A 72,089-nucleotide genomic window follows, 5' to 3' on the forward strand; every position below is an offset into this window, starting at 1 on the left:
CATCAAAATCCTTGAGGAGAACACAGGCAGCAGCCTCTTCGACCTCAGCCACAGCAACTCCTTCCTAGAAACATCACCAAAGGCAAGGGAAGCAAGAGCAAAAACGAACTGTTAGGACTTCATCAAGATAAAAAAGATTTGCACAGCAAAGGAAACAGTCAACAAGATTAAAGGGCAACCTATGGAATGGGAGGAGATATTTGCAAATGACATATCAGATAAAGGACTAGTATCCAAGATCTATAAAGAATTTATCAAACTCAACACCCAAAAACCAAATAATCCAGTCAAGAAATGGGCAAAAGACATGAACAGACATTTCTGCAAAGAAGACATCCAAATGGCCAACAAACACATGAAGAAATGCTCAACATTACTCAGCATCAGGGAAATACAAATCAAAACCGCAATGAGATACCTCCTCATACCAGTCAGAATGGCTAAAATTAACAAGTCAAGAAACAAGTGTCGGTGAGGATGTAGAGAAAAGGGAACACTCTTACACTGTTGGTGAGAATACAAGGTGGTATAGCCACTCTGGAAAACAATATAGAGGTTCCTCAAGAAGCTAAAATTAGAGCTATATTAAGACCCAGCAATTGAACTACTAAGTATTTACTCCAAAGATACAAATGTAATGATCCAAAGGGGCACCTGCACCCCAATGTTTATAGCAGCAATGCCCATAGTAACCAAACAATAGAAAGAGCCAGCATGTCCAATGATGGATGAATGGATAAAGATGTGGTGTGCACGCACGCGCGTGTGTGTGTATACACATACATACATACATAAAATGGAATATTACCATCAGGATGAAATCTTACCATTTACATTGACATGGATGGAACTGGAGGGTATTATGCTGAGCAAAATAAGTCAATCAGAGAAAGACAATTATCATATGGTTTCACTCAAATGAGGAATATAAGAAACAGCACAGAGGATCATTGGGGAAGGAAGGGACAAATGGAATGGGAAGAAATCAGAGGGAGACAGTGTGACACTCTTAACTATGGGAAAGAAGCTGAGGGTTGCTGTGGGAGGGAATGAGGTAACTGGGTGACAGACATTAAGGAGGGTACGTGATGTGATGAGCATTGGGTGTTATGCAACTGATGACCTACTGAACTCTACATTTGAAAGTAATGATGTATTATATGTTGGCCAACTGAATTTAAAGGAAAAAAAAAAAGAAAAGCTCCATGACATTGGATTTGGCAATGATTTCTTGGATACAACACCAAAAGCAGAGGAAAGAAAAGACAAAATAGACTAGTTAAACTTCATGAAAATTTAAACTTTTGTGTATTGAAAGATACTATCAACAGTAAAAAGGCAGCCCATGGAATGGGCAAAAATGTTTACAAATCATATTTCTGGTAGGGGATTGCTATCCAGAATATAAAAAGAGCACCTACAATTCAATGCACAAACACATGTACACACACAAACAAAATGGGCAATTCAAAATTTGGCAAAGGATTTAAACAGACATTTCTCTAAAGAAGATATAGAAATGGCCCATAAGCACATAAAAAGATGCTTACTGTCACTAGTCATCAGGGAAATGCAAATCAAAACCAAGATGAGATACCACTTCACAGCCATAAGGATGGCTATTTAAAAAACCCAGGGAGCACTTGGCTGGCTCATAGTAGAGGATGTGACTCTTGATCTCGAGGTTGTAAGTTTGAGCCCCATGTTGGGTATAGAGATTACTTAAAAATAAAATCTTTTTAAAAATTAAAATTAAAAACCCAGAAAATAACAAGTATTGACAAGGATGTGGACAATGTAGAACCCTTGTACATTGCTGGGGGAAGTATATAATGGTCCAGCCACTGTGGGAAAATTTAAACTTAGAATTACCGTATGATCCAGCAATTCCACCTCTGTGGAATTCAAGAGAGAAAAGAAGTTAAACAGGTGAAAAGAAGTTTAAGAAAAAAAAGTTAAAGAGAAAAGAAGTGAAGGCAGGGATTCAAATAGATATTTGTACACCCATGTTTATAGCAGCATGATTCACCACAGCAGAAAGTAGACATAACCTGAGTGTCCATAGACAGAAGAATGGATAAACAGAGCGTGTTATACAATACATGCAATGGACTATTATGAAGCCTGAAAAAGGAAGGGAATCTGACACGTGCTACCACAGGGATGAACCCTGAGGACATCATGTTAAGTGAAATAAGCCAATAATAAAAGGACAAATACCATATGTTTCCACCTATATGAGGTACTTAGAGTAGTCAAATTCATAGAGACAAAGAATAGAATGGTGGTGGCCAGGGCTGGATGATGGGGAAAGTGGGGAGTTACCGCTTATTGGTTATAGAGTTTCAGTTTTGCAAGATGAAGAGGGTCCTGGAGATGGATGGTGGTGATGGTTGCATGACAATGATGTACTTAATGCTGCAGAACTATACACTTGAAATCATTAAAATTATAAATTTTGTTGTGTATTTTTTTAACCATAATAAAACAAATAGGTTTAAAAAATGTAGCTCTAATTCTGAGCTTCAGGATTTTATTCCAGGCACTTTTATCACTTGGATGAAAATCTTAACATCTTTGCTTTTGGTACAAAAATCAGAGAAAACCAATGCAAAGGCTGTTAGAACAGGTTTCTAAAGAATTCTGGATTTCTAAGGGATTCTAAGGATTCTGGAATAATAGATCAAAATGGGTATTGAAATTAAAGAGGAATTATACAATTCTGAATTCAAGATAAGGAATAAGCAAAAAAAATATGGAATTAGGAGCAATGATTTGTTTTACATGCGAAAGATCTTGGAGTTTTCATTTCCTAAAATTCCAAATAACCCCATAGTAAGAGGAGGGGAGGTAAACTTTGGCCTATTAGTAGAATTGTGTTTTGATAAAAGGAGACAACAGTCTCATCGTGCTCTTTGCTGATCAGATGATACGAGGGCACCAAATAATGTCTTTTGTTCTTAGCAGTATACTTTCAAGAAGGTTGTAAACTCTAATAAAGCGGGATAAAACTATGGGAGCTGTTAGGGTACTCAAAACTAGACCTCATGGGTCTTGATGGGCCAGGGGATTTAGCCTGGGAAGAAGAAAATTAAGAGAGATCTAATAACTGTTTTCAGATATCTGAGAGGCTGGCATGTGAAATAAGGACTGTCCTTATTCTGTATTTACTCCTAAGGGCAAAATTGGGATGGACAAAAAGCTAGAAGAAGCCTGAGTCATTGTGTGGAGAATTTTCTGAATATTAGGTCTGATGACATTTAATAGCATGGTCTCCTGATACCGGACGGCCGCCTGCCGGGACGACTGCAGGGCAGGAGCTTGGCCCTTCCCAACACCATGATTCTTTCCATTTCTTGGTCTCAAAATCTTGGCATCTTGACTCTTCCCTCTTCTTTCCCCCAGTATCTGATGAAATCTTGGGGGTTCTTCCCTCACTTGGACTCTCTTGGACTGACGCTTCACTCTCCATCACCAGCAGCCTTGCCTCCTCAACCCTGGAGGATTTGTGCACACTGCCAGATTTCCCAGCTTTGGGGCTGCCCCTTGCTTTGATCCATTCTGCAGGCCCCTGCCAGACCCATTTTTTTTTTTTTAAGATTTTATTTATTTGACAGAGAGAGATCACAAGTAGAGAGAGAGAGAGAGAGAGAGAGGAGGAAGCAGGCTTCCTGCCTAGCAGAGTCTGATGTGGGACTCGATCCCAGGACCCTGAGATCATGACCTGAGCTGAAGGCAGAGGCTTAACCCACTGAGCCACCCAGGCAGCCCCTGCCAGACCCATTTTATACGGTACTTATCTTATCATGCATTTCCCCTGATCAGGACTGAAAAGTGGTTTCTACTGCTTCCCATATCAAGATGAGATTTCCTTTCTTGGCTTTTGGGACCATTCTTCTTTCCCTTTCTTTTCGATTTCATTCTATTACTCAAATGACTGTTTTAGTGAAGCTGTTCCCTTCAATGTCAGCTGGTCTGATCACCTTCCCCTGTTCATTCCCACTTCTGTTCCCTCATCTGTGTTGTCTCTCTGTGTGTCCTCCACCCCCAGCTTTATTATAGGGACCACCTCATGTACCACAACCACCATGACATCTCTCCTGACCACCGACAGTCATATGGATCCTTCATTTCTCTCATCCATCTGAAAAGTATTTACAGATTCCTCTTAGAATGTAAGCACGTGCTAGATGCTGGTGAATCCATTATAAGAAAAATGCATCTCTTGACTTCATGGAGCAGGTGAGATAGACTAAACAATTGCTATAAGGAGCACAAGCGTGATGTTGTGATACAAAATGTGTGTGTGTGTGTGTGTGTGTGTGTGTTAAGGATGGGTGGGTATTTTAATGGGTAATCAGAAAAGGCCTTTCTAAGGAGGTAAGAAATAGGCTGGGACCTAAGGAGGTGAAGGCATCAGCCAGTGGGAGGGGCTGGAGTCAAGCGCATGCCAGTCCAAGGAGCCAGTGTGTGAGCCAGAAGCAAGAAGCGCTTGGCACACTGGAGACACTGGACTTAGAATGGTTTGGCTGGAGCGTAGTGAGTAAGAGTAGAAGGGCATGAAGTGAAACTGAAGAGGTGCCTGGGGCCTGATAGGCCATGTGAAAGATCTTAGATTTTATATGAATTGCACCGGGAAGCCATTAAAGATCTTTAAGGAAGGAATTGATGTATATAAGCTAAACATTCTAAGATCCGTCTGGCTACTATGTGGAGAGTAGACTGAAGAAACAGCTAGAGTGGAAGTCAAAATTAAAAAAAAGAAGAAGAAGAAATAAATGTAAAAAAAAAGTAAAAAATATAAAAATAAAAAATAAAATCAAAACAAAAACAAAATAAAAAAAAGAAGAAGAAGAAGAAGAAATAATGGATGTAGAGGCACCTGGCTGGCTCAGTCAGAAGAGCCTGCAACTCTTGATCTTAGGTTATGAGTTCAAGTCCCACGTTGGGTGTAGAGATGACTTAAATGAATAAATAAAACTTAAGAAAAAAAAAAGAAATGAATGTAATAGACCAGGTGAAAGATGGTAACTTGAACTGAAATGGAAAGAAGTAGATGGATTTAAGATATGTTTGGAAATAGACATAAGAGGATTTGCTGATGGTTTTATGGGAGAAGTAGAGAATTAAGAATGCGTCCCAGTGTCTGACCTGAGAACTAGGTGGTTGGACCTATATCATTTATGTAGATTAGGTGTGAGGGAAATTTGGAAGTTCAGTTTAGGACTTATTAAGTTTGAAGTGCCTGTGAGACTCTCACAAGGCAGTGTCAGGGTGCCAGTTGTCTCTACAAGTCTAGAACTCTGATGAAAAGGCAGAGAGGGAGATAGAAATTCTAGAGCTATTAGCATGCGAATGGTGACTGGATGTATTAGAAGAGTAAGCAGAAGGCCTGGGACCAAGCCGAGGACCTGTTTGTAGGAGGATGGGGATGATCGAAAGCAAGGGGAAAGATTCATAGTGCAGGAGGGGGATCAGAGGTATCACCCCAAGACCAGTAACTTCATTCTGTATGGCCCTAGTCTGTCTTTATTGGCTAATGCAGAAATTATTTCAGTATGTAATATGACCAGGGAATACGGTGGTGTGGAGAATAGAATATGGTCCTGCTCTGTAGTCATTGCTAGCATGTGCCTTCTCAATGAGATGTATGTACATTCCTTGTAGGCAACTACTACAACTTCCTTATATTCCACTGTGCCCAGCACAGTGCAGGATATAAAGTAAATGCTCAGTGCTTCTTGATTAAGTGGTGGTAAGACCATCTTATAAAGGCCCTTGCTAAAACCATGGGCTCTGTTGCACAAGGCTAAAGATAATTTCTTTCCTGGGCCAAGTGATGCCTGGTACTTTGTATGAATATGATCTTTGTATTTCCTTACTGGTATTATTACACTTTGAAATAGTAATGATCAGGGCACCTGGGTGGCTCAGTGGGTTAAGGCCTCTGCCTTCAGCTCGGGTCGTGATCCCAGGGTCCTGGGATCGAGCCCCGCATCAGGCTCTCTGCTTGGCATGGAGCCTGCTTCCCCCCTCTCTCTGCCTGCCTCTCTGCCTACTTGTGATCTCTGCCTGTCAAATTAAAAAAAAAAAAAAAGAAATAGTAATGATTATATTTTAAAGGACTTGCAGGCACTAAGAACAACAGCAATGAAGAGAATTCTAGGGATTCTCCAGCTTCATTGACAAGGAAAAAACAAACTAATCTTCATGGCAGTGTGTTGACATTTCAAAACTGGCATTTAATTATTTACATACCTTAGTATATTAAAGGTACATATACACGTGTATAAATAAATCTGTGTGTGTGTGTAAAAATTTTTAATAGCACAACTACCAACAGCTAGGATAAAGAACTTCAAAGCCTGGGAGAACTTTTGCAGTTGGGGAACAAAATAACAGTAATCCATGATTCCCTGTAACCAAACTGGATTTTTTTCAACCTGTTCTTTGGAATCCCAGGGTCCTTCATAATTGCTGTGAGCTTTGAGGGGCTATTTTGCAAGGGAAGACTGAGTACTTGTGTGTTTGGTAAAACAGCTGCATTTTCTGCACTTTAAATATTGTGAGGAAATCAGTTCTGAACTTTCTCTTGGTCTTCTCTGTGCTCATAGACTCACCTTCTTCTTCTAGCAGTATTGGCTGCCAAACACAACTAAGCACTGAGCCAGAAAGTTAACAGTTGGAGTGTGGTCACCTGTAGGCAGAAAAGAGATCACATCTATTATAGTAAACCAGATAAAGAGCCATGTTAAAGACAATTTTTGTTTCTACAACCCTCGTAGTATACCTTCTTTTTAACCCCGTTTATTATTAACTCCCTCTAATATAAAATGTTTGGCCACAAACTGTTTTGTGTGCTTTGCAAACTATTTGCTTTAGATGTGTCATTAGAATTTTATCACCAGAGTAAGATGCCATGACTTTTCTTAAATACAAGGGCTTGTGACTTCGAAAAACAATTACTGCTCTAAGTTAGAGAAAAGAAAGTGGCAATAAGGCTCAAGTTCTTTAAACAGCACAGAAAATACAATTTAATGTTTTTTAAAGCAAAAGAGATGAGTTTGTGAGCTGAAGGATTTTGCAGAATAAGCAAGTCTTTGCAAGTGACCTTCCTGTGTTCTCCCACACCACCCCCAGCCTGTTTCCCACAACACAGCACACTCCTCTTGAGGGGCCAAGATGATCACCTGAGTCCCTTGCTTAAAACGTTAATGAAGTTCAGGCTCCTCAGTGGGCCACACGGGGCTCCCTGTGACCTCTCTCCCTCACCTCATTTCTTACCTCCACCTCCTTTATAATACCCATCCAGTTTCAAGAGGCAGGTTGTTGCTGCGCCCACTTCCTCTGTTTAAATGCCAACCGGCACCTTCCACCCAAGGAAAAATCACCTTCCCGTTGAGGCTTGATGGTACGTTCCTCTCTGGCTTGCTGCACTCTGCGCAATCCCCACAGTAACGACCTTATTGTAGTCTAATGATCAATTTACGCACCTGTTTCCTTGTCCGAGCCTCAGCACCATTCGGGATACACTGCAGGTGCTCTCTAGATGGTGGTTGCTGAGGAAATGAGTCCTTGTGTTAAATACAGCTTCCCTGTCCTCTCAGTACTTTGAAAGTTCTCAGAAAAGGAAAAGGAAATGACTAAAGTGAAGACCGTTTAAACGGAACACAACCACCACCCTGCCCGGGATATGCCCCTGCCACTGGGTAGGAGGAAGAAGGACTGAGGCCAAGAGCCCGGTGCCTCTGGGGAAGTGCTCTGATTGCTCTACAACAGTCAGGACCGGCTACATAATCTGAGGGGCCCAGTGCAACATGGAAATGTGAGGTCACCTATCCAAAGATTATTGAGAATTTCAGCAGACCCAGTCCTGGCCCAGGGCAGCTGCACAGGTCTCACAGTGAAAGCTGGCCCTGTTGACAGCAGGAAAGTAAGGGAGGCTGGGAGAAATTTTGGATCAATTTTTTCAAAGAGTAGCTTTAAAATCTGTAAATTTGTTTTAGAATTTCTATTTTCTCATGCCTCACCCCTCATAAGACCCCTACAATGATTTTTCATTTGGAAATACAGATTCTTTCAAAATGTTTATTTTAGTCCACATTGTTTTTCAAAAAATACTGCATACTCTTTGGTTAGTCCTTAAGAAATAATGCTATGATCCATACCCCACCACGTAAGCCCTGAAATGAAGTAACACATCATAATTGTATTTCCTCCATTCAGTCCCCCAACTTGGGGGAGACTAGCTGGGCTTTCCCAGGATTATGTTAACATGAAATATCTTTATCAACCTTTTGCTAATTTGTAAAAATTAGTTCTCCATGCAATAGCATCCAGTCTCTCCAATGTGATTTTATTTCACAGCATTCTTAGTAAATTAGAAATTGTTCTGTTTAAACCCCAAATGAACTTAGTTTATCAGATATCATTGTGATGAAATGTTGTTGGTATCTGCTGACAATGTAAATGAATGAAGATTTATGAAGGGGTCTTTTCAAAACTCAACTACTCAGAGGGAGGGGAGCTCATTTGCACTGCTGCATGTTCTCCAGCAGGGGGCCGCGCGAGCAGTGCCACATCCCCAGCTTCAGGGGCCACCCCACTCCTGTGCACCCTCTTCTTCCTCCTAGGGACAGTAGGAAGGGGACCGTGCACTATCAGTGAGCACAGCACTATTAGGTGGAGCAGGGAGTGAGGCCACCTCACAAGCCAGTCCAGCGGGACAAATGTCAGGTCCCAACCTTCCTTGGTGAGGGCTCTCCTCTCACGTTCCCCCTACTTAGCTGTTTCCCTGCTCTCTTCCATATACCTGAAAGCCAGAGAACCGAGGAATATGGCTAAATTAATGAAACAGAACGCTCATTTTAGTCTTCTCACATAAAATTGTCACCATGCAGGACCATGTGAATAGATCTGATTGTGCCAGAACTCTTAAACTTGAGCTCCGCTTTCTCATCTGCAAAGGCGATGATTACCACCTACTTTTTAGGCCCCTCAAAGATCCACACAGGGAGGTGACTGGTGGGGGAGGGGCTGCAACAGTCCTCTCACTTTTTTGCCTGGGGCTCTTGGGTTACTGAGCCGACAGGGCCACCAGCAGTGGAAGAGAAAGAGGCTCTCAAACACACTTCTAGAGAAAGTCACAAGAAGAACTCCTGTAGAACACCAGCAGAGCCAAATTTGTATGAGTCTGTCTGCAGATGACTGGGCACCTGCTGCTACCTTCTGTTTTCACATGTGAACAAACACGCACACAGACACCCACTCACCCAGCTAAAAACGCCTAGGACTCAAAGAAAATACCCACACCAGAACAAGCCCCAGTGCACAGAAACACAAACAGCTAGTCCCTCAGACAAGGACCACTGCAGCGCTGGAGTTTGGTGGGAGGTAAGCCATGCCCAGAAGGAGCAGAGCCCCAGAGCGGATGCCAGGTGGAAAGGAGACAAAGTGCAGGAAACCACGATTTGCAGGTACAGTAGTAACGTTTTACCTTAGCAAGATGCAGGGACATTTCAGGGCTTATGCAAATGACTGAAAATATACCTTTAGCCTTAATTACTTCACACCATTAAATTGGCTCTCACAGAAATTCCTGGGAAAGACCATTAATTACCTCCAGAGGTAAATTTCCACACTGGGGGCAGGGGCTGCTCTTCCGCTTACAGCTAGGCCTTGGTGACGGAGCAAGGACAGGTGCATGGGACAGATCTCCAAGTGGTTGTTCCTCATCCTCAGGGAACACGCTTCACCTGGGCAGGCACTTCTGTCAACTTCCCCTAACCTTCTTCATCAACCAACTCCGATGCCAAGCTGCTATGCTTCTTGGGGCATGTGGCAGCTACTGTGCCCAGCACTGAGCAACGGGAATCCAAATGAACAAAGAAAGGCAATTCCATTTTGTAAGAAACAATATATTTTATTTTTCTGACACCACAGCTCTGGTGAGTGGTTTGTACCAAATTTAATGGAGGTTACACAGAACGTTTTACGCATGGGAGGGGGAGGGAAGGGAAGGAACCACAAAATTAAAAACAAAAACGAAAACAAAATCTTGGATAGCTTTTAGCATCTGTTCCACTCCCACACTGATAAATTTCACTTGGGAATTCCTAATAAAAGGAGAACAGAAAACAAGGTGGGCAGGGAAGGGCATGTTGGGGAAGAGAAAGGGGAAAGAAGACCATCAAGCATCCCAAGCACAGGCCTTTCCCTCCCGGAGCCGGAGCCCCGACGACACTCGGCCTGGAAGGCGAGGCTTCTTCCTTAGATTTACTTCCCCCAAGTAAAACCGTGTATTGCAGCTGCCAAAGGGAAAGAAGAGGAAAGAACGGGTCATCCATGGCGGAGCATGCCACGGGGGAAGGAAACACACTTAACCAAGGAGATGGGGAGGGAGAAGGGAGGGAAACCGAGAGAAAAACGTGAAGGTGGGTTTGTAGACTGGGAGAGACAGACAAGTGCCAGAGAGCACTCGAACTGAAAAACAAACGTCCTAAGCTTCATTATTTTTAAAAAGAAAAATCTCCCCCCTCCCCCCACCCCTCGCTGAACTTAGTTCCTTTTTTTGTGCTTTTCATTAATACTCTGCTCTGAGGTCGTAGTTTGGTTTTTTTCTATACACTGGAGTTGAAAGAAAATAGTCCAAAGGTCTGAAGATGGATTCTCCACCTAAAGTAAACAGCCCAGCATTCCTGTTCTCCTCTTGTCCCAAAGACTAAAGTCTCTGCTAAAATCCCTTTTACAATATAGTACAGTACACAAAAAAATAAAGCCCAAAGCAAAAAACATAAACCAGAAAAGAATCCTGGGAGAAGCCAGTCCAAAGGACGTAAACATACAGAGAATGGTGCAACACATGACCGATGGCAATTCTCAAAGCACAGCTACAGATTCCCAAAAGTAGGTGCCATCATGGGATACCCAAGTCCACAAAAATAATTTTTAAAAAATAAATCTTAAAAAAAACACACCTGTTGATTAAATGAATCATTTGTTTTCAGGTAAATCCATACATTCTCGAGTTCCCCCCTCCCCCAAAGCAGCCCTCAGGTCTCTGTTCTCCTATTGCATGACCAACAGTACTCCTGGAACTCCCTCAAAGCAGCTCTCAGGACCTGGAATCTCATCTTGACAAGGATCGGCACATCCAATCTTAGCAGCTTAAAACATCATGTTTCCTGGGTTGCCAGGTCCTTGGCTAAATCCACCCATGCCCACGTCGGTGGCCATGCCCCGGGGCCTCATCTGTGGAGGGATCATGATGTTCTGTTGGGGTCCCATCATGCCCTGCATGGACATCATCATGCCTGGAGAACCCACAGGCCCAGGGTGGGTGTAGAGCCCAGCAGGCCCCCGATCCTTGCCAGGAATCATGCCCACGGCAGCAGCTGGATTGCTCATGAGGGTAGGCTGGCCGGGCATGGTAGACTGTGCTGGTGACATCATCCGATGGTGAGGTCCCATCATGCCTTGCTGGAGAAAGGCTGGTGGTCTCATTGGGTTGTGGCCTGGCATGGATGGGGCTGTACCAAGAGGGATGTCCGGAGTTCCCACTGGCCCTGGGCCTCCCATGCCAGGTAACGCTAGTCCCATTCTGGGGGCTTGTTCACCCATCATCCCCTGCATGTGCGAAAACCCAGGTCCGGGACCCTGGGGCTGTTTACGGCCTGGGACTTCCCCTCGAGGGAAATATTGCAGTGTCTGGCTAGGCTTCTCAGATGGAATAATGCGAGACAGATCGAACTCTGGTATTCCGGTGGCTCCAGGTCGGATGACCTCCTGCAGATCTGGGTCTGTAAACACTGAAGGCATGCTGTTCCCCAGGACAGCGAAGGAGTCAGGACCCCCGGGGCCTCCAGGCTTGCAAAGTGCTGCATCTGCTGAACTCTGAGGCAGGGTGCTGGGGCGGCCGAGGGGGCCTTCTCCTGGGAAACCCATACCTCCTGGGAAGTTGCCCTGCCCCCCACTGGGGCCATTGTGAGGGAATGGAACCTGCTGTGGAGGAGACTGTACTGGAGGGAAGCCCTGGGGGAAACCCATCCGTCCTTGAGGTACCATCGGAGGCTCCTGGGACCCGTGCCCCATAATAGGATTGTGTGACATCAAGCCGGGCCCCATTGGGACCCCATGAGGAGGTATGTTGGGTCCCATGGCATTCGGAGAGGGCATCTGATTGGAGTGAGAAAGTGGCTGGGTCATTCCCATTGGGCTGAGGGTTGGCATCGGAACCACGGGGTTTGGACCTGAAATTCGAGGATTCTGTGTATTAATGCCCATTCCTAGAAAAATAAAGATATCAAAAGAATCACCTTAACCGAGAGCAACTTAGAAAAACTAAGAAATTCGATTAACAACAACAATAATAAAATCCACACGTATCACATGTGCAAGGGACTCTGCTGGGAAAACATACAACATGAAATCCCTGCCCTTCAACAAGATTAAAATACATTTTGGAGCCTATAAGCCAACAGCTCTACAAGAGGATATATTTTGAGTCTTAAACTGTATGACGTAAGGATATGTAGAAAACAAGGAAAAAAGTCACCGGTGTGAAAAGTTACAAATTAATATGTAAACCAATTTAGCCTTCTTCATCGGAGACATTATTTAATATAGAAGTGAACTCGTCTGAACGACTTAGGTAAGGTCCTCTTGGAGAAAGAGGGTTAAAAGTCCTGCAAGTCCAAGAATCATATATAGCAAGGAAACCAAACAGTCCTTTACCAATTGACACTTGGCACTTTTTTACACTGCCTTGCAAAAAGAGCGTTTCAAACTCTAGGGTATATGAAACGCTAAAGAAATAACTTGTAACAGAAAAGGAAAGCATGCTGGTTCTATTGTAGTCTCTGGGGCATTTAAGTATTTGGTGTCTCTGTAGAATTACCACTGAGTATGGTGAGTATGGTGCTTGCTAGGAAACACGGGCTTTCCCCTGTCTGAAATCCTGTGGCTGCTTGTGGGTGGAGGCTGCTCTTCCAGAAAAACACTTGAGAACTAAAGACATTCCGATCAGCATGTTAAAAAGAAACGGCTTTCAGTATTTGCTCCAGGAGGATTCCCCACCCCACTCCCACCCCCTCAAAAGGGAAAAAAGAACCCATCCGGGTACACAGAAACATCAGAACTTCTGTAACGGAATTGTAAGAACTCTAAGCAAACCTGCTTTCTGACAAACACACTGAATCAAACGAATACAAACTTGTTTTCGTTTTCTTCCTCTAGCCAAGACACTAATTCTACTAATGGTACTCTTTCTCAACTCATTCCACTTCCATCTGCTGAGGTCTGCAGCTGTCGAGAAAAGGCATGCGAGAAGTCTCTCTTCCGTCTAACACTGGCTCCATATCCTAGCTTCCTGATTTCTTACCTGGCATATTATTCATTGATGGCAAGTTGGGAGAACGAGCTGGAGGGGAGTCGTCATCGGAGCTGGCCACAGTCTTGATGGCGTCGTGGTATAAAGGGGTAGAACTGGGCATTGCGAACTTGGACATTCGAGACATCATAATAGACAGTGGGTTCTGGGAAAGGGTCGGCTCTGGAGGCATGGTGTAAGGTGTACTAGAGGGAAGACTTCCAGGGATATTCACAGAGGCAGACTGGCTGGCTGTAGGAGGTGGGGGACCACCTAGAAGAAAGCAAAATAAAACAAAAACAGGCCAGGAATTAGACTCCTCTCAAAGGCATTTGGGCCTATATAGTTATGAACTAGCAAGGCCACGAATGAGACAAATGAACAGGACAGTGTTATTAGACCCAGGACACGAACCATCAATCTTCTGGTTAAGCTCCGTGTGTGTGTGCAGAGGGGCGACCGCAGCGCAATATGGAGGTGACGGGTCCGCAGAGGTGAAGACCAACACACCAAGGATGCGTCAGAAAGAGAACTTCAAGCTTGGGAAAAGCATGGTTTAGGGACAACTATTTCCCTGAAAAGAATGTGAAATAAGCAGCTCTCTCCCTTGCCCATCACAATTCGGAATTCGACTCAGGTGTCTGGTCCGCCGTGGAGCCAGACCAGTGATGGGAAACCAGGTGCGAATTGTGTCACCCTGCACACGTGCTCCATTAATTTCCATGAGCAAGAGGGCTGCATGAAAAGGTTCTGAGGCAGCCGTTCCTTGGTACTGCTTTTGTGAACCGCTACCCAACGGAGAAAGGGACGCTTAAGCTGGGCAGGATCCCTCTCCTATCTTATTCTGAGTCTAGTTTTCCTCCAGCTGAGACAACATGGACCTAGTATTTACACCTCAGTGCTCATCTTCCACGGACCACCTCTGGTCTCAGCCACAAAACCACCGTCACCAGCAAGAGCTTCTCCTAGGAAAAAATTACTGACAAATTGCCGCCGATCTGTGAGAACAGCAGTCCACCAAAGGAGAAGGTTTTGGTAACCACCTCTGTGCTCAACACACACGAGAACCACTCTGCTTCGGATTACACTCAGAGCCCGTGGACATGAGGGCAGCCCCTTCAGGTGTCCAGTGGGCGGGTCTACTACTTACAGAAGCCACATTTACCCAATGACAAGATGTTTTATTTCACCGTGTGTTCACTGTGAATTATTCCATGAAACGACACGTGCTTCCAATTCTCCCTCCTCCTCGGAACTATACTATCTGACAACCGTATCCTGCACTAAGAGCGCCATGTCTCTATCAGGACCCGACGCTTGTGTGGAACCCCGAGGGAGCACTGATCATGCACCCGGCTGCGAATGCATCCACCTGGCACAGGCCACCTCCTCCAACTGCAGAATCAAGCTAGGACAGCAGTTTTTCTTAAAGTACATCAATCAGGCTTTTGCAATCTCCAGCTACAGGGCACAACGGGGAGGACGCGAGCATACTGACCTGACTCTACACTGCCCAGCATGGCTGGGGAGGCCATGGTGAGGGGTGCTTTATGGTTTGGAGGGATCCCGGGACTCTGAAGGGGAGGTTTTGGAGAGGAGGTCCATCCAGGTGACGGGGCAGGAAGTGATGGAGACTTGAGGTGAACAGGCGAAGCAGCAGCAGACCCCAAGACAGGGGGGGACTTAATGGAAGCAGCAGCAGCTGGGCCCGCCAGCATGCCTGCCAGCTGCGATGGAGTCTGGGGGGACTTGAGGTTCCCCGAGGGCGAGCCCAGCATTGGTGACTGGACTTGGCGCATCGTGGGAGATTTCAGAGGGTTAATGCCTGGGGAATGTACCTGGCTGCCTGCCACAGATATATCCAAGGGCTTCCGCCCCAGGCCACGCTGGACTGGAGGAGCTGTGTTGAGGCTAGCGGGGTTACTGGAAGGGTTGAGAGGTAGTGGTGGCATGTGACTGAGCCGGCTGTTAGTCCTTTGGTCGGGCCCAATGGGTTCTCTGAGATTCCGCAAGCCACTGTTGCCGCCTGGACCCTGAGACATGGGAAGGAATGGCCTGGGGCCCATGCCGTACTCCTGCTGGGGGTGCTCACCAAAGGGCAGGGGCACCATCTTCTGCTGAGCCGGCAGCATGTCTGCACCCCCTGGGCGTAATTTCATCATCTCCTCAGGGCCCGCCCCAGCCTCTCTCATCTTCTGAGGTATCATCTGAGGGTTGGATCCCATGTTGACGTTTAGACTGACATCTCCCTTCATCCCACTAGGAACCATCCCAAACTCAAGTTCCCGACCCGGGCCCATCTGGGGGGGCATTCCTTTCGGAAAGTCGCCCCTGGAGGGACTCAGAGGGCCCTCGACGGGTATTCGAGGGAAAATGGGATTATTCCCAGGCTCCATGTGTCGCTGGGCACCTGGGATCATCCTATTCATATCCATGCTGGGCCTAATGGCCTCCATGCTCATCCCCGGGGGTAGAGCCAGCTGCTTCTCTGCCAGCTGCTGTTGGAACATCTCTTCAGACAACCCTTGGGGGTTTGGGAAGCGTTCCCCTCGGCCGGGGCCACTAAAGACACCCTGGCCAGGTGGGAAGTTCCGACCATCTGTGATTTTTGGCACATCGTCTGGCCAACTGACTCCAGAAAGACCTGGTCTAGAGGCCGGGTTGGGGACATTCGGCCCCTCCATTTCTGAGTTGATCATTCCTGCAAATCCGGGCAGGCGCATCTGGCTCCCCGGCATGTTGGGGTGAGGAGCCATGCCCCTCGGGGGCAGAGAGTGGGGCATGTTGAGCCCATCGGCGAAGGGCTCGGCCCCACCAGGCCCCCAGCCTTCGCTGGGCGCCATCTGGTACGGAGGGGGAGGCCCCCGGACCACACCCCGAGGCCCATGCTGATGGACCATCATGTCCTGGAGGGAGCACTGCTGCACCACCACCTGCTCCTGCTTCCTCCTCTTCTCCTCGTAGAACTCCTGCTGCAGTTTCAGCCATGCTATCTGCTCGGGGGTCATGTGGTCCAGATGCTCGGGTCCCATGGGCCCAGACTGGGAGTTCATGGGAGGTGGAACCATTTCATCTGGAGAGAAGGGCACATCTCTATGTCCTTGAGGGCCAAATGGAGCTCCCACATCTGTCCGGGGCCCGGGGCCCTTCCCTAGGCTTTGGGATTGAGCCATCATGGCCTGTATCGGCCCTTCTGGTTTCTTCTGAGGTCCATCTAGTACCCCAGGGTTCTGCTGGGGTCCCCCGCTTTGTCCTCCTGTGAATTCTTTCTCGTCGGGGAAAAGCATACGTTGGATGTCTCGGAGTGTTTGTAAGGAACGCTCCCGGTGCTCCAGCTGCTCCTGAGACAGTCCATCGGGGTTCTCTCCCAGTGTAGGGGGTTCTCCACTGGACACTGGTGGAGGTGGAGGGGCTTTGGGATCTGCTGAAGAGCTATTGCTCCCCTGGGAGACAGGGGTCACTGCTCGGTTATTGGGTGTCGAGTTTGGCCCGCTACCATCTGGGGGCAGTGGAGTGGAACCGGCAGGACTGCCTACGGAAGGAATCAGTTTGTTGTCTACACCAGGACTATCCCGGTCCAGGGGACGCGGGGGTGCAGCAGGCTTCGGTGCTGGTGCCGGGATAGGTGGAGTCGGCTGCAGTCTGGTGTTCTGGGAAGAATTCTGGTCCTGGTTGGCTGGAGCTGGGGGCTGTTGTGGGAGGGGTTTTGGATCATTCCGAATGGCAGATAACTGTGTGTTCTGAAGACAAACGAGATTTTAAAAATCATTGGTAAATTGTACAGAAAGGCAATTAAAAAAGCAAGACACGTTACAAGGATCTGTCCCAGGCCTGTAAATCTACTCTGACATTTGCCATAGAAAGTGCCCATGGCCAACCCCACTCTGGACATGGGGACGTTCTGATTTTTTTTCTTCCACTTTCCTGTCAAATGGCATCCTCTTTCCCTTGCTAAGGATTAGGTTTCAATAACTTTATAAGCATGCCAGAAGACAGCCACTCTGCCAAAGTGAATACATCTGAGTATCTATTTCGAGGAACAGGTTTGAGATCACATGTCTACTGTGTGTTTCTGATTCAAAGAGAGATTAGTTTCTTGGTATGTGGGAGGCTGTACCTAACACCTTTTACTTTTCCCCGAAAGTACAACTGGGTCTGTAGGCTTCTCATTGTCAATCAAGAGGTCTGCTGTTCTCAATGGAAAGAGAAAGTACTTGTCGCTCCCGGCTCTGTACGCCACCAGCCAGAGGAAGCAGGGAGGGCGGCTCTGTTTCAGCGTCCCCTCTGGCATGGCAACTGCCAAAGGACTCCTCTCCTGGAGTTTCCAGGGGGCCTGACAGCTCTGGTTTCCGTTTTCGGTTTGTGATCACATTCCATATTCGATAAGAATTCGTACATTAACTGTAGTAAAAGAATCCACAGGCAGGAAGCGTCTGTGGCGAAATCTGAGGCTATCTAGCTCACGGTGTCTTTTGATCTGTTCTTTCCAATAGGCAGCCGACTGCCCTCCTCTAGGGTGGAGGAGAGCCTCGTTATTATTTATTAAGTACTGACACTACACTAGGTCCTGGGTGAAAGCACCTCCCCTGCGGCCAGTGACATAGTTGCTGCTGGTGTCAGGAAAAGGGACGTACATGTGTGCTGGGGCTGAACCTTGGCACCGCTGATGGTGCTGAAGGGAGGGTCCTGAGGAAGAACAGACCCCCATGGCAGGGCTCTTTCACCAGTCTCCGGCGAGCCACATGGCCCCTTCTTTGATGCTCATTTGTTTCAACTTGTTCACTTAATCCAGTCTGTACTTCTGAACCCCTAAGGCTCCTCCTTACCTCCCCACTTGCTCTCTGGAATGTTTCCCTGTGTGCAAATTTGTACATGAATCGTTATGTGTATCTCTGCATCGAACAGTCTGTGTTGCATAAACACAAAGCCTGTCTTCGAGTGTGCACACTCTGTGGGTATGTATATAAATGTTTCCCGTGCAGGTACCCATGCCCCGATGTCTGCACACACAGACAGTGGTGGGGAGGGCTGGCTGAGCACGCATGACTGCACATTCTCTTGGGTCTCCTGCGTCCCTGACTCCCTCGCTGCAGTGTCGGTGTCAACTTAACTTTCCTTCCGGTGCCATTTTAAGTTTACATTTGTTGGCCATCTTTTGTTTGCTGGGGACAGGCCCGGACTTCATGTCATGTGACCAGGAGAGAAGCTGCAGTTTAGTGCCACCCTTTTGATTCTAGACTGGGAGTGGCAGTGATTTGATTATTCCCAATTATATCCTTAATTCCTTTTCTGACTCAGTTCAGTACCGGAGAAGGTAGAGGTGAGAACTATAGTTAAGGTCTGTCGCTAAGTCAATCAAATATTGGTTTGTGCTACACTAGTCCCTGTGCATTCCAGGATTATTTATTTATTTATTTATTTATTTATTTTTTTTAAAGATTTATTTATTTATTTGAGAGAGAGACAGTGAGAGAGAGCATGAGCGAGGAGAAGGTCAGAGAGAGAAGCAGACTCCCCGCGGAGCCGGGAGCCCGATGCGGGACTCCATCCTGGAACTCCAGGATCATGACCTGAGCCGAAGGCAGACGTCCAACCAACTGAGCCACCCAGGCGTCCCATAGGATAATTTAAATTTTAAATATTACATATACATATATATAAAATGTTTAAGTATAAATTAAAATATACATACATTTTAAATGTTTTGTTCATCCATCTTCCACCCTTCTTGAATAGCACAGATGTAGGAGGAACGTGAAATGCTTTCTCTAAGTCTAGGAAAGCCAAGCTCTGCTGTGTCAATGAAGAGGGACTCCACTGATACACAACACAGACAGAAAGGTCACCTATTTTATCTTGAACTGTCATTTGACTCATTTATTGCCACTTGACTTTTCCCATGTTGAAGACCCTGCTGAGTACTAGATTTCTAGTACTGAGTACTAGAGTACCTGTTTCCTGAGAGCAGGGACTGTGTCTTGAACCTCTTAATGTCCCCATAACATTGGGATGGGGATGCCTTGACAATGCTAGTCACAGAAACAGCTTTTGGTTCCACGTGGAATGCTCTGTGTATTCAAACAACCATTACATGCCTTTTCTAACATGGTTTATGGCAGGTAATTAAGTTCCAGAGAAGAGACAGACTGACAGACTAACTAACATTTCTTATAATTTTGGAAATATCAAGCAATTAAAAGCACTCGATGGTCCTCTCACTTTGAAGTAAGAAAGAATCATTCTGAAAGTCACTGAGACTCTAATTGTGGTGTTATCAGCATGGACCCCAGTACTGGAGCTTTACTTATTCCTTTTCTGTTCTGCAACCAACTCAAGAGCATTTGTTAGTTTTTAAACACCTGCCCTCTGGGGGCGCCTGGGTGGCTCAGTGGGTTAAGCCTCTGCCTTGGGCTCAGGTCATGATCCCAGGGTCCTGGGATTGAGCCCCACATCGGGCTCTCTGCTCAGCAGGAAGCCTGCTTTCCCCCCACCCCGCCCTCTTTGCCTACTTGTGATCTCTGTCAAATAAACAAATAAAATCTTTAAAAAAAAAAAAAACAAAAAAACAAAAAACCCTGCCCTGTGCACAAGGTCTGAGTTCAGATTTTCCCAGAAATGGCAGGAGAAAAGAAATTGAAGTGCTCCATATACCTCCTTTTTGATTCTGGGTCTGTCTTTCCTAGTAACCCATCAGTATACCAGCCCGCAAAAGGAAAGGCCAGTACAGCATCGTCTGCCTGAAACCATGCAATGTCTCGAGCTGGGGTGCAGGAGATGCCCGAAGCACAGCTTAAACCGTCAAGACTATCTCCCTGTCAAAAGCATTCCCCAGCTCCCACCTTTACGGCTACCAGAGTGCCTTTAAACCACACTCCACTTTCAAAATGGCCTACCAGAGGGGCTGTGCTTCGCTCTGTCTTGCTGTTAGAGATGTTCTGGATGTGGAAAGAGACGATAGTTTCAACCTGGCCCTTCAACACAGCTTCTGCAGCTCTGCAGAGACGAAAGAGAGGCACACACTAGGACTTGCTTCTGTTCCACCACCTGTAATGCCAAAGCACTTTAACCCCTGATTGAACTTGTGAGAGGAGAAGGAGGGCGGGTCTGTGTGGAGAGCCACCAGAAGTACTGAATAAGAATAAAGAAACACAGGTTTTCATTATTCGTGTCTATCATTTACCACCAGACTTCTGAAATCTAATGAGAGCCATTAGCAAATCTCAAAGAGACACTAGAAAAAAACACCAAGATTTTCTCCTTCAAACCAATACATTGTGGTAGGTGTTTTATAGAATCTTGGTTCCAAACCCCAACCATGAAAGGCAAATGTGAAATCTCACAACACCTAATGATAATTTAAGGCTGTGGAAACTCACTCTGTATGTATGTAGAGTAATTCATGTTTTCTATAAATTAAGTAAGTGGCTAAGAAATCTACTGATCCACCCACCAGAAACATAGGTACCCAAACATTCACAGTACTTATCTCTATGAATTCCAGACATATTCTTCTCTTTAGTTATATTTTCTAATTATTCTGAGATAGACACGTATTATTTGTGTTATTTAAAAAAGAATACTAAACTATAGGAAAGTGTATATTGTGTAATCAATCTCTTTTATGTTTAAAAAAAGATCTCTATGTATATTATAAGCATAAAAACTTTCTGGCAGGAAAGCCAAAGAAGTATCATCAATGGTCGCCTCTGGGGAGAGAGGGTAGGGAGGTTTCATATTTTATTTTCTTTTACCCCTTTCTGTACTATTAACTCTAAGTGAGAATATCACCAGTGAGGGGAAAACAAGGATTACTCTTCAGTGGGAATAAGAACTTCAGTGTCCAAACGCACAAGCCACGTCAACAGCGAGACACAGCTGTTAACTTACTTATTGGCCATCTCAGTAGAAAACACATACACCACTTTGGCGGGAGTCTTCTGAGCAGGTGTGGGCTCCGGGGCAGTAGTCTGGCCATGGGAGGGGGTGGACGACCTGGGGGCTGCAGCATTGGATGGGGTCATCGAGTGTGGCGTGTGCTGGGAATCCTGGGACTTTATGTGGTCAGCAGAATTACATTCTAAAAGAATGAAAAGACTAGTGTCATAGAAAGAAGAAAACTTCTGCCAGCATTCACAGCACCACAACACAAACCCACCTTGAGAATGTCAAAGAGGAAGTACCCTGCTAAGAGGAAACCTCTCCACCTCATAAAAATTCCAGAACGCTTCTCCTGAAATGACCAATTACAAAGCACTCTCCCCCACCACCCCCAACCTCACCACGTCCTTCCTTCTCTATTACACACCCTTCAGACATTAGTGCAAAGGTCCCTCCTTCCTGGAAACCTTTTTGGAACCTCTTGGGACTGGATGCCCCTGTGAGTTGAACCCACAGCCCCCAGACCCCCTGATTTCAGCATTTATCACATTTATTGTAATTGTTTAATGAGCTGCTATGCGGGTATCCTCAGATTCTTACAGCCAGCAACCAAACAGTGCTGACCACGCCCCCCACGCCCAGCACGTGCAGGCACTCCCACAGGCCTCCCACTAATACCGGGGGAAGAGAGGAAAGACAGGGAGCAATCGCCCAGATTTCCGTTTCTAATTTGGACTGGTGGGGGAGGGTGTTGCACTTCCACTCCTGGAATGCAACTTCATGCTCTGGCCTATAGTTAAGATTTTTGGTTTTATAGTAGGAGGAAAAACAACAGAAGTCATAGCCCCTGGCCCCACCTTTTTCTCAGCTGGCCTGGTTTTGCTGCCTCCCCTGTTTCTAGCACATGTAGCCACCCAGTCCAGCCACACGGGAATTAGCTGTGACAAACCCCACGGGTGCCAGCACTTCCTCTTGTCACTATAGCTCTGGCAGAGTGGTGGCCAAAGAGTACAGACCCCAAGTCTTAGAGGGCGAATCTGACAGAGAAGAGGAGGAGAGGCCCGGAGAACTGCTCCAGTGTGGGCCCCTGGCGGACACAAACTGGGGCTTGATGGTGAAGAAGAAATAACAGGCCAGAAATACCCTTAAGAACATGGTGAGGACCGTGGAACATCCGCCCATATCCCCGAATCATGTGCATCCTCAAGAGCAAGGACTCCTCGACAGGGTGGTTCCCGACTGCTCTTCAGTCAGTAGGAAAACGAGAAGGAACAGTCCCATCTTAATAAGCTGTGAGGTGAGCTCCTGAATCTGATACCTACTCTCCCCACTTGGCTGCTCTTAGGCTCTCCGGCACCCACCAACGTCAGGGGCCTTCCCTCGGGAACGCCTACTTCCCTCTGAGTCTCAAAGATCTTATAGACATACCTTTAATGTCAGAGTCATCGTTTGGAGTCCCAGGATCTCTCTGATCAAAGGAGTCGGCGGAAATACTTCGCTCCCTTTTCCCCTTGCCCTTGGCACCATTTCCAGCCCCATTCTTCAGCCCCATGCTCCCACCTGGGCCAGGGAGTGCTTTAGGTGTATGGCCCCCACTCTTGGAGTCACAGGGGGATGGCTGGGATTGGCTGGCTGAGCCCCCCTGTTTACCCTGATTGGAGAATTTGGAATCCAGCTGGGGGTTTCCAGATGGGGACATCACTGTAGGGGGACGGACCATCACCTCCTGCTTTGACTTAGGGCTACTAAAAGAGACAAATAATAAAGGGAGATCAGATGCTGGATGCAGCCGGTCAGCCCAAATCAGGGAGAAGCAATTTTTAGAGTAGGTCAAGGAGACACAGAGGACTGAGTACCCGCCCTACCTTTCACCTCAGTTCCTTCCCCGCTCCCTCCAACCCTGCTCTCTTCTCAGCGCTAGGCACTAACTAACCCAGAGGAGGCTCAGGCAGAGTGGCCTGCCAGGTCTCGGGAACCCTAGAGTCACATGGGGACCCATCTCTAGGGCTTCTGTCAATAAAGGACAATGGTTTCTATGTACATAGAGAAGTGACTCTCACACTAAGACTAGCTCAGAGTAAACAAACAGGCATCGTTAAGATCAAAATACTATCCACCCCCTGGCTGACCACAAGGAACAGCTGTAACGAGAGCCTAGCTTCCCTGCTGGAAAATACAGCAGGGCCCAGAGGGCAGGAGAGGAAACCTGCTGGTGAGTGGCAGGTTAGGGAAACCCTCCCAGATACGAATCCCTCCAATAAGCAGTACCACACACCAGGGCATATGTGCTCACGGGTGCCCCAAGGGAGGAGGAAAAAGTTCTTTAAAAAACATCAATTTCAGGTGCGCCTGGGTGGCTCAGTGAGTTAGGCCTCTGCCTTCGGCTCAGGTCATGGTCCTGGGGTCCTGGGATCGAGCCCCACATTGGGCTCTCTGCTCAGCGGGGGGCCTGCATCCCTCTCTCTCTCTCTCTGCCTGCCTCTCTGCCTACTTGTGATCTCTCTCTGTGTCAAATAAATAAAATCTTTAAAAAAAAATCAATTTCAGTACTGTGGAATGCAGGAGAAAGCTTCACAGTGGGGGACTGGGGGCCAGTGGGGACATCCTAGGACCTTAGGCCTCCTCACCATCCCAGGCCTCGGTTTCCTCACATGCCAGGGTTAGTACAACCACCATACCGGGTGGATTCTAAGGTCCCTTCCCTTGTGCTTTGGTGAGGGGGGAGGGATGGCAAAGGGGCACAGTCAGGGAACAACGGGCAAAGCACTGTCCGAAAGTCTGACTGCACTGTAGCCTGTTGACTCGCCTGTTTTCTCTTGCTTTCCCCATTTCTTCCACTTCAACACACTGTGCCCTCAATGAGTGTTCGAGGTCCACCTCCGACACTCCCCCCAGGGGCAGCTGGGCAGGCCGTAGCCCTTACCTCTGTGTGTTTCCTGACGGAGAGTTCCTCACTTTAGGGTTACTGGAATGCATTGATTGAAATCCTGAGCTTGCAGTCACAGACAGGGATGGGCTCACCGAGTTCCTCTCGGGCAGCAGCAGAAAGAGCTGCTGAGGGCAGTGGCGGTGGCCCGCTGCTCGCTGGGGGCGTCCCTTAGCGCTGGCCACCTGTATGCCTTTTTCCTCTTTGTTTTTCTCTGCTGTGGAAGTGGGTCCTTTCCCCTTGCAGCTCCAGCATTCTCTGGGGGTGTGCCTCCTGCTGCCAAAGGGAAATCTCGCATCTCCAGGGCACACTACGGGAAAAGGCCACCCAAAAAGAGTTGGGATCAAAAACACAAAAGACATAAAACACCCTTACAACAGGATCGAAGGTAAGGCACTAGCCAGCTGGACAGTGCAGCCGCTGGGTTGCTCCTCGGCTTCCAGCGGGGTTCAAGGAGCAGTGGTGTCTGTGCTCTGACACTAAGGCCCCGGGAGAGTGAAAAGACTTTCTGCCAGGCACACGAGCCTCCTACCTTGTAGCGTGGACCCAGTGTTTGTAAGCAGCTGAGGGAAACATTTTGTCTTCAGCCACATATTCTCCCTTCCATCTCTCTACTTCCAAATACAAACCCATCAAACACCTGGGTTTTTCTTTTCTCAAAACCATGCCTTGAAACTACAGGGTACTCCAAATCCAAAGCTACTATCTGGTCCTTCACCTCAGATGGCCAACAATGGCAAAGAAATGTAACAAACCCATCCTAATTCAAACCACGAAACAAATAAATCTATGTTTCTATTCTCAGGGCCTTGGGGTGGGACACTGGAGGAGTTACTTCTGAAATCAGCTGTTGAGCCAACACCAAGTACAATCAGTTCTGCCCCCTGACTTCCATGATCTCTCTATTAAATTATGCCAAGGATGTGTCTTGCATTCTCACTGTTTAATGAGGGGGACCCTAGGCATGGGGAAGCATGGGAATGATCCATAATGCTGAAAGTAAAAGAACATCTCCGAAAGCTAAGATGTTTTCTGAGCCAATTTGCAAGGCTAATTTGAAGCATAAAGGTCAAGAAAATATTCCCAAACCTAGCCAGAGAACAAATGAGAAAGCCCTTTACTTAAGGAAGCCTAGACTAGATATGCTTTCAGTCCCTTCTCCTTCCAGGGTAGGTCCAACATGGCTTTCTGGTAACCACTGTCTCCCTCAGCTCCCTCCCCACCTTCTGCTATCTTGCCGCTGAGGTATGGGACCAAAGGAGGAGACAAGATGTAGGATTCTTGGCTGAAGGACCAAAGGGAGTTAGCAGGAACTCAGGTTCAGGTTCAGCTTACATACCCTTTGAGAAACTCCAGAAGTGGACTAAGTTCTGGGAGCTCTAGCCCAGGTTTTGGCACCGAGTAGGATCACTGTCAAGTGCTAAATGTCTCTTTCTTCATTTGGAAATTTGCAACAGGAATTTACAGAAGTTGTCAGTGCGCCAGATTACATTTTTTTCTTTTTAAGTGAAGAAGTCAGGAAAAAGAACTAGAATAAAATGTTATGGAATGTTCCTATGCCGACCTTAGGAGAAAACATCCTAAAACACAATTTTTGTCTCGATTACACTTAAGGTTGTATTTTTATCCACCCCCCCCTTCAGCTTTTTCCTTTTTCTTTTTCAGTTTAAACTACAAAATTGATCGTGGTTGTCAAGTTTGACATATGTGATCATAAACCATTTCATAACCTCTCACTAAACATCAGGAATCACTGGAAAAACAGAAGTAGCAAATGAATCTTGCATGGACAAAGCCATCAGAAAACATTTACCTCAGGAACAGAAAAGCAGTCACCACCTAGATAGTCCCCTTCTGTAACTTCTGGTACTTTCTGTCTGCATCACACATTCTAGCACTCAATCACATGTCATACTGAATAGTCCTATGTGTATGTTTCATCTCCCTACGTAGACTTTGTTCTTTGAAGACAGGAATCTTGTTTTAAAGTTCTTTGGCTTGTCTATAATCGTCAGCGTGATGTACTAAGATGTGGTTGGACCCTCCGTGATTTACCCAGCTTCTCCCAGAACAGAAACACCTGGCATTTGTGTTGCACTCTTTTTCCAAAGGAACTCTGAACATATTACAACTATCGAATTGCCTCAGTCTGCCAGGCATTTCTAATGAGCCAATAGCAACGATGATTTCTAATGATACTGTGAGCATACAACTCTTTAATTTCAAAGTACTCCTACAACCAGTCTCTTGTTCTCGCGAGTTGCTCAAGCTTGATCAACAGGCCTGTACAGATGAGTGGCCAGAGCGCACATGAGCGGAAGGCAGGTCCTCTCCCAGGTTTGCCCCGATCCTGCTCTTCCTCAAGGCCATCTCCTTACCATGACTTTATGGGTGGAGACTGTGCAGAAGGCTGAAACAAGCATGTGGACTCACCGAGAGATGGGCAACAAAATCTAGGGTTTCAACCCTTGATCTAGGGAGTTGTTGGACGAAGTTAACCTAGCCTTGGCCTAAGCTGAGCAAAAAAAAAAAATCCGCCTGGTGTCTTATGATATAGTTCCAAAGACTCAAATTAGGCTCTTGGGCTCCTACATTTACAGGGTAGGCTCAACCATTTTACTTTAAGAACTGGAAAAGCTCTTCCACCGAAGAGGCCTTCATTAGAGAAACACACAGATTTTGTCCTCTGCTACAAAGAAATCTCCTAACTTTAATATCTATTTATTCAACTCCCTTTCCTTCTTAGACGCTATATAAAATTCTTCCTAACTAGGGGTCAGGCACTCTTTTAAGTCCCTTCGTACTAAGCTCACTGACCACAGCACCAGGAGGCAGGTGCCCCTATTCTCCCTATCTCAGAGATAAGGAAACTGAGCCTCTGAAATGTTCAGCTGTCTGCCCAAGCAAGGTGGGTCATCTCTGAGTTAGCCAGACCCCAGTGCGTGGGAGAGCTGGCACAGGGCCGCGCACCCCGGCTGTGCTCTTTATCACTCTAGTGCCTGTCAAGATAGGGACTCCGGGGACAAGGGGAGCCAGTGTGCAGAATCAAATGCTCAGCAGCACAGTACCAGCGTGTGGGTGAACTACTGCTGGGATGACTACCATTCTCTAGCTCACTTGCTTATCCTGCCCACTGTCATTTCATATCTTGTTATCTCCAACTGTCCCCTTCCTTCCCGCCCTCCCTTCTGTCAGTGCATGGCTTGCCCAGGCTTAACAAGAAAAAAAGTCACCAAGTCGGACGTGACATGCTCAGCACCAAATCTGCAAACCCATTTTCCTAGTACCTAGCCCTCTCCTTCTTCTCTATTATTGAAACAGACAAAACAGCCCCCTTTTCCCCAGAGGTCAGTCCCACCATGGGTGGTGTAGGCCCCATCCCTTCTAGCTTTCTGAGAGCTCTCTCTCTCTCTCTCTTTTGGCCTTCCCTGCCATCTCCAGCATATTTCCAACCACTGCTTGGACATGGAATAGTCTCTTCCAGCATTGAGAAAAAAACAAAAAAATTACAGGAAAACAAAGCCCAGCTCTAGCATGCTATTATTCCCTTCCAGAGCCAAGTCTCTCCAGGGTTGACAAGCACACAGTCTTTACTTCCTTACTTGCTGTTCACCCTTTCGCCATTTTTAAACCAACTTCCCCCCTCTACCCCTATCCGGATCACAGAAACCACTATTTTGGTTCAGGTCACCCCTGGCCACTGCTCTAACCTCATCTTACTCCATCTTGTAGACTGCCAGCTGATCGCTTCCTTCTTGAAACTCTCCTCTTTCGGTTTCCATGGTGCCCCACTTCCCTAGATCTCCTCCCGCCTCTCCAGTCACTCTCTGTGTGCTCCCTGTGCTGGCCCCTTCTCTATGCGATGTCTATAACTCTGAGGTCCTCGGGACTCCATCCTGGGGTCTTTCCTCCTCTTGTTCGGTAAGCTTTCTCCATGCCAACCACTCCCAGTTTCCCGTCCCCAGCTCAGCTTCTGCCCTGTGGACCTGAACCCACAAATGCCACCTGGGCATCTTTCTAGATGTCAGACTTAACAAGACGGGCCAGCAATTCATCTCCAGATAGCTTGCCTCCCCAAAGTGTCTGTCCTTCTGTCTTCCACACCGTGGTAAATGGTACCCAGCTGCTCATGCCACAAAAATGGGCATCATTCCCAACAAGCCTCTCCCTCACCTCAAGCCTCCATCTTGAGTCTGAATATTTTTGCCAAATGAATGAAATCCCGGCTTCAGAATTTCATCTTCAGAAAGGGAAGGCAGGGACCAAGAGTGATCTGTCCATACCTATATTCCCAGCACTTCCTATAGCACCTGGCATGTGGTACTCGCTCAAAAAATATCTCTTGAATAAAAGTTGGAAGCTTTTCCCCAAGCTCATCTTTTTAAGCCAGCGAAGCTCTCTAGTGCTACAATCCATCATCAGACTACTCACCAAAACCCCAAGGGTCACGATACTGCAGTGCTCATCCTGGAGGTGAGGAGGTAGAGGAGTCCAGGAACCCCCTTCTCAAAGGTCCCCTCACCTGGATGAGGATAAAGAAGAAAAATCTCTAAATGGCTTTAAAAGAAAATCAACTATACATCTTGCTACTGAATATCTTAAGAGCAGATTTCCTATGTATTCTAGAATGCACGATTAAGAGGCAGTTGTCATCTCCCATGTAAAGGGAATCAGCTTCCAATTTTTAAAGAGTTTATTAGCCAATCTGTAGACATCTCAAGGCCCCTGAGGCTTTCCCTCCTCCCCAAATGCACATTTTATTTTCAGAGACTGGGAAATACTAAGGGCAAATAAAATCAATGTTTCTACTTTCTAGATTTCTGGGCATTGAGTAGGGATAAAAAAAAAAAACACCTCACATTTTTGCTTCTGCCCATTCCTTGTTAGTGCAGGGAACTGGAGCTGACGGGGAAGGAGAAAGAGACAAACCTGCAGATATGCTCTTGAATTCACGGAGTGAACTCAGTTGCAGCCTTCCCTCCTCTGAACCCTCACTCTGCACAACAAGCACTCAGCAAGGAAAGGCATTTTCACATGCTTTTGTGAGAATGTGGGGCTGAACAACCTGGCCAGGTGATTTCCTGTGACTGAGTGCCTACTGTGTGCAAAATGCTATACTGAACGGGGCTAGATGAGTAAGAAAACAATAAGCTACTGGTCAAGCAGGACAATTTTTAACATTAGTCCTCGTAAAACAGAATTATAACCGTGAGCCTCATCCTTTGCCCAGATTTTATAGTTCTGAAATTGCAAGGAAGAACCAAGTTCCAGATTGTCGTAAGGCCAAATTATTTCGGAATCTTTCAAAGGAGACTCTATAAGGTTGCCACAAAGTAGTAAATAAATTCACAGATTAATCTGACCAAGCTCAGAATCACCTCTACGATTCCAATTTCATTCTTCTGATGATCCTTTCCCACTTTCCTGCTCTAAGAAGTCAAGTTTATTACAACTGTGTCATGTTTAATGAAGTTCATTTTCTATGCTATGACCACTACTCCATAAAAGGCAGAGTATCAAACTTAGAATGTGGAACTAAAAGGCCACAGGATTCCATTCCGAGCTCATTCTTAACTTCTGGCATGCCAACTTCTAACAGCTTCCTCTCAGCAAAAGTACACAATGGGAAGAACGATCATTCCCCAACATGTGGAGGAAAAATCTACACAACGCATATATGCATGTACAGAAAACCCTGGTCCATACAAAATACTAATGCATGTTTTCATCCTCGAGGGGTTGGAATGCCTCTATTGTCCTTCAAGCTAACAAACCTGAAGCAGGCAAGTAACTTGTATCAAACTAAAGAGTCTTGACAAAAGTTAATGGTTCAAAAATGAATTTCTATAATTTAGAATAATGGCCGCCCAAAGTAAAATTTCAGCACAAATGTCCCTTCTTTGTGAAATTCTCCTTGATTCCCGACTGTCCCTAGGAATGTCCTCTGGGGCCCTATAGCACTGTAGTCAACAGTGCTATTGTTAACACTTGAAAAACTGTATCTCTGTTATGTGTAGACAGAGAGCCCCCTGAGGAAAGGGTCGTCATCTTAGCACCCAACACCCAAAAGAAACTCAATAAATGCTGGGTGATTCAGGGATTATAATGAGTGTGGAGCTTAAGTTTTGCTACCCTTGCCTTGCATTTACACAAATCAATGAAGACATGCTAAAATACCTGTTTAACTTCCTACCACCTGCCTTTCCTATGAGGTGAGCTAGTGCAGAAGGTCAGAAAAACGGAAGGTAACTATGCTTACACTTTTGACTTGCATTTAACTTCATGACCTTTGCCCTGGGAACTGCTAAAATAACGAACAAATGTAGTTTTAACTTACAAGAGACCCTACAGAAACAAACAAAAAATCCAAAACACTCAGGTGAATCACAGAAGTCGTATGTTCATCATCAGGTTCCTCACCTTTCAAGATGTCCAATCTGCTCTCTCTTCTACATTGGGACACAGAAGAACTTTCCAAGAATGAGCTCTGCCTCCCAAACTGAAGGGAATTTTTAGGTCAAAGTGGAGTGACACCAGCTAGCCCCACATTCAGTCCTATGAGGGTGAGAAGAATAGAGAAGTTCATACCCCAATTCACCGATTGCAAAGAAAACCACCCATTCCCCAGTGCTCTGTGGCCAAAACAGTATTTGGAAGGAACAGTGAGAAAATAATTAGGTCAAAAATGGGGAAGGAAGGCAAAACCACTAAAACTCAAAATGCAAGATGGAGCAGTACAGCCCAAATCCATCCCATTGAAGCCAGGGTTGTTTATTAGAAAAGCAAAACCACTAGACACAAAAGCCTCCTGCTAATCATTGCTTTGAACTTTCTCCACGACCAAGAACAGTCACCAACAGGTGGCAAAATGAACTTTTACTTCCTATCTTCTTTATGTCCTTGTGTTCAGCATGATGGAGATGCTGAAAAAATACTGCAAAAGCCTAAAATGCAAGTGGCCAGAAGATACTTTAACTTTCAAAAATCTGTTGGTCTAGAGCAGGAGTTCTTGATGTGGGATCCACTGGCTCACATGGGGTCTACGGAGAGACTGTGGTAGCTGTGAACTTACTGGGGAAAACTTCCATCTTCACTCACACTCATTCAGCTCTAGCAAAAGTTTGCACTGCCTTCAATTGTGAAGGGAGGGAACAATCAGTGGTAGGTAGTATTAGCAATTCTGTGACTGTCACCAAGACGCACCACAGGACACTTCCACGTGGCATTATACTTGTTGCTGATATCCCAACAAAATGTTTATACTCATCCCTACTTCAAAATTACAGTATGGTGAGAACTACAGCTATGCTGTTATTTAATAGGTTAGAAAGAAGCATATAAATTACTGTATCATAATTGTTTAATATTTTGTTAACTGTTACCATGTCACTTATAAGACTACTGTGTTCCATTTTATGCATTTTAAAAACCCAAGTCTTGAAAGAGGCCTTACACTTCATTAGGTTGCCAAAGGGGTATGTAGGAAATAGGAGGTTAAGAACAAATAAAGTTGTTCTAAAACAAATAAAGTTCCTACAGATTCTAACATCATAATCACCAGGGCAGACAGACAAGTAAGTTATTCTACCAACATTACTTCATAGCTGGAAGAAAATTAAGGCACCACGAAGCCAAGTTACAGGTCCAAGGTCACTAAAATTTAGGATGGGCATCTGCCTAGGTGAGCATTCACAGCACGTATATTCCTACTCTTCCATGGGGACTTTTTCTTACATTCCACAATTGTCATCACTACGACTAACTTCCTACTAAATGGGGAAGAGTTATCACCTTTCAATATTAGTAGAAAACTGAAACCCAAATGATAGAACAAGATGTATGTATAAGGTACTCCTTTTCACTCCTTGATCAACTATACTGCCATAATTGTTACAAAGGCTGAATCTGGTCTGTTCTTGAGAAAGAGTAATCTTTTAGAAGGGAGAAAAAAGTTGGGCTACATCATGTCTCATTCTCAGACACGTTCAAAGCACTTTGCAGATAGGTATTCACTTGTTAAGTGCTGCAATGGGTTATGAGTGGTTAGGGCAGTGGTCTCACCACTTCATAAACAGGAAAACTGGACGATAAATACAAAAGATTGGTTCAAAGTCCTCTAAGTCAATGGGAGAGCCAGTTTCCTGATTCCAAGTTCAAGGCTCTACCCATTATACCAAATCATCATGAGCAAATATTTAGTTGATTATAATGCTTGGGACACCTCTTCCTTTTTTTTTTTTTTTTTAACCCCTATAAGCCAGAAAGCATCTTCTTTTGATTCACAAAAGCAAATATAGAATAAATTCCAATGTATATAAGTACTTTTTCACCAATGCTAGTCATCTAAAAATCCAAGTCAGGGATCCTGAGCTCAAAAGCTACGTTACATACAAATTGCCTTCTAAGAAGAGAACAGTGTGGAATTGTTCCTTCATCTTTTAGCCAAGGAGCTCCTTATCTATCTACCATATCTTGTGGAACTATTATCACCTTTCAACACTGTTATTACAAAATAATATTATAATGGTTCAATACCATTAGATCCTCGGTCCTAAAACTGTGAAATGTTACCCCTGCCCCAATTCTGCCTTAAATTTTCTCTTCTTATTTAAACAACCAATTAGTGGAATCCTCATTCTTCAAAGCATCCTTGCATCATCTAACTAACTTCTCCTTTTATTAACTCATCTCTGTCTTCAACAATTTGAGTCTTTTTTCAATAGTTAATAAGGATATCTTTCTTAAATTTGTACTTAGGACCAAAACATTATTCACAGTAACATTAATTCCTTGCTAAATCTCCCAAATCAGTAGTATCAAGACAAAAAAACAAAATCAATAGAGTGATCATGTTGCAGAATCTCCACGAAGTCAAAGGTTCTTAACCCACACATGACTGTTACCCACCCATATCCTTTTGCCCTCCCAACCCCCATCTCTCAACTATTTTACTATTCATCCTTCCTACCTGCTACTTCTAATTCATTATTTTGTGCTCTGTGCACAAGAGTCCAAATCTCTGGTCTAAGAATGAACACTTACATCTTGTATATTTCAAATGCTAGTAAACCACTACACATCACTGACCCAAATGAATCTCTTTACACAGCTACGAAATCACTTTCCCATTGCAGTCACTGCCAGTCTGCCTCAAAGCCTAACTTCACACCAATTCCATCCCATCTTAGAGTCTCTCCGCCAAGTGATAGATACTTTATGTCCATTTCTTTGCCTTGTCTACTAACTTTTTCGGTCCCCAACTGGAGTGCAATTTAAACTCTAAGTCCCTCCTCTCTAGCACAGACCAGGACCCCTGGAGGACAGATTTGAGGCCTCCTTCTTCAGGCCTGGGAACCTTCAGGTAAGGCCCCAATAAGGCGACAATATTACAGGCCTCTGGCCCTTCCCTCTGAACATAATAACCAACCCTGCTGTTGTGTTCCTTAGGATATCTCCATTTCACCAGGCTCACCCAACACTAACCAGTGACATCTTAATAGCCTTTGCAACTTTCAAAGGTCAATGACCAGGGTTCCACTTTGGAAATCACTGGTGTGTCCACGACCCCCACAATGACTCAGTGACCTACACATCACCACCTCACCTACTAGAGCCCTTTACTACTCATACATGCTTTTTAGCTTTCACTTCCCTTCATCCTTCAACAAGTCAGTGGCCTGCAAAGTCCCCTTTACCTCTCTATCCACCTCCGGGGTCTTACAGACCCCACCAAACTCAACCTGAATTCCCTTATTTAGCTCTCCATCTCGCCCCTCCAAAGCCCCTTCATCCCAGGACCCTGGGACCATCCCATCTCCTCACTTAGCCTCTCCCAGCGCTGCTTGGGACACAACCTCTAAAAAAAATCGAGAGATGCCGAGGTCTCTTCTCCTGGCTCACAGAGCGGTGGGCAAAAGACGCCCCCCCCTCCCCCACAGGTTTCCAGACTCAACTCACTACATCCGCAACCTCGACCCCCGCCCCTTTTCTCCCTCCCCCCCCCACTCCCACGGCTCTCCGCGGCAGTGGCTACCCCTGCCCCCAAACCCGCTCAAAACACGCGGACGCGAACCCGGCCCCCCAAACCCCCGGCTCCGGTCCTCCCCTCCCCCTCCCCCCGAGGTGCCACTTACCCCCGAGGCGGGAGTGGAGGAGGGGAGAGGAGGAGCGGAGTAGGGGAGGGGGCTTCGGTCCGGGGCGGCTTTCAGCCCCGGGGGGCCGGGGCCGGGGCCGGGGCCAGCGGCAGCGGCGGCGCAGCGTCTCCCCCCGGCGGCGGCAGCGGCGGCGGCGGCGCCGTCCCACTCCCGCAGGCACACATAGGCTCCATTGTCCGCCGGCACCTCCCCCTTTCCGGCTCCCCCCTCCCGGTCCCGCCCCTTCCCCCTCCCCTCGGCCCTCCCCCAGCCGCACCGCGCCACGAAAGGTACCGCCGGCCCCGCCTCGGACGCGAGCGGCGAAGTGCCCCCTCCCCCGGCCCCGGCGTCCCGCCCGGCGGGGGAATGGGAACTGCCCCTCCCCGCCTCGGCTCAAGGCCCGCCGCCGGGAAGGGCCCGCCCCCCTCCAAGGGAATGTCATTCGTCCCCCTCCCGGAACGCGCGCAATGGTACTAACCCAGCCGCTTCCTCCTCCCCTTCCCAGGCCTTCCCGGAGAGGTACCGCCTCCGGCGCCCCGCCCACCAAGTGGCCGCGCCTCTTTGACCCCGCCCCTCCTTCTAACATTTTACTATGGAACCGCCCACCACCAGCACCACCTCCTGCTTTGCATAGACACGCCCACACGGTCCCCGCCCCAGTTCGTCACCCGGCCAGAGGTGACGCCTACTCCCCACCTTAAAGAGGCAGAGTCCTCTTTCTCAACTAAAAAAGCCTCCCAAAGGGCCGGTGGGGTGGGAGGTGCGGCCAAGGAACGTTTCTTCTTTCCCGCACAGTCCTCCCGGCGTGCACACTCACCCGGACCTCCCCACCGCCTGCCGCAGCACTGGGGAGCAACCCGAGGGGACCAGCAGAAAGCGCGGAGGGGGGCAGGGCAGCGTGGAAATTTGGCCATCTTTGACAGAAACGAATTGGAAGCTGCCAAAGGAAGGGGTCTTTTCCTCACACTTTCCTGCTGCGCTGGTCCCAGCCTACTCCTCCGTCTTCAAGGCAACCCCCCTCACGCCTCCAGGATGCCACCACCCTGCCCCATCCCTTCTCCGGTCCCCGGTCTTCACCCGTCAATCAGTGCACGGTGCTGGCGGTTGCCGGCTTTCTCCCCTCCCAAGGGAGCAGGCCCCTCTCGGGGTTGCACTCTTCTCCACCCTCTCCAAAGCCGATTCTTGCCAGGGTCCTGCGAACGCGGTGGCTGTTGCAGGGTCTCTCCTTCCACGTCGGGCCCAGCCCAGCCCCGCTCGCGCATCGCTACCTAGTGCCCTAGAGGACCTTCTGCTCAGATCCTCGAACGGCTTGACGACCGCTTTTTTTAATCGAAGTAGCGCTCCCCTGATTTTTCGGGAGGCCTGTGCTTTGCAGAGCTCGAAGCCCAGGCATCCCGGCACCGTCCCCTGTGAAGTGAGAAGGTAACCCATTAGGCTGCACTTTTTCTCAGAAGGAAAATGACGACGCACGTTGCTGAATAAAGCTCAGATTCCGGCTACTCCTGTTTTATCTTTGTGGCCCTTGTTGCTGCCGTGACCAACTGTTATTATACAGACCTGTCTACTCACAGTCCTCCCCAGAACACACTGTTGTTCCATCTCTGTATATGCGCTTTGTAGAGTCTTGATCTTAGTTGTTTCTGCAACTATGAGCACTAGCCCCACAGCCTTTCTGAATCAGTTCAGTCAAGACTGCCTATGTTATAACGTACTGCGTATTCTGCCTAAAGATAGAGGCAACATGGCCAAGAGAAGTAAATAAATTTTCCTTGCTTTTGCTTCTACCACCCATAGTTTTAACCAGGATACTTAATTCTGTGTCAATTTTCCTGTTTATAAAATAGGAAACCTTCCTTGGGGCAATCTTTTAACTAATGGTGCTGGTTGTGAAGGATGTTGCAGGAGAACCCTAAATGATAAAGCTTTCCAAACCACTTAAAATTCTTGGGTGACCATGTAAGTTTCTATACCATGTCTCTCCAGCCTAGATCCTATGAAAAACTGTTTTTTCACAGCCAGATGTTTTCCCTTTGTCTCCCATTATGACTGAGGATATAAATAAAGAAAAAACATGATTGTACATATAAACAATATAAATCTAAGATCAATTGAAGGATTCCAAATGGGAAATAATTAAAATCCTTTTTTGTCGGGGGTGCCTGGGTGGCTTAGTCAGTTAAGCATCTGCCTTCAGCTCAGGTCATGATCCCAGGCTCCTGGGATGAGCCCCAAGGTGGGCTCCCTGCTCAAAGGGAAGCCCGTTTTTTTCTCTCTCCCTCTGTCCCTACTGCTCACCCTGCTTATGTTCTCTCTCTCTCTGTCAAATAAATAAATAAAATCTTTTTAAAAAAAGATTAAAAAAAACTTTAAATACTTTTTTGTCATGTTTTGGCAATAGGTGAGAACCTCTGTAAAAGAAGACAGGAGGAAAAAGTAAGGTACACACGTAGGGAAAGACAGCTAAACCCAGGAATACCCAAGAATCATTTGGGATTGCAGAAGTAGATGGAAGAAAGGGATTTACAGAGTGGACCTATAAGTGAAAACCACTGCTAAAATAAGCTCCTGAGTGGAAGTGTTCCAGCCCAGGTCACTTCTACTTACAAGGCTCAAAGACAAGCTCATTCTAACAACACACGTACAAAAAAGTCTTAACCATTTTACTAGGCATTACACCCTCCACTCTATGTGTCGAAAGTCAAAATTATTTATTGAACCAGAAGAAAAATGTAAATGAATACTAAATGTGCAACTCCAGGGTGAAGGAGGAATAATATTAAGAAGAACGTGTGTTACAAGTCATGAAATCTACAGGTTAGAGTCTCCATAGCAATGTTAACTTAGCTACATTTGCACGTGGGATAGAACTGCGTTTTAAAATAGTATTTATTCTATCATAGTTTATTTTACTAGAATTTTTGTCTTCTGAATTTTCTAATTTCCATTCATTGCCATCTCACTTGAGAAAGAATTCTATTTGGCTATATAAAGATCTTGCAGGCTGTCTATACATAAATACTAATGGATAATGATGAAATCATTTTTAAAAGCATCCTATAAATAAACGCTTCAAACTGTTTCTGCTACTCTAGAAATTCTAAGAGAAATCATTTTTAATCCAAATGGTACCATTGTTAAAAATAACGGCTTTTGACGTGAAAGAGACCTGGGTTTGATTTTTTTTTTTCCATTTTGAAACTTGCTTCTCATACTGACGAGAAGCACTCACTGTGATGCAAACATGGATGGCATAAATTTGGCTTCTTAGTTCTCCAACTAGTCACAGTATCTTTTATTTCAGTTTTCCTCCAATCTTCTCTACCTGTAAATTCTGCTTTCAAAATGTTTCTGTTCCCTCAGCTCTTGATAAACTTACCCCGAAATTTTGGGGTTGGAAGGAACCCCATCCTATTTTATGGAGGAGAATTCTAAGACACAGTCGTTTAATGACTTGCCAAGATTATGCCCATTTTTAGGGAGTAGAATTTAAGTCCAACACTCTTCAGCACTGTTCTAACTCCCGCGGGTTGTTCATTCCCACTAATATTTATCATTGTAGAAGAGAACATGAAGTTCTACCCTCGGGATGATGAAAGTAAGACTCAGAAAGGTTGAGCCCACTCAGCCAGCTGGTGCTAGGGCTGTAAGAGGCCCTACCAAATTCTTACCTTGGTCAAAGCCCTTGGTTTGTCCACAATTTCCTACTTCTTATACTGTTCTTTACCAATTCATCTACCTCATTGTCCAGACCAAAACGGGCAACCCAAAGGAATACCACTAAGAGAGTCATTTGTGACTGAAAATGAAGGGTTAGGAGGGAATGGTGTCTTGACTTTCATAGTGCTCCTCCCCAATGCTGTAAGAAAAGAGCCCGAAACAATGTCTTTGTTAGGTTGCCCATGAAAAAGAAACAAATCTCCCTATCCCAGCTTTCTTGAGTTCATTTAAGTCAATGGGGAGTCTTAGAGATTTATCCCTACTGGGAAAATTTAGAGCTAAGTGTCTCTTTTGTGAGGAAGAAATCAATATTCCCACCCCCTTCCTTCCCAGCAGCTCCTCCTAGGACCATTGGCACTTTGATGTGAGTGTGGGTCTCCTATGTCACCACAAATCTGCTGTCCACAGTCTGGGAATTAGAGTCACCCTCTCTGTGAATGCTCAGACAGATCTGTGATGGGACACAGATTTCTTAAAAAGGTGCCATCACCTCAAACCTGTATGGTTGTGTCTCCTGCCCTCACTGTCTGCCTTCTTAAAGTCAAACTTTGTGACTTCCAGCCTGCTATTTTCTGAGCCCTAAATGATTGATACATCAATGCTGATCCTCTTCCCCGAGTTTCCAATTTCACACAGCCCATCATGGCTGAACCAGAAACAATCGGGGTACTCCATGTGCTCCAAGAACTCTTCCCCAAATCTCTTCATCTTCATGCCAGTTCTTCACATCTGTCATTATTGTCCCACATCCCTTTTGCTCTTCAAATTCCACTAATTTACTATTTCATTTTATTCTTCAGCTCTTTCCCAACAACAATTCTGGGTAAATATTTCTACTACTTCATTTCATTTTCTTCTCCCAGACATTTCTCTCAGAATATTGACCTTCAGATACACCTATTTTACTTTTCCTAGGTTCTACCTTCCATCCTGAATGCCTCCCACTTCCCACAGTCATCCTCTCCCCAGCTTCTCTGTAGCTGCTATACAACTGCTGCCGCTTGACTCTACCACCATGGTTTGCATCCAGGTTGCTCTCATTTGCCACAATGCCTTTTTGGAATCCTTGGCCACCCATCATTCCAGTAGTGGAAAGTCCTAATGCTGAGGTGTACCCACATTTTTGTTTCCACCCCTGCACTGCCAGACATTACTAGAAAACAAGAAAACCCACAAAACCAAAGAAAGTGGGTCCCGACCAAACTTCAGGCGATGAAACTTCAACTGAACTTTGTTACTATTTACTTGACAACTCCTTCATGTATCTTTATAACCTCCTATATCATTTCCCACAACAATTATTCCAAATTTTATCTGCTACCTCTCCTACATTGTAAGACCTACCTTGTCATCTCACCCCACCACTAATGAGGCTTCTTGCTCGGTTATCTGTCTTCCATTTACTTACCCCTCACTTTAGTATCTCAGTAAAATCTTTCATACTCCAATACTCTTTTTCCCTCTTTCTTTTCATTCTCAATTTATCCAAAGGGTAACCTATATTCTCATAATTCCTTTTCCTCCTGGGTAATTAACCCAACCAACCATTCTACCAGAATTCTCTCTTCAACATGGTCAAACTTAATCACCCAAAACATCCAATGAATAACCTCTCCCTTCTTATAGTTTGAACTCCAAGATAAAATGATATTCTGGTTTTGTGCCCCCCCACACCCAGTTTTATTGAGATATTTTTGACACATAACATTGTATAAGTTACGGTATACAATATAATGATTTGATGTATGTATATATTGTGAAATGATCACCCTATTAAGTTCAGTTAACATCCCTCCATGCACACAGTTACAATTTTTTGTGTGTGTGAGAACCTTAAAGATCTCTTCTCTTGGCAACTTTAAATATGTAATACAGTATTGTTGACTATAGTCACCATGTTGTACATTACATCCCTGAACCTGTTTATCTTATAACTGAAAACTGCTACCTTTTGAACACCTTCACCCATTTTGCCCCACCCTCTACTCCCTGTCTCTGGTAACCACCGATCTCTTCTGTTCTTGTAAGTTCGGGGTTTTTTACATTCTGCTTATAAATGAGATCATACAGTATTTGTCTTTCTCTGACTTATTTCAGTGAGCATAATATCCTCAAGTTTCATATGTGTTATTGCAAATGGCAGGATTTCCTTCTCTTTTACAGCCGAAGAATATGCCACTGGGCATATACACCACATTTTTTTCAATCCATTCATCTGTGATGGACAGACCTAGATCGTTTCCATGTCTTGGCTATTGTAAATAATGCTGCGATGAACATGGGGGTGCAGATGTCTCTTGAGATAGTGATTTCATTTCCTTCAGATATATATCTAGATGTCTGTCCTCTTCATTGATATAAATTCCTCTTTTTGTCTTCTAATTGTGAATGTTCCTTAAAGCCTTTTGTTCTTTCATCTTTCTTCTCTTCAAGTCTCCCTACAACATCTCTCTCACTCTTCTAACTTCAGCCGTTGCCCCTTTGGAGATGACCAACACATCTTAGGTCTCTGAGTAGGTATTTCTACCTACTCAGCTTGGTCATCTAGAGTCAACTTTACAGGTCAAAAAAACAAATTCACCATCTTTCAAATGAAGTCTCACCTCTGAATTCATCATCTTTTTTTTTTTTTTTAAAGATTTTATTTATTTATTTGACAGACAGAGATCACAAGTAGGCAGAGAGGCAGGCAGAGAGAGAGAGAAGGGGAAGCAGGCTCCCTGCTGCCCAGAGAGCCCGATGTGGGGCTCGATCCCAGGACCCTGGGATCATGACCCGAGTTGAAGGCAGAGGCTTTAACCCACTGAGCCACCCAGGCGCCCCTGAATTCATCATCTTTAACTTAGCTTCAAAACCTTGGCATTCATTCTGACTCAAAATCTCCATCTATTTATCTCTTCTCAGTCACTGGTATCCACAAATTTCCCCTTAAATCAATTTCTTGTTTTCTGGTCCCAACTTGGGTCTGTTGTAATAGCCTCCAAGTAGTCATTCCTGCCCTCCTCAGCCAATTCTCCATGCTTCTTCCCGATAGATCTTCCTAAAAGACCCATTTATTATATATTATAGGGCCCCTCTGCCCTAAGATCAACAGTGCGTCTTAACAGGAATAATATCGGCTTGAGAATCACCTGCACCTGGGTTTGATTGAATATTGGATGGCAATTTACTAGCCAAGTAACTTCAAAAAGAAAAAAAAATGGTCTTTTCTTTCTCATTCATTATAGAAGTAAAGTGTTTAGATCACCCATTTTAGAACATAGCCTGGGTACACAAACATTTAATATCCTCTACCTTTTAAGGTAGTTCCTAGTCTTGACCTGCATCTTGAGAACAAAATCGTACACTTCTCTGTGTTTTGCAATCATTTAGTAGTTGCCATATTAAGTGAGCATCTACTAAGTGCAGGGCATCTTGGGGGAGGTACAAAAAATGAATCGGGTATTCAATGTATCAAATTTTGTCCTCAAAGTCTAATTAGACTTATACGGGGGAGTCATTCATTTAAAAAAAAGGGGAGGGTTGTAGAGGGCTAGTTCAGTAAGTGCCAGGCATCATGCAAGGTACCAAAGATTCAAGTGAATGTAAGATAAGTCCTCTCATGCTGGGGCCTGGGATCAATCTAGTTAAAAATACTGACAAGTGAATACTTATAATCAATTATAATAAATGCTATGAAATGGATAAATACCAGGTGTTTGGGACACACAGAAGAGAGGCATCTAATTCAGACACGAGAGTCAGGGAATGCAACAAGACCTGAGGGGAATCTGAAAGAATGCGTAGGAGTCAGGCAAAGGACTCAGCAATGTGCAAAGACTAAGCTGTGTAACAAGTGTATATAAATAACCACAATACAAGATAGAAAGAAATAAATAAGTGGCAGAGCAGAGATAAAAGTAAAATGGCCATCAGAGGAGATACATTATACATGGGGGCTGGGGGACATGAGCAGAAACTGCTTCATGGAAGTGGAGGCATTTGAGGCAACCTGAAGAGGTCAGGGGTCAGGTTGATCAGGCCCGTAGTGGGGCCAGATGACTCCTTGTCTTCTCAGTGTTCTAGGCAGCGCCCTGTGCACAACGGCACAACGCCTTGTCTGTCGCCATGATGATGATGACAATGATGACGACATCTTGGTTTTTCTCATGAAGTTGGTTCTTCTGATTTCCTAGAATGCTTGTACAGGGAGACTCGAGATTCAACAGAACCACTTCCGGGTGGAGGGGCCCTGGATCAGGCTCGCCTGGCTTTGAATCCCAGCTCCACCATCAGATGGCTGTGTGATCTTAGAAAGATTACTGAAATTCTCTAGGGTTTAGTCTTCTCTTTCATAAAGTGGAGCAATGATAATATTTTCCTCACAGGGTAGTGTGAGGAATAAATGAGTGACTACATGCAAACATGTAGGACTAGGGCCTTGCACAGTAAGTGCCCAATAAATGTTGGTTATTCATATATTTTCTCATAATGGAATTGGCCTTAGGGGAAGATTTTAGGAGCCCTGAGGTTATGTCCTCAATACTTCACTTATTCCCATGCTTAAATCTTACTCACTGGTATGTCTTCCATTCTCCTAACACATTCCTTTAAATTCTGCCATTAGAAATTCATACCTTTGGATTCAAGATGTCACTTCCCCAAAAGACTTTGGGAAGGGTAACACAACAAAGGGTTAACCCTGTTTTATTTTAATAATTTGTCTGGCCAGATCTCTATTCTCCTTAACTGTTAACTGTACTGAGGGAATATTGTGGGGGAAGAAAGGAAGGGCTAATTCTAAAGCATGGAGAACCTTCCCCAGAAACTGAAGCCAGGAGATGCTCAGAGGGTTTTCTGAGGGCAATAGGTCCTCTGGGATTGGAAGAAGGGATGGACAAGAGAGAGATGCCAAGAAGTAATGAGAAATACAAAAACAAGGTCATTTGTGTCAGTAAAGACACGCTGTACTAACTTAACAAACAGTGCTGACCTTGATTTAGGGGACTCTCCATCCACTGCCCCTTTCTCTACTCTGTGCTGTGTTTCAGGATAAATAATTTCACTTGGGATAAATGCTGAATCATTTCAATGAAGGAGACTATGCAGGTGATCAAGAAACCCCTGGTCTTAAGATTTCATAATGACTTTTACATGTTTAATTTCTTAGTTATTATTTGTAATAAAAAATTAATAAGCGCTTAATATGTGTCTTAGTGGCAAGTTCAGTTGAGTGAAAATTTCATTAGAAGGTGAAAAAACAGGGGTGCCTGAGTGGCTCAGTTGGTTAAGCTTAACGGTCCAACTCTTGATTCAGGCTCAGGTCATGATCTCAGGGTCCTAAGGTGAGCATCGCATCTGGGGCTCTAGGCTCTGTGCACAGCGGGGAGGCTGCTTGAGACTTTCTCCCTCTGCCTCTCCCCCCACTTGTGCTCACAAGTTTCTCTTTCTCTCAAGTAAATAAATAAATCTTTTTAAAAAAGGTGAACAGGGGCGCCTGGGTGGCTCAGTGAGTTAAGGCCTCTGCCTTCAGCTCAGGTCATGATCCAGGGTCCTGGGATCGAGCCCCACATCGGGCTCTCTGCTTGTCAGAGAGCCTGCTTCCCCTCCTCTCTCTCTGCCTGCCTCTCTGCCTACTTGTGATCTCTGTCAAATAAATAAAAATAATTAAAAAATAAATAAATAAAAATAAAAAAGGTGAACAAAAATAGTCTTCGTCATGAATCTTACAGCTAGTCCAATAGAGAAAACACAAAAAGTTTAATAACAATTAATTCCTAAATTGTATTGCAAGTATAACAGACATGAAACAAACTCTGGACTTCCAGGGGTAAAAAAAAAAAAAGCAATGAGTAGAATCTTGAGCAATCATTTGCAGCATTGGAAGTTGAACTGGGCCTTAAAGGATGGGATTTGAACAGTTCCAGGAGGGGACAGTGACCCAGGAGGGAGAGGCAAGGAGGCAAGCAAGAGACTGAAAGGAGAACAGCATGTGTGGGCAGAAAACGATAATAGTAATGATGAAAACAAGCCATCATGACAGCTGCCCTTTACTGAGTATTTGGTATATGCATGTGCCAAGCAATATTCTAAGGACTATGTTCATATCGTCTCATTTAGGACCCATAATGGCCCCACAAAGTATGAACTATGGTTCCCATTTTACAGTTGAGGGGCCAGATACTTTGAGAGATAAGTCCTAAAATCATGTAGCTAAACGGGAGCTAAGATTAAAGGCCAAGTCATTCTGGGGTGAAAGCTCTTAGCTCTCCAGAGTACAGCCTCTCTTAGTGCAGGTGGTGGGATGCAGCAGCAAATACAATTGAATAAATAGGGTAGGAATTCATTACACAGAATATAATTTAAAGAAAGCATGCAAGAATGATATACCATAAGGTTAAAAAACAAAAACAGAAACAAAACCCACAGTTTACCAAAAGCTGCTTACAGAACAGGTATACCTTCTTCATAGGGTAATCCAGAGTGTGATTTAGAGTTATACCCATTTTACAGATGATAAAATCAAGATGGAGAGGTTGAATGACTTGGCCAAGCCCCACAGCTGTTAAATAGCCCAGCCCAGATTTGAACACTGGGCTGACAGCAAAGCCTGTGTTGCTGTTGCTATTCCATGCTGCCTCTCTCCTTGAGCAAGGGAAAAACTGGGTAAAAATAACACTGGTGCAATCTGCAGCATTCTACAAAGCACTTTCAGATTCACAGCCGCATCGGATCCTTACGATAACCCTGGGATAAGTTTGGAAGAGATCTCCCTCATCCATCATGATGAATAATAATAACAACAGTCATAATAATCATTAAAATAATAATCTTAGGCAGCACCGAGTGTTCCCCCTATACCTGGCTCTGTGCTGAGGGCTTTACATGGATTGTATGGTTGACCTTCAGCAATCCTATAAGATAGGCTCTGTTATCATTCCTTTTTTTTTTTTCCTGTTATCATTCTTAACTTGCACATGAAGACACTGGGGCTCACAGAGGTAAAATGACTTAATGGAGGAGGCTGGGCTCAGATAAGTTGCAAGCACTCACTCAAGGTCCTATGACAATGAGTGTGATCCCTGGACGAGAACACAGGTCCCCCACTTCCACAGAACTAGAGCAGGCAGGGAGAGGAGCTGGAAGGCTACAGAAGTTTAGGGGCGAGGTGAGGCAGCCCCAGATGGACTAATATGAGGGAGACTGAAGACGCCGCACAACCAGGCGCCATCTGAGGAAGGCTATAGTGGCTCACTTCTGAAGCATGTGACCAGAAGAGGAAGGAAGAAAAGCTTCAGTTTGGTTTCTAGCCTAAAATGGGTGGAAGTGGTGGTGGGGCATTGTGATCAGAACCAAGAGCAGTTCAAAAACGACGCTGGGCCACAGTGAGACGTACCACATGCCAACTCAGGATGGCCGTGATAGAGAAGACAGATGACCTCGAGGGCTGCTGGTGGAAATGTAAAATGGTACAGCTGCCTTCGAGAACAGCTGAGTAGTTTCCTAAAAAGTTAAGCATAAGTTTACCATATGACCCAGCAATTCCATTCCTGGGTGTCTATCTGAGAGAAGTAAAAACAGGCCCACACAGACTTGTATGCGAATGTTCTATCACAGCATTATTGTTCGAGGCCAACGAGTGAGAATAATCCAAATGTCTATCAACTGCTGAATGGATAAATGAAATGTGGGATGTTCCTCAGAAATAGGAATGAAGGACTGATACCCACTGTAGCATGTATGCACCTCAAAATCACTACGTGAAGTGAAAGAAGCCAGATGCACAAGACCGCGTATGCCATCATTTCATGTACACACAATGTCCAGAAAAGACAAATCCATAGAGACAGAAAGCAGATTAGGGGGGTCGGGAAGAGGGAGCAACAGCAAATGGGTATCTTTGTGGGGTGAAGCAAATGTCTGAAAACTGGACTTGGGTGGTGATTGCACAACACTGAATTTACAAAAAAAAATCATTGAATCTTGCACTTAAAATGGGTATGTAAATACAGTATGTAAATTATATCTCAATAAAGCTTCTTTTTTTTTTTCTTTTTTAAGAAAAGTAAAGCTGGGACTCCTGGGTGGCTCAGTTGGTTAAGTGACTGGCTTTGGCTCAGGTCACGATCCTGGGATTCCAGGATCGAGTACCACATCGGGGGCTCCCTGCTCAGCAGCGAGTCTGCTTCTCCCTCTGGCCCTCCCTGCTCTCATGCTCTCTCTATCTCTCAAATAAATAAATAAAATCTTTTAACAAAGAAAAAAAAAAAAAAGAAAAGTGAAGCTGGCTCGTGAAGCAACAAAGAACAGTTTTAGAATCATAGGTGACTGCTGGACCCTGAAGCGGAGAGGTCCTGCCAGGGGAGAGGGCAGGCTGAAGATGCGGAGGTAAGAGCTGAAGCAATACAAATGAATGGGTTCACCAAAGAAAAAGGCACACAAGAGAAAAGGAAGACATCAAGGACAAAACCTTTGGTGTCACTATCATCGGGGCAGGGACACCGGTCTGCCTTGGCCGATGAGGTGTTCACCTGGTAGCAACAAGTCCTACTAATATTAAAATGTCCTTATATTCTCCAAGCTTGCACCCACTGAGCACAGAGGTACGTGCCCCATGGCTTAGCAACCAACAGGGTCAGTCTACGTGGGGGAAAATTGCCTCTAAGTGACAAAAATACACAAGGATAAGTAGGAATGGACTGAATATATTCCGCGTTTTGATGCTAAAAAGAGAACTGCATAAACACGTTCACCCAAATTAGAAATAACATCAGCATCAGGGAGTGCGGTGTTTCGAGAGCTGTGATATTTCACTTAGTCGCTGACCACCAAGGAGGGTGGGCCTGCACCAGCGCTGGAATCAGGCTCTTTGGCATCCACATCGACTTCTGAATTTAGAAGGAGCCAGCACACATTCTCCTGTAAACTCTGCACCTGCTTTCCCACTGCAGAAGGCAGCGAGCGACCCCTCTTCCTCCAGCCCTCACCCCAGGCTTAGAACTCTGGGGAGGAGGATCCTCCCAGGCTAGGGACTGAAGATCCCCTCCTTCCCCCAAGGCCTGACAATCCTTTCTTTGTTTTTCCTTTCTCATCTCCAGTGAAAATGAAACAAATTTAGACTACTGTTCTTGGTTGTGAAATAAAGGTGGGGGGGTGCGGGGGAAGAATCTGGGAGGTCAGGATAGAGGCAGCAGGGTATAGAAGAAGCCACCCAAGGTGGGAAACACTGACCCTGGCTTCAGGACTACCCATCACCAACATCACACGGTGAGGGGCAGCTAATTAAGCAGGGTCTCTTAATCCCAGGTTCATCTGGAGACCAAGGCTGGATTTCGGATTGAGGAAAAAAATATACATTTACTTTCACTAACTTCTAACTCCAATTTACCATTGCCTTCGAATATAAACATGGGCGGTAAGAGCCATCCATGACTTTTTCACTGACAGAATCACAGATATTTTTATATCACCTTAAGGTTGTGGCAGATATTCCAAATATCGCTTATACTCATTGCTGATGATGCAATTATGGTAGCTATTAAATCTGCCGCTAGACCTTTTTATTAATGTTCTAATAAAGAAGCGCATATATTAGTATACCACAGATTTAAAGCTTTTTGTAAAAAAAAGATTTTATTTATTTATTTGACAGAGAGAGAGGTCACAAGTATGCAGAGAGGCAGCGGGAGGTGGGGGGGCAGACTCCCCGCTGAGCAGAGAGCCCGATTTGGGCCTTGATCCCAGAACCCGGAGACCATGACCTGAGTGGAGGCTTAATCCACTGAGCCACCGAGGTGCCTTAGAGCTTTTGATATTTTGATCATATTTCATTATAACTCTTTTTGTAACGCTCAATATTTTATCCTATGTGTTTAAAGTTATAATTCCATCCATGGGCTTCACCAGGCTAACCAAGGTGCGTCCATGTCACAAAAAAGTTGAATTCCAGGACTGGAAAAACTTACCCCAGTCCCCATCCAGCACCACCAAAAATGAGCCTCCCTACAAAGCAGGCAATCCCACCATCAGAGAACATTTCCTTTGGGTTTTAAAGATTTCCATTAAAATGCAAATACCCCCAAAGGAGAGGAACTTCTCCAAGTGTTATTTGTTAACCCCTTAAATAGGGCTGTTCCGCAGCTAGTTGAGCACAACACCCTACAATTCAATTAAACAAACATTTATTGAGCTCCTGCCACGGCTAAGGAACAAGGCTGGGGGATAGAGAGGGAAATCCTCCAAGGTTTCTCCTCTCAAGGGTGCCTGCGATCTAATAGAAGGAATAAAGCAAGTGCAGAAAAGACAGAAGAGAAATGGTAGGGAGTATTGCACGGAGCAAGGCGCGTCCTGGGGAAGGGATGGCTCCGAGGAAAGAGACTCCTTCAAGCCCACATTCCAGGATGGACTGAGTACGGACCTCGGAATACAACGTTGGCCAAGTTCACTGCCCAGGGTTGTTCAATGGGTAAAGCACGAAGTCAGCTACGGCGGCGGAGCGCTGTGAGGTAAAAAGGGGCTTCGAAGCACAGAGGAGGGAGTCACTTAGTGTGGGTGGGGGCAGGGGAGAACCTAGAAAGACTGTTGATCGTGATGAATGTGGCACGGAGGAAGTGACACATGAGCTGAGCCTAGTAGGATAAGTTTAAAAAAAAAGAGAGAGAGAGGATGGGGGAAGGGTGGGGGGAGGAGCACCGCATTCCTCGACGAGGTACGCGCAGAGGGCCTTTTCTGGGGATGCATTTAAAGTGAGAGTTTAGGGACAGTGGAGGATCCAGGCAAGAGGTGGGCCTGGAATTGTAAAACCGAGCTGTACTGAGAAAGGATCTTAAATTTAACGCGGAGGAATTTATACCCCATCTCTTTGGAACAATCAGGAAGGTCTTCATGAAGTAAGGCCTTCATATTTGAGCTGGGCCATTAAAGCATTAGAAAAATTTCAACAGGTGGAGATGGGGCAGGCGGGGAGTGTTTCTGGCCACGGAAACTGGAGAGCCAGCAGGGTCTGAAAGCACAAGGCTTGGTGAGAATGGCGCGGCCAGGCCCCAGGGTTCTGGGTGGGGGCGAGCGGTACACCTGGGGGAGAGGGCCGGACCACGCACACCTGGCTGCAGGGGGTTCGGAGCGCGGGGGAGCGGGGCGGCCGAGTTACCGCGCAGGTTTCTCGCCCCAGAGCCCACCCTCCAGGTCAGAACCTCTAGGGCTGGAGCCTGTTTACCAAAGGCCCGAGGTGATCTTGAGGCACAAGAAATTGGTTTAGGGGCTGAGTATGGAGAAGAGGCCAAAAAGGAAGGTGGGCTTTGAGTGCTGGAGAAGAATCTGCACTTCGGCTGGAAGGTGGTAGGGAGCTGCTGAGAATGGATCCAGAGGGGGAATGGTATTTGTCGAGCCCAGAGTGCTTAGGGAAGATTTAAGGGGCAGAAGAGTTTAGGAAGGAAATTGTGAGGACCCCGTAAAGGGCTATTAGAGGGGTCCGGTAGGGAGTCAGGAGGGCCTGAATCATGCAATGGCAGTGGCAGAGGGAAGAGGACAGATGCAAAGACGTTTGGTGACAGAATTTACATGACTCACTGGGCAACTGAAGTGGGTGGAGGGGCTGAGTCACACTTGACTCTGGGGATCCGAGCTAGGCAAGGAGAAAACCAGCAGGACCATCACAAGAAAAGCAGGGGAGTAAGGCGCCTTTGTGAGGAAGGCTGTGTGGTTAGATGTAAAGCATTGGCACAGTCAGAGGCCAAGAATACTGTTGATTTTTACATTGAGGGAGTACACACAGTGGGTAGTGGGATCCAGGAGGAGACATGGGTGGCTATGGGGACTGGGAGGGGGCAAAGGAGGGCTGCAGGGCCTGCCTTTATCACCATTTTGTTGAGGGACCCCTAACAAGGTGACAGGAGCTGTGAGCTGTAAACCTAGGCCAGTCCCTTCCCTTCTCAGGAGCTCCGGTTTCCTCTTTGGAAAAGCAGGTGATAATAAAACTTATCACCCACTCATCTCATGGGAGTGCTGGAGAGCAACCAATATACATACATAAATAAGTTTAAGGCACTCAGCAAGAACAAAGTGTGCTAGAAATGCTAAACAATAATAAATTCAGCCACCTCCTCCTCTGCCATGATAGTAAACAAGGTGTCTTTTTTCAGAAACAGATGTGGCCAACAAGATACTAATTCTGAGGCTGTCTTCAGCTTCTAACAAGAGGTAAGTAAATCTAAACTCTCAATTTTCAAGAATTTCCTCATTAGAGAGTCTGAGTGTCCCTAATACCTCCATCAAACGGAGGGCCTGGGCAAGACTGCAGTTAGTCAACACAAAAATTATCATCCCACCTTCCATTCTAAGTATCCATGTGTGACTAATATCAGCATCCAAACTGCAGGCAGTCCCCACCATCCCCCTAAGCTACACTCTTTGTCACACCCCTGAGGTCCCTGTCTTGGCAGAATGGTGCCGTATAAAATATTCAGATCCTAGGTAGGATGTGTGCCATCTACAAGGGAAAGAAGCCTGTCAGACAGAAAAAGTAAAAGTAAAAAAAAAAAAACAAAAAAACAGCGCTCCTCAAATGACAAAGGTTGCAAATCCATGTTAAAGGAACACATGTCTAATGGTAAGTTCCATGCAGAGCCCATCTCTTAATAAATCCCATACCAGTCTCTGCTCCCCTAAAGAGCAGACCCGATAGGTAATAACGCCCCTCCTCTGTGGTAAAATCCAATTTTCACACCTGGTAAATGAAATAACTCCACTGTGAACCAAGGTCGGGTTGGGGTGAGCCGTTAACAGAAGGTTAGGGGCTGTGCCTCATGTAACAGCTCTTCTGGGAACCCCTTCTAGAGATTTGCTCTTTTTATGCCAGTTGATACTATTCAGCCAGAAAACCTCCAACCTCCTAGGTCACAAAAGCTAAAGCCCTTGTCACCTGGAGTGGTTATGAATGAGTGCTATGGTTCACGGGTCACATATGTGTGAGGGCTGGCCTTGGCCTTTACCTCTTGTTTGGTAGGAAGGTTCCTTACCATTTGTGTACTTTTAGGAGATAAGCTCATACTGCATTGCTGACAAATTGACCATGAGACAGGGTGATGCTACTGAAATTTACCATTGTAAAGGAGTAATACACCAGAGGAAGAAAAAAATATAATGCCCAAATCCAACTAGAAGCTGTGTACTGTGCAGACCTAATCAAGAACAACAAAGTGGTGGTCAGTTACAAATCAACAACGACCACACACACACACACACACAGAACTGGAAGGTGGGCCAGGAACACATCCCAGGATATAGAAGAATTTAGGAAAGGTGACATCACAGATAAGTAGGGATAGGGAGGATTACTCAAGAAATGCCATTGACATAATTATTCTACTGTTTGGAAAAAAAATTAAGATCCTCATCTCACATCGCATAATAAATTCCAGAGGAATTAAAGAGATAAATATGAAAGTGAATCAATTTAAAAGAAAATGATGAGAAAATATAGATGAATATTTATCTGACTTTGGGGACAGGGAAAGATGTTCTTAGAATAAAATCAAAGGAAAAAGAAATAAATAATTTGATAGATTTGATGAAATAAAAATGTAAAGTTCTGTATGTAAAAAGAAAAATCATAAAACTAGAAGGCCAGCAACCTAATGGAAGCAAAGTATTTCCAACAAATAGGATTTTAAACAACTATGACTGAAAATAATTGTATTAATATAGAAAGAGCTCATACAAAGCAGTATGAAAAAAATACCCGAGTTGAAATTTGACATTACAATTTTTAACATTTCAAAATTTACCATTTAACACACATGCAGAAAATTAATAGGAAAAAAAAATCACTTGAATTCATGAAAACATTCTAACTAGAAATGGAAGAAACAGTAAATCAATTGTATTTTCTGTGTTGGCCCGGCTCACGGTGCAGATATTTGTTGACTTGTTCAGATTAACAAAGAGTAAGAAAATCCCGTTAGCAATTTGTACGATTACATAGGAAGGACTCGGCAAACTGTTTCCGCCAACTATTTCCGTAAAGGGCAGACAGTAAATATTTTCGGGTTTGTGAGCCACGAAATCTCTGTTGCAACTATTCAGCCCTGCAGCTATAGAGTGAAAACAGCCACTGACAATCTGTAACTCAAAGAACATGACTGGGTCCCAAAAACACATTCTTCGTGCAAACTTATATGTGAATTCTATATAATTTTAACATGTCATAAGATATTGTTCTTTTGATTTTTTCCCAGCCCCTTAAATGTTTAAATATCATTGCTAGCTCATGGTCTGTACAAAAACAGTTCATGGGATGGGTTTGCCCTGTCCTAGAGCAACATTTATGAAATCAATTTGATACTATATATCAAGAGGCTTTGAAAAGGCCTTACACAGATTCGTCAGTATTACAATAATCAGGTACACATACTTTTTTTAAATAAAAAATTAAAAGTATATACTCTTTTCCCTGATTGTCCTAATAATTCCCTTTCTAGGAATTATTTATTTGGAAAAAGGAAATGTGGAAACTTGGAAATTCAGACAAAGAAGCATTTCAACATCGAGCAGAATGGGGATGGTTAAGTACTTCTGGTACTTTCATACAGTGAAATATTAGGCAGCCATAAATCTTTTGAAAAAACACGTATGACACTCGAAAAAAGCTCACATAAAAGGTACGTGAAAAAAACAGAATATAAAATGTATATATCCTATTTTTGCAAAAATATTTGTAATACAATTTATATAGAAACATGTATACATATAGAGGAAAGAATGAAGGAAATGAATTAAAATGTGAATAGAGTCATGGATGCTGGATTTGTGGGTGATTACATTTTTCTTTATTCTTTTGTTCTAATTCTATACAGTGAATTGTTATGACTTTTGTAATTAAGAAAATACACTGGGGTGCCTGCCTGGCTTGGTCCGTGGAGCACGCAACTCTTGATTTCCAGGTTGTGAGTTCAAGCCCCGTGTTGGGTGCAGAGATTATTTAAAAACAAAGTCTTCAGAAAAAGAAAGCACCCTAATGTTATATTTAAAATAAAATAAACTGGAGGAAAAGTCTGGAAGCTTAAGTTCACACAAAATAGTGAGAGAAGAAAAAAAGAAAATTCTTTCAAATGCAACCTAAATGTAAAATCTTGACAAAATCTGCAATGAAAACCAGACCCAGGCAACCCAAAGTCGCCAGGGTCTAAAATTCATGCGAAATCACCACAGGAGGGGGGAAAAAGGTTCTGATCAAAAGCAGCTGAGACCTGGAATCCACAACTGCCCCTACACTAAACACAGCCAGAAAAAGAAGCAGGAGATGAAAAGGCTGCCTTCGGTCCTTGTGCACCAGTGGGACTGGAGACGGGGACACAGATGGCTTCTTGTTCCTACCCCTCAACACCTCCACCTTCCCCCAAACAATAAACCACAAAACAGCTCTTGTCTCAAGCTTTAGAAGGATGGAGTAAGAATTCTACAACCAAGGCTTGCTTCTTTTGTTTTAGTGTAGAAGAGGTATGGTTTCTCTCTTCCAAGTGTTACTTAGCCATTTCCACCTGGATGCATCTTTTGCTAGAGAGAGAGGGGAGTTAGAGCAGCTTAAGGAGATGGAAGTTTCCTTCAAGCACACTTTAACAGTTTCACAGTTTGGTCTAGAACCTGACCCGTGGACAATTAGTGCATGGCTATCCTCTGGAGAGTTTACTGTACGCTAGTTGACATGCTACACCTTTATATTTGCTGCGTCAGTTACTTCTAAAAAGAAGTCAATAAGGAGGACTTTTCCCAACATTGAGCAATTGTCACACCAGTCAAGACATACCCATAAGCCCTGGAGGGGTCAAATAATTTGCCCAGGGTCATTAGGTAATAAGGGGCAGAGGCAGGTTTCAAATCTTACTTCCAAGTTTTCAGTATCAGTGGCTGAAATACTGAAACCGGATTTGAAGAAGAGGCAGGATAGAGCACAGGTGTTACCATCGAACATACCAGAGTTCAGGGTTCAAGATCATAGCATGCATTGATTTTTCTTGACCTCAGCTTTCTCACCTTTAAAAGGAGGTAATAAAACCTATCTCTCAGAACTTTTGGAAGTTCAGGGATAATATAAGGAAAATACCTAGCACATAGTAAGTCCTCAATAAATGGTTGCTAGGAAGAGAACATAACTATGTATATATTTTTTCTTCCCTTCATTTCCCAGAGATCTTTAATTCTTTGCTTTTCTATTTAAGATAAGGGAAGCATGTCTGGGACAACAGGTTTGGCAATGGGGTTACTTGATGGCATGTTTATGCTTTAAAAATCGTGTCTAAACTCTCTAAGACCACAAACCACTGCACACGGTGCTTTCTTAGAAGAGCAAAGAGCAATAAACATATTCCTGTAGGAAGACTCAGTCTCACAGAGCCCCTGAGATGAGCCAAAGGAGAATTTTCTACCCACAAAGAGGAAGGTGGTAAGGTCCATCACTTCCTTTGTGGTTTTAACCTAAACCACAACTCCTCCCCTTTCGCTATAAGTCGTTTCTTTAAATCCATTCAGATGCGTGTTAGCTTTCTCCCACTTAATACGTCACTCCCTTCTCTGCCATATGGATAACTGTCCTATGCTTCTCTTCCTCCGAGGAAAGCGTCTCCGGCACACAAAGCTGGTTTTGAGCTGCTAACACAACCCACCCATTCAATTGGGCCTGCACGGGAGTCTGTTTCCCGAGACCTGTGGAAGGCTCCGGAGTTCTTCCAATGCCCAGGCTTGTGTTGGAGGCAGACAAGATGTGTGAGTATACTGTACATCATTTAGGCAAAAGGGGAAAAGCTTCCTGCTCCAAAATGAATGAGAACATCAGGGTTTCCAGTTGGAGACAAATGGAGGAAATGCAATGTTCTTGTTTTGATTTAGCCTTTTTTTTTTCCCCTCCTTTTTCTTTTCTTTTCTTTTTTTTTCTTTTTTTGTTTGAGAGGAGAAAGAATGAATGAAAGGGGAAATAAATGCAATGCTCAAGCCAAGGAGAGGAAAATCAGAAAATCCCCCCAAAGTGGTAGGTTCAGGAAGGTGGGCAGACAGCTGTCTCCTCACTGCTGCTGTGGTTCCTGAGTTAATATTTGCCAGACTTAGCATTCCTGTGAGTGCCGTTGGGATAATGGGCCCCACTCAGCATCACGTGAGTTCTCCATCTCAGCCGAGGGACAGGATTTCAACCATATCACACACAGCTCTCATTACTTGTAAGGAAATGATCTTACTGAGGAAAGCAGCACAAACCATAAGCACATTTACTTAAGAAGGCAGAGCTGTTAGGTATACCCCTCAGCTTCTGGACTAACAAGGTGTGCTGGTCTTAGCTGCTAATGTCCGAGTCCAGAATAGCATTTCCTAGAGTGCATCCAAGAGCCACTTCAGGTCACGGGCTGTGATGCGAGAGGGGCACTCTCAGGTTTAACTTTCTTGCCCAAAGGGGTAGAATAACAGTTATTTTCTAAGGAAGAATTTACTAAGTACCATCTATTTCAAGCAGTGTTAGCTATCCCAAATTGTAGAAAAAGGAAATTCTTTGCCCTTGAGAAGTTTATCATCTTCTTAGGGAACCAGGATGCCAAAAATCAGGATTCTACGGTGAGAATCGTTAGATCCATCCTCACTCTTTCCCTCCCTCCCTCTTTTAGATTAAACAACAACAACAGCAACACTGGGACCTGGGGAGGCTGAGTGACTGTCCTTGGTCACACAACTAGTAAATTCGCAGAGACAGAACCCAACTTTTCCAGCTCCAAGACTGAGGGCCTTTCTCTCAGACTTCACTTACAGCTCAAAAGGAAGAGCTAGAACAAATAACTGTACAAAAGTTAATATGACACAAGCCACATGTCCAGAAAAGTGTTATGGCATGCAAATAAAGGGAATGCAAAGTCTGAATTGAGTTAGTCCAGAAAGGTTTCTTCGGAGGAAGTTCTGAACGAGGTGACTGGGTAGGAATTGTCAGAAACTCAGTTCTACCAACAACCATTTCTGAATGCCTAATATATACAAAGCACTTGACACAGAGAGGAGGAAGCCTAATAAGATGACTATCACATGGTCTGTGTCCTGAAAGGTAGCAGTACTATCAACTTTATTAATGGTAGAAGGGGAACAACTAAAGGAAGTCACATAGTGACTAGCTAGCAGGAGGAGAGAGGCAGACTCTTGGAAATATTGTGAAGGCAGAGAAAAACTGGCCAGAAATGAAGAGGGGATATACTCTGAGAGGGAGAATTCAAAATAGTTTGAAGCATCACGGAGAAGGAAGGTTTTCTAGATTTAATCTGGGTAAAAGGGAAACAATCCATTAACTTCTACCCCCCAAAATATTTTGAATTTGTCCTTATACTTTCTTAATCTGTCATATTGTTTATAGCCAGATTCACTAAGAGCTTGATATCATGAGAACATTAAACACAAACACACACACACACACACACACACACACACACACACACACACACGTGCGTGCACAAAAAACTTTGGAAGCACTGTTCCAAAGCTCATAATGGTCAAATCCCAAAGACAAAAAGTGCCTTGGAGACTGGTCCAACATCTCATCACAAATGAAAAGATCAAGATCCAGAAAAACAAAGCAAAAACTTACCTTTCCACTAAGGAAGGCAAAAAGGGTCGGGCTCAAACTAGAGCTCTAGTGGTTATAATTTCTTTTTTTTTTTTTTTTTTTTTTTAGTGGTTATAATTTCTAAGCCAAAAATTGGGACACAAAATACAAGTGCATTTGTAGGCATAATAGAGCAGAATATTTAAAATAAAGAAAAAGGTTAGTGTGGTCCTAGATGATACTTCCAGAACATTCCACCACACTGGTCCTTTTGTTTGCCAAAGGCATGTTTTAGAAAAGAACATAGTCTACTCAGAGTCAAGAGAGCCTTCCACAGCCATAAAAGAAGCATCAGAGTCCATCTCCATTTGAGCCCTTGGTGAAAAGAAAAGCCATGGGGACTCTAGGCAAGATTTTGATAAACAAAATGATATGATAAATAACCTAAGACCATCAGTTCCCAGGAAACCAGGTTTCCTCAAAGCCTAGCATGTGTAAGGCTCAATAGATTCTAAATACAAACTGTAGTAAGCTGATGATGACCTTGGCTAGTGCTCTCTTTGGGTATCATAAGATACTCATATTGAGATAATTTTAACCTGGTTTATCTGTTACTTCCATAAATGCAAATCCAGTTATTTTAATATCATGGTTAGATCATTTCTGGCAATTCCAGAGCCAAAAAAAAATTCTCAAATATTAGTGCAATACTGCAGGAAGCTTTGTGGATTATTCTGGTACTAAAATAGTCATCCAAGATATACATATACCAAGCCCTGTCCACACAAAATAATCTAATGATGTCCTTTATATAAAGAGACTTTTCTCTTTTGGTGGTACTAGATTTGCAGGAATTCATTCTTACTTTGTCATCTAACTCCTTTAGTGACAGAGACCAGCAGTAAGTTAAGTTCCTCACAGTGACTAGAACCCATCACCTCTGCCTCATTATGCTGCTACTAAATAGCCCTGTGGAAACATCATCCTAAGAGTTGGTCAAGACAGAAAAAGCCAGAAAGATTCAGGACTCACACTTGATGACGTCATTGTTGTCATAAGTCAAGCAGCATTTCTCATCCATTAGTACCAGTACCTTTAGTACCATTCAAATTTCGGTATATCCCCACAATGTTTAGTAATAGCTTTGTTAAAAAATAGACTCACAGAGCTTTGCACTTTGGGTTTCTATGTATTGAATGTCTCATTCTCACTTCCTGTCTTTGCCTAGACTGGGAAGTGAGCTGATTCACTGATATGATTCAGTGTGGGCTACGGTACTTGGTCAAGAAATAATGTCTTTCAAAATATATTTATTTGCATATGCACAGAATATCTCCAGAAATGTATATGCAAAACTGGTTGCCTCTGAAATGGCTGAGGAACGGGATTTACACACTTTGTGAATTTTATACTTCGTGTATCATCTACTTATTTGCAAAAAAAATGTTTAAAAATTTTTAAATGAATAAACAAATATTTGGGGGGTGCCTAGGTTAAGCCACTGACTCTTGATTTCAGCACACATCATGATCTCAGGGTTCTGGGATCGAGCCTGGCAGTGGACTGCACACTCAGCAGGAAGCCTGCATGAGATTCTCTCCCTCTCCCTCTGCCCCTATCCCCACCCCCCCACCCTGCTCCTACTCTCTCTTTCAAAAAAGAAGAAACCAGAAGTTTAAAAAATAAATAAATATTCTTGTTGAGCTTCTTAATCCCTAAATATGCTTCAGCAGTGACAAAAGATAAATAGCAGTTGATTTCCAACTTGTTGGCTCCATTCTGAACCAACCTGCTTCTTATTCCTCCACAATGCATCATGTGTCACATTTTCTTTAAAATATCCGGCAGAGGGCGCCTGGGTGGCTCAGTGGGTTAAGCCTTTGCCTTTGGCTCAGGTCATGATCTCAGGGTCATGGGATCGAGTCCCACTCGGGCTCTCTGCTTGGCGGGGAGCCTGCTTCCTCCTCTCTCTCTCTGCCTGCCTCTCTGCCTACTTGTGATCTCGCTCTGTCAAATAAATAAATAAAAATCTTAAAAAAAAAAATATCCGGCAGAGTTCATTTTTTTCAAAAGTTGCACGTTAGGGTCTATTTTATTTATTTATTTTTAGTAAACTCTGTGACCACAACATGGGGCTTGAACTCATGACCCTGAGAGATCAATAGTTGCATGCTCTCACAACTGAGCCAGCCAGACACCCCAGTGGCAAAGTTAATTTTTTTTTAAATTCTTGAGAATTTTGAGAAATGCAAATCAAATGAGATATCAACTCACACCTGTCAAAATGGCTAAAATAACAACACACACACACAAACACACAAGAAACAACAAGGGTTGATGAGGAGGTGGAGAAAAAGGAACACTCATGCACTGTTGGTGGGAATGGAGACTGGTGAAGTCACAGTAGAAAATGATATGGAGATTCCTCAGAAATAAAAAAAATAGAATTACCATATGATCCAGTAATTCCACTACTGGGTATTCACCCGAAGAATATGAAAACACTAATTCAAAAAGATATATGTCTATTGCAGTGTTATTTACAATAGTCAGGATATGGAAGCAACAACCCAAGTGTCCATCGATAGATAAATGGATAAAGAAGATGTGGTAAACAATGGAATATTACCCAGTCATAAAAAAGAATAAACTCTTGCCATTTGCAATGACATGGATGGATCTAGATGATATGAGGCTAAGTGAGAAAAGTCAGTCAGAGAAAGACAAATACCATATGATTTACTCATACGTGGAATTTAAGAACCAAAACAAATCAATAAAGAAAAGAGACAGATAAAAAAGACTTAACTACGGAGAACAAACTCATGGTTACCAGAGGGGTTATGGGTGGGCAATGGGTGAAACAGATGATGGGGATTAAGAAGTAAGTTTGTAATGAAGAGCACGGAGTAATGTACAGAATTGTTGAATCACTATACTGAAACTAATGTACCACTGTATGTTAATTATACTGCAATTAAATAATTTCTGAGAATTTTGTGTCACTGTTTGAAATAACTGGACATTCTTGGAGTGTGCCAAAACCGTGGTTGGGAATCATTGAAATACAGATTCTGAGAATGCTAGTCACATTTTTAAAAAATTGGCAGGATCCAATGATATATAAATGCACATAAATTCTATCTGGTTTACTCAAATTCTCTTGTACTTACTAGATCAAATTATCGATTATTTGAGTATGGACAAAAATCTCTACATTGTAACATAAATTGAAGCATTAAATAGATAAATATGGTGAATGGTTAAGGGATCTATCACAAAATTATAATACAGCATTTTGAAATGAGAGGAAGGGAAATCTATTCTCAGGGCACCTGGGTGGCTCGGTCAGTTAAGTGTCTGACTTCAGCTCTTGGGGTCCTGAAATCAAGCCCCACCACCAGTTCCTAGCTCAGCAGGGAGCCTGCTTCTCCCTCTCCCTCTGCTGCTCCCCCCACCCAAATAAATAAGTAAAATCTTAAAAAAAAAAAAAAAGAAAGAAAAGAAAATCTATTCTCTGATCCCTCACCAAAACACATATTCATTGTATGTGTACTACTAGAAACTTAACTTTAGAATTTTAAACACGAGAAAAAGAAGCGTGTTGAAGTGAAAAACACATACTATATATAGCAGCACACAGAGCTGAGTTCAAATCACCCAACTTACTTTCTGACAATGTATTTAGCTCGTTTGTCACACGTCTGTCTACTGTTGGCTCTTTGCTAGGTTTTGAGTACTGGGCACGGAGCAGAAGCAGATGGAGCATAAACTACAATACGGTGAGTGAGGGAAAACCACAGAGGAGCTCTGTGGAGGAGCGAACCTGGTGTGGGGACAGAGGTGGCCTTCGGGAGGGGTGATTGATGCTTCAAAGTGAGACCTGAGGGAGTGGCCTTAGAGTTATCTGGCTGAAGCAACTCCCTCCCCTTCAGGTTTTTTTTATGTAAAACATGGGCAACCATAGTTATCTCAGAGGTTTTCTCGGAAGATTTAATGTTTTGATATTTAAAGCATTTAGCGCCATATCTAGCCCATAGTAAATGCTCAATAAATGATAGCTATTATTGTTTGTTTTTTTTTTTTTCGGAGAGTCTCCTCTGAGTTACAGATGAGGTAGCCCTCAAAAGTATAAAACTTACACAACGGCCCTTCCGCTAAATGCTCACGTTCTCCCGCACACATTGCCTGGCAAGGGCGGGGGTGAGCAGACCCCGCGCACAGCGTCTGGGCAGGAAGGCTCACGGCGTATAATCACCAGGACCATGAGGGCAGTGCCCTCACTCCCCATATTTTTTGTCACGGGGTTAACATGTTCTGTGAGTCAGATCTAAAGTCCCAGCCCCCTCAAAGGCTGCTGGGTCTCCCTGTTTAATCAGACATGAAACAAATCGCGTGCTGCGGCAGAGGCGTACAAACACGCTTTAATTACAATATTGTAACACCAATTAGAGATCTATCTAATCGAGGACTCGGCACTTCCTGCTTGGATATTACTCCCATGTTGGGATAATTACTGCTAATTAAGCTTGGAACTAATTAGGCTAAATGATCTCATTTATACCAACAAAGATGACTTCTAGGAGTTCATAAGAAAAACGAGGGTGATTTTATCATTCCTGGACTATTTGGCATTTCACACTGGAAATAAAACGCCATCCCCTGCCATCAAGGTGCACAGCTAGCTAGTTCCCCTGGAATTCCGGTCCCAGATGGCAGTAGGATCTTCGTTTGTTCCTCAGAGGTTCTCCTACAGTCAAACGAATAATATAAAAGCAGCGTCCACTCAAATCCACTGTCCTTCCACAAATGACGAGCACAGTCTCACGAAGGGCAGCCCCCAAAAGCAGGGACAGCGGTAGAGGGGGGGATCCGTGAGCAGCCTTGCAGAGCCCGCTTGCCTTGACTTTATGTTTCGTGCCTCCCAATATTCTTACCACAGTATTCACAGCTCAGAGTAAGGTACGGGTTTCAAGGTCAGTCAGACAGATCTGGGTTTGGGTAGATTATCTAGTTCACCTAAGCTTCAGTGCCCCGTCACTAGCATAGGGATAATAATGCCATGTAGTGTCTCTGAAGATTAGTAAGATAACACATGTGGAATGCAGGCTGATACTTGGCACACAGCTGCCCTCAATAAGTAATAGGGATTTTTTTTTTTTCCTTCAAGGCACCATAATCCTCACTTCTGAACTAAGCCTACATTTCAATTGCCCTGCTTCTCTTTTGTGCCCCCTTGTTGGTAGTGGGAAAAAGCACATGACAGAAAGTTAAGGATCCCAGTTATTTTCCAATTTGTCTCTAATTAGCTGTGTGACTTGAGTGAGTCCCTTCTTCTTCCTGGAAAATGACATTCACTGTATGTAGTGAGCCAGGTTGCATGAATTTTCGGACTTAGCCCTTAAGTAGTACTCCCCCATTTTAGAGATGAGGAAACTGAGACCTAAATAAATAATATTCGAAAACAGAAACAAACAACAAAACTCTCACTGCTATTAAAGGACAAGGTCAGAAATTGAACCCAGGACTCATTCCATAGCCTACCCTCTTAATATATGTTATGCTGAATTGCCTTATTCTCCCCTCGCATTTGACATCTCCAAGGACCCTTCTGGCTAAGAATCGCTGTTTCTGTCCTGTGGGGTGAGTCTCTCAACCTTGTTCTTAGCCAGCAACCCTTAACTAAGGAGTCTTTTTTATTTTTTTTTAAGATTTTATTATTTTTTTTAAAGATTTTATTTATTTATTTGACACAAGTAGGCAGAGAGGCAGGCGGAGAGAGAGGAGGAAGCAGGGTCCCCGCTGAGCAGAGAGCCCGATGTGGGGCTTGATCCCAGAACCCTGAGATCATGACCTGAGCCGAAGGCAGAGGCTTTAACCCACTGAGACACCCAGGCACCCCAAGATTTTATTTTTTTAAGTAATCTCCACACCCAATTTGGGGCTTGAACTTACAACCCTGGGGGATCAAGAGTCGCATGCTCTACCGATTGAGCCAGTCAAGTACCCCTACAAAGAGTCAATCTTCTTCTTCTTCTTCTTCTTTTTAAGTAGGCCCCACGCCCAAGGCAGGGCTTGAACTCATGACCCTGAGACCAAGAGTTGCATGTTCTGCCAAATGAGGCAGTCAGGCACCCCCTATTTCATGTCTAATCCATGCTCCATCCTAGGGGAAATAAGATGCCCCTGTAACACAAACACCCTGACAAATTTATATTCATTAGACTACCTGCCTTAGAATTCCTATATTGTGACAAACATTTGTCCCTATCAGAATTATATATTGTAACTCTTTCCACAACAACAGAACTAACTTCTACCTATTTGTGGAAAATCCTTACACTACCTTCTCTGGGCTCTAGCACCTGGGTTTTACTATTTTTCTTTCATCTGAGAAAAAAATTCTAGGGATTCTCCTGTTCTCTCTTATCTTCAGAGTCTAATAAAAGACTCCACAAATATGTGGGCACACATACACACAGTTATTCTTTGCTGGAATGCTGTATCAGGGGAAAACAAAAACCAATAAACAAAGCTCAAACCTCTGTTCTGAAGTATTACAGAGGACTGAAACCTTCAACCTGTGGACCTTTCCTTCTAGAGAGGTGTTAATAGGATCAGAATGCAATACGGGCTAGTCACTGATGGTCAGCTCAAGTCAAGAATTTCCTGAGCCACCTGAGCGGCAGCTTATTCGGGAAGTGATTTCAATGGATGCTAGAAAAAGCTGGGATGGAAACAAATCAGTCCCCTGACCCTTAGGAGCCTTTGCAACAAAAGTCTGATCTCAACCTGGCCTCTGACCCAAGTCCCATTGGAATATAAACTCTAGGAGGACAGAATTGTCTTGTATGGTTTCATCTCTAGTCCTCAGAACTGGGCCTAACATAGAGTAGATGTTCAATAAATGTATGGGGAGCCAACGAATAGAGCCCTGGGTTCCAGTGCAGGTGCTTGGGGGCAAAACTAAGGAAGCTTATACGCCTCTTTAGACATGTCAAGGTCTCTTGCCTTTGGAGCGTTCCCTCTGTGGCACGTCCTCAGAAGATAACCTACAGCAGTTTGGGCTGTTCTTCCACTCCTCTTTCTAGAAGGTTCCCACACTTTAACCTATGGGCAAGGCGGTCCCTGGGTCTGATTCCCATCACTCCGGGGTCTTTCTGTGGAGAAAAACGGGAGTAGGATGCATGGAAAAGGGTGCTTTTTGCCCATTAAGGAGGAACAAGGGACCTCAGTGTCCCCTGGGGCAGGGGGGCCGGTGGTAAACCCTACCCCTGTGCCCAGATCACTGAGCTCCAACCTGGAGGCCTGCCTTTGATGGAAAAGAGGGTCTCTGTCTGCAGCTAACACTTAGGAGACCAACAAATCCTGAACCAACCCTTGCCTGCTGGAAATACTCCGCCTGGGGAAGGTGTCAAGTTGGCCCCTCGCTTGCAGGGTGGAAACGTCAGTGATGGCTGATCAGAAAGCACAAGGACAAAGAAGGAATAATGGATCTCAGGTCTCAGACCTTACTTTTTTCCTATGTAAACTGGGGATAATAAGAGCAATCCTGTTCCCCCCAGGGTGGTAAGGACCAGAAGAAATAATGAGCGCTGCAACCGATTACACCCTGCAAATGTCATACAACAGTGAGTTATTACTCTCCCCACTAATTGTCTCTACTGGTGATGGGATAGGCTTCAGAATGTCTGTGACCCAGGGGCCCCTGGGTGGGCCCCGTGCGTACGGCGTGGTGGATGGGAGATGCGCAGGCAGCTTCCCTGAGACTGAATACCAGTCTGTCTCTGCCAGGGATTGGTTCTGGCTGCTCACCGGGCAGGATGGCTCGAGAGCTTTGGACCTAAGCAGCAAATAACACACACGTGGTATTCCCGGCCTCCATCCCTTACTTTGCTGGAGATGGATTTACACAGATGAAGAACTACAGGAGGTAAGGATTCCTTCCTCGTTTGCTACGGATCACAAGGATTGGTTCCTTGCGATTCAATTGGCTAAGAGCATGGGGAGACCTGACAAGTGAGAGACTCAGGGAAAGGCCCTTGGTCCCAGGGAACCCCAGTGTGACATAGGACAAGAGCACACTTCTGAGGAATCCTGAAACAGAGCAGGAACCTGCCTCTAAGCACAGACCTTAAAAACAGGTGACTGGGGCACCTGGCAGGCTGAGCTGACAGAGCGTGTGACTGTTGATCTCAGGGTCATGAGTTTGAGCCTCACGTTGGATGTGGTGCTTACATTAAAAAAAAAAAAACAACAACAGTAAAAAGAAAATGCTTAAGTGATTAAGAGGATGAAAAATGAATGCATATATTAATGAATAAATAAATTTTCACAAAATGAAGAAAGATTTTATAAGAAGGATCATTGTGCCATTCTCCTGATTCTCATTTTGTCTTTTATGTTAATACAGAGTTTCAATATATCACTTTTGTTTCCTTAATAGAGCTGAGATAACTCAGCTTCCTGGGCTACCAGGACATGTATGCCAGCCAGAGAGGTGAGGGTGGTGAGGGAAATATTCTGAACCCCCAAATCACAGCATAGCAGTTCTAAGGGACAATGTGGGTATGTCAACTCATCCCTTCATGTGACAGATGAGAAAATGTTGGCACAGGAAGGTTACATGATGTGCCCAAGTCCACACAACTGTGCTCCTCTGGAGACAGCATGCTGGGATATTTGCCTGAGAAAACATACCAGCTTTCCTTCTCTGAGGTGAAAAAAAAAACCAAAAACATTTTACATTGGTTGCTTTAGGGGGAAAAAGTCAATGAAGTTGCCAGAAAACAAGGCCTCCCATTTATGGTCATCTGAAGTAGCCCAGTGAAGATGAGACTCTGAGAAATCCAAGACTGACTCCTGCAAAGGACAGGGGTACCAGGAAGTCACCTGAGGCAGAGTTGTCAGGGAGGCTATGTCCTGTCTGTCCCTGTACTTCATCTGGCCAGGATAAGCTCCAGATGGGGCCAATTTCTTTAGGACTGTGTACGTCCACCCAGTTCACTTTAAGGAATATGCCTGTCCTGAAACTATTATCCACCATCATGTCAAGTATCTGTTAAAAAAATATGATGGGGGCACCTAGGTGGCTCAGTCCGTTAAGAGACTGCCTTTGGCTCAGGTCGTGATCTCAGGGTCCTGGGATCAAGTTCCACTCCGACTCCTTGCTCGGCTTCTCCTCTTCCCTCTGCCTGCTGCTCCCCCTGCTACTGTATTCTCTTTCTCTCTGACAAATAAATAAAGTCATAAAATAAAATAAAATAAAATAAAATAAAATAAAATAAAATGAAATAAAATAAAATAAAAGAACTTGATGGCTCATTTAGGGGGCTAAAGGGCTAGAATGTCCCTAGCAAGAATCTCACCATAATGTCCAAATTTAAAACAGGTCTTCCTTAAAGCTTATCTTTCCTGGAGGTATGAAAGGTGTTCTTCTTTAAAATTGGAAGTGTGGGGCACCTGGGTGGCTCAGGCAGTTAAGCAACTGACTCTTGATTTCAGCTCAGGTCATGATTGCAGGATTATGAGATCGAGTCCCATGTTGGGCTCCCTGCTCTGTGGGGATTCTGCTTGAGACTCTCTCCCTCTTCCTCTGCCCCTCCCCACCATTCTCTCTCTCTCTCTAAAAATCAATTAATCAACCTTCAAAAAAAATATAAAGTTAGAGGTCTGATTCAATTTCTCCTCTGCATTCAAGCTTTTGACTTATTCATTTGTTCAGCTGGCACTTACTGGTTCCTATAAGTGATAAGTTATAAGTTCCTATAAGTTCCTATATTCTGAACCAGACAATGGCTCATGAAACAGTAATTACTGTGAGGACTGCCCACATCTCTGCCCCCAAAGCCTGGATTATCTATTATTTTTCTTATCTGAGAAATGGTTCCCTCTGTTGGAGTGGGGAGGGGCAAATTCCTAACTGGTTGGCTTAATGCATCTGATCATCCTCAAACAAAAGTCACCTGTCACCCAAGCAGAGCTAAAGTGAAGGAGGTAGGTTGACAGGCAGAGCACAGAGCAGAAAGGTCAGAACTGCAGGCACAGAAACGGTTCCAAACGCTTCTAGACAGGAAGGCAAATGTCACATATGGAAAGATCCTGTTCGTTCATTCATTTGGTGAGGCTCGTATGTGCTGAGCATCTCCCAGGTGCCAGGCACTGTGGTAGGGGTGGGGTCACATCAACCTTGCTCTGAAGGATCTCAGGATTTAAAGGAGGGAACATGAATGTCCACAAAATCATGATGGAATGAAGTAAGTCCTAAAAGAAGTACTACATGGTGCCAGGTGGAGAAAGAAAATGCTGAATTTGGAGACTTTTTTTGAGGTGGAGTCGATAGATCCTCATGTAGAAGGTGAGGGAGGGAAAGAATTCAATGAGTCCAAGGCTTCTAGCTGAAGGCACTGGATGAAAGGTTGTACTATTTAACTAGGAAAAGGGATATGGGAGGAGATTCCAGCTTTTTAGATGAAAGTGAATGTCTTCTGTTTTACTCAAGGTGGAAAATCAAGGTTGAGGTGTCTATGGGTAGTTGAAAATGAATTCAGGACAGAAATTGGCCAGTAATGTTGCAGGAAGGAGCAAGGAGGGGCAAAGGGATAGGATGATGAAGAGGAGCAAAACGTGGAGAGTATAGATCTGTAAGAATTTGTACACAACCCGTGCCCAAAGAAGATGATGCCAATCTCCTGGAACCTGTCCCACTATGGAGATACTGCTCCCACCTAGGTCATAAAGGGTTTCAAATTGTCAAAAGAAGAAAGCATCTGCCAGCCTGCACCTGGCCTGACTTCGGGATTTGCACTGCGGACTCCTTGGTGCCCTTCCGGTTTCCTCCCTCACTGTGGCATCTGTGACAGCACCTCTCTGCTTCTCTCACTCACTCCTTTTTCCCAGCGTTTTCTCTTCCTTTTCCTTAAGAATCAGGGATCCCCAGAGTTTCATCCCAAGACCTATCTTTTTATTCAATGTGCTCTTCCTGGGTGATTGTCTGTAACTTCGATTGTCACTTACAAACAGATGGCTCTCAGACCAACATCTCTAACCCAGGCATCCTGAGGAACACACCATAGCTGGCACACAGAAAGCACGCGATAAATGTTTGCTGAAATGAGCTGAGCTCTAACCAGACTTTTTCCACCACAAGCTCCATTAGGTATTGCCATCAGGATATCCCATAGTCTTCAGATTCAGGAGAAACAGAGCTCATTTCCTCTGGCTGATCCTCCTTTTCTAAGTTCCATTTTTTCTTTTTGTTCACAAAGTGGCACCTTTAATACCCTAGCTCCTAAATGGACACCAGTGTCATCCTAGACTCTTTCCACTCCTCGCTCCCACAATAGCCTGTAGACTCCATCTCCAAAGTCTTAAATATGCCCCTTTCTCCTCATTCTCCCTGCCAGGAGCCCTCACCACCTCTTTCCTGCTTCCCTGCAACAGTCTACTGTTTAATATCTCTGTCCCCAGTCTTGCCCTATTCCGAAGTACCATCAGAATGATCTTACAGGGTGAAGTTCAAATTCCTTGTCATGGGACAGACCTTTCTTCCACTACACCCTTGCTCATGCCCTTCCACTTTCTCCAAAAAGAATCCTTTTCAAGAAAATAATTATTCACTAAGAAGACTTGGTTCTCAAAGGGCTTCATGATTTTGCACTTTCTGTTCCCTCCTACCAGGTGCCCTTCCTCAGCTTGCCTCTCTTCCCTGATTGTTTGCCCAGAAGACTCTTTTAGACCTTTAACTCCATCTGAGAATTTCTCATTCTCTTGCTTCCCCCAGCTTCCCAGTGGTCACCTTCGCTCCTCTAGGCTCCTATTAATAATTTTTGTCACTTTCTACCAGACTGTAATGAAGGCATTTATTTTATGATTTCTAGGAGGGGGATCCTTAGCACCTGACACAGTGGTGGGTACTCAGGAAATGACTGGATAAGTAAATGAATGATGAGAATGGTGAGGGAGAAGGACAGTTGAAGAAGAAAGCCATGGGGTAGGTGCGGCACCTGGCTGGCTCAATCAGTAGAGCATGACACTCTTCATCTTGGGTTTGTGAGTTCAAGCCCCACGAGGAGTGTAGAGATTACTTAAAAGTAAATAAAGAGGGGTGTCTGGGTGGCTCCCAGACCACCCAGCTCAAGCGTCTACCTTCGGCTCAGGTCATGATCCTGGGGTCTTGGGATGGAGCTCCCTATCGGGCTTCCAATTCAGTGGGGAGTCTGCCTCTCCTTCTCCCTCTGCCTCCTGCTACCCCTGCTTGTGCTCTCTCTCTGTCAAATGGATAAATAAAATCTTTTTGGAAGGAAGGAAGGAAGGAAACAAGGAAAAGTAAGAGAAAGAGAGAGAGAGAAAGGAAGGAAGGAAGGAAGGAAGGAAGGGAGAAAAAATTAAAAATAAAAAAAGAAAGCCATGGGGAAAATGTAAACACACGCACCACAATACAAATAAAGAAATGCCTCTTCTATTGGACTGCCCTCTGCTCTGGGCTTAGACAGAAGGAGGCCTTTCTCCAAAGATGAGCTCAAGTCTAATTATTTCTTTCTTTTTTTTTTTTTTTAAAGATTTTTTTTATTTATTTGTTAGAGAGAGAGAGAGCATGAGCACAGGCAGACAGAGTGGTAGGCAGAGGCAGAGGGAGAATCAGGCTCCCCGCTGAGCAAGGAGCCCGATGTGGGACTCGATCCCAGGACGCTGGGATCCTGAGCCGAAGGCAGCCGCTTAACCAACTGAGCCACCCAGGCGTCCCAAGTCTAATTATTTCATTTATCATGTCTTTTAGGAAGATCTGTGGGAAAGAGGAGAGAAGGTAAGAGACGATTGCTAACAACTTGCCTGACTTTGCCCTCCTTTTTCATCTGATCCCTTTCTATATTTGAAAAAGAAGTACAATCCTCCCCCTCAGGTAGCTAGGGGTATAAGAAATACCAAACTATTAGTATTTGTTCTGTTTGGATCCACGTGAAATGACTAAGAAACTTGTTTGGTTTTGTTTGTTTGTTTTTTTTTTCCCAACAATCTTTCTGGTTCAGCAATGCCCAAGTATGAAATTTCATGAAAGAAGGGATTTAAACACTGTTAGAAGATATCTTGTGGCTCCTCATGAGTCTGAAACTTTTCAATGCCACAAGGCCCAGCATTCTGTGTGGTGTGGGTCAATGGGGCATTTAGTACAAAGAATTTTCTCTGTCAGGTTTTAAAGCCTCTTAAAGCTGTGGAATTACATCTCTTACGAGATCGTTCTACCACAGTTTGGCCCTAAAACCCTTCAGTCCTGTGACAGAGCCTAAGTGGGGAAAAGCAACATGACTAGAACTTTCTTGGGATGAGAGGGCAGCTTGGACATCTAAAAGGACAATGCATTGGGAGTGTTGGCACATCTGATGCTTCACATGCAAGGGCTCCCATTCTTAAGGGGATGCCGCTTGCTTCGTCACAGTGCATGTAAGGGGTTGGCTAGCATTTGTGTGTGCAAGTGAGGTGCTGAGCAGTTTGCCTGCAATTTGCAAGTGCAATTATTAGAGCTGAAATGTAACACAATTTGAAATAGACTGCCAGTAGCAGAGTGGAAAGGCAGTGAGATCTGCTGGGTCACTAGCAATGCCACCTTCAACGTAGATAAAGGGATGTCTGCATTAGGAGGAAGGAGAGATTGGCTCCTGAGATTGGGGTGGGGGTAGGGGTCCTAGGACAGATTTAGGCTTCATTATGCAGGAACACTACTTGCTTTCACTTTTTATGGTCTCATTATTTCCACCCATATTTTCCTCAGAGTTAGGCTTTATTCCCCACCAAGGGTCGATTACACTCCAAGTTTGATGCTTTAAGAAAATATTGATTTTTGTACCATTAATTGTTGAGCGTATCTGGTTTTTTAAAATGAAGTATTTTCTCTTTGCTTTTGCTTGACTGGAAAGTAAATGAATGGGTTCCATTTTGTTTTTTCCCTCCTAGATTTCCCTCAGGCATATACCAAGTATGTGTGAAATGTCAACTCAGTTAGAATATTTTGGAAATAAGCTATCTATGACTGTGAAAAGCAGGCTAGAGTAGACTTCTCTTCCTAAACTTACTGATGATAATGCTTAATTCACATACATATATGGAAGGACAAAGCAACCACATAGTGTAAAATTGCAAAATTTCTGGCACACTTCCTACTTCAAATGTACCCTGTTGTCTCTAGAAATGCTTGAAACCAACCATTTGGTCTGCAACCAAATCTTGAAACCAAGATCCTTTGTCTTGATGATAAATTTAAAAAATATGTGCTTCCCTCCCCAGACCTTTACAAACTGTTGATACACTGGGCCCTTGATTGTAGGCTCTCACTGAAGATTAATTAAAGGGATAAGATTAAAAAAAAACAAACACAAAAACTGTTGTTTGGGGTTCCAGAAACTTGGGAATTGCAAGTGTTGTTTTGGTTGTCTAGGAAAGGGCTGGCAGCGGGTGAGGGGGTGGGGGTGGAAATGGGCGGACAGAATTAAACATCTGTTGGTCACCTACTATGCACCAAGCGCTATTTGGCATTTAACATCCATAGTGCACATAACCCTGGGGTATAACAATCTCCATTCTAAAATCCCTAGCAGTTTACTTAAATATCAATATTTCATGATTTAAATAAGTGCAAAGATGAAGTGAAGCCAACTCATGGAAAGTGAGCTGGCCTGGGGAATTTATTCAAATTATGAATCATGGAATGCTCTGGTTCTCAAAGCAGCCATTTTCTAGGACACTTGGAACTTAGAGGCAGCATGGAAGGGCGTGTTCTCCAGTTTTCAGCACACCTTCCCTAGGACAGGGGGTGCTCACCAAGCAGCCCTTGGCCAGGCAGGAGAAAGATGCCAAATGACAACAGCAAGCTACTTGTAAATTCTGTCTCAGTCGTATTTTCTTCTGAGATGGATGGTATTAGCAGCCTTGCAAAAGGGGTATCAGCCTACTCTATTACTCATGTGTCCACAGTTACACTGCGAAAAGAGCAGTGGAAATCCACTGAAGAGTTGTATGGGCTCAAGCCAGTGATCTCACCTCTTTGGGCTTAAACATTCTCATGTGTAAAATTAGGAAGTTGGAACCGATGACAACAAACATTCTTACGATTCTTGATATTTTAGCATATAGGCATTGGCAAGTGCATTAGGTTTTAATTTTCTCATCTGAAGAATGACTAGCGTGGTGTTATCATGGCTACAGAGCAAGAGGAAGCATGGAAAAGTGGAACTCAGGAAAATCAGGAATGGTGCCATGCAACAGAACTTCCAGCAAAGATGTAAACATTCTCTATTTGCACTGTCCAATATGGTGGCCATTAGCTACATGTAACTACTGAGTACTTGAAATGAGGCCAGTGTAATTGAAAAACAGAATTTTATTTTATTTTATTTTTATTTATTTAGTTTAAAGATTTTACTTACTTATTTAGAGAGAGTCAGAGAGCTCAAGAGAACACAAGCAGGGACAGGGGCAGAAGCAGAAAGAGAAGCAGACCTGGGATCATGACCCAGGTGCCCTTGAAGAACT

At 44.5% G+C, this 72,089-nt stretch overlaps 1 protein-coding gene across 3 annotated transcripts; it reads right to left on the reverse strand.

Annotated features, from left to right (window-relative positions):
* Nucleotides 1–9,900: 9,900 nt before the first annotated feature.
* On the reverse strand, nt 9,901–34,334 carry LOC111162068 (B-cell CLL/lymphoma 9). Of its 3 annotated transcripts, none has more exons than XM_022526263.1 (10): nt 34,304–34,334; nt 30,591–30,725; nt 28,602–28,692; nt 24,168–24,480; nt 22,895–22,989; nt 21,254–21,443; nt 20,260–20,359; nt 14,865–17,106; nt 13,379–13,639; nt 9,901–12,284 (listed from the first exon to the last, which is right to left on the reverse strand). In XM_022526263.1, the coding sequence occupies exons 4-10, from the start codon at nt 24,218–24,220 to the stop codon at nt 11,167–11,169; spliced, it is 4,059 nt and encodes a 1,352-aa protein (XP_022381971.1). In that variant the 5' UTR covers nt 24,221–24,480; nt 28,602–28,692; nt 30,591–30,725; nt 34,304–34,334; the 3' UTR covers nt 9,901–11,166. The 3 variants fall into 3 exon arrangements, with proteins under 3 accessions (XP_022381971.1, XP_022381970.1, XP_022381969.1); XM_022526262.1 differs by having other exon boundaries at nt 9,901–12,248; nt 22,673–22,989; XM_022526261.1 differs by having other exon boundaries at nt 22,673–22,989.
* Between the last annotated feature and the right edge of the window lie 37,755 nt (nt 34,335–72,089).

Source organism: Enhydra lutris, unplaced genomic scaffold (assembly GCF_002288905.1).
Source record: "Enhydra lutris kenyoni isolate GAN:26980312 unplaced genomic scaffold, ASM228890v2 scaffoldscaffold88, whole genome shotgun sequence".
Lineage (NCBI taxonomy): Eukaryota > Metazoa > Chordata > Mammalia > Carnivora > Mustelidae > Enhydra > Enhydra lutris.

What these genes read in the sequence shown, in the direction of transcription:
- LOC111162068 (XM_022526261.1), bottom strand. Translation starts at nt 24,220, where the DNA reads ATGCATTCCAGTAACCCTAAAGTGAGGAACTCTCCGTCAGGAAACACA. An exon ending in CCGTCAGGAAACACACAGAG is followed by an intron (nt 22,990 to 24,167) that starts GTAAGGGCTACG and finishes TGTCTCTTTTAG; the next exon opens with TAGCCCTAAGTCAAAGCAGG. An exon ending in AGCGAAGCACAGCCCCTCTG is followed by an intron (nt 17,107 to 20,259) that starts GTAGGCCATTTT and finishes GTTTGTCTTCAG; the next exon opens with AACACACAGTTATCTGCCAT.